This window comes from Condylostylus longicornis, unplaced genomic scaffold (genome assembly GCF_029603195.1).
Source record: "Condylostylus longicornis isolate FDR11 unplaced genomic scaffold, ASM2960319v2 ptg000044l, whole genome shotgun sequence".
Classification (NCBI taxonomy): domain Eukaryota; kingdom Metazoa; phylum Arthropoda; class Insecta; order Diptera; family Dolichopodidae; genus Condylostylus; species Condylostylus longicornis.
Genome location: NW_026578013.1, coordinates 1,775,003 through 1,847,091, shown reverse-complemented (window position 1 = coordinate 1,847,091; position 72,089 = coordinate 1,775,003). Strand labels below are relative to the sequence as shown.

Here is a 72,089-nt window from a genome sequence, read left to right as displayed (position 1 = left end):
ACTTATGAAGGTTGTAATTGAAATGTTGTGGAGAATTATTTGATGTTGTGTGAAAAATTAATAATTTTAGCGGTATAATCTAAATCAACCACCGGTAAAATTGATCACTTATTTCAATTGTCCAAAATAAAAGAGAATAGTGTTAAAATATTAAAGGAAGAATCAGGGAACTTTAACTACTTGTAAGAAATTTGTATTTTTCTTTTTTAAATAAATAAGCGTTTTTAAGCATTAGAAATGAAAAGAAAATTATTTTTTTGAATTAGTGAGAAAATAAGTTCCAAGAAACATCAACTGCCGAATTAATTTTTTTTTCTGTTTTTTCAATTTCAAAATTTCTTTAACGAAAAAAATTCACATTTCTTTTGAAATTTGTTTTTTTTATAAAATCATAACTTGAAAGACGATCGTCGATTTATGTACATACATACATCCGTACACGTATGTATTCAGAAGTTGTATATATTATGTATATACAGTTTATGTTATGAGATTCGTTTCTTATATAACAGCAAATCGCAATATAATGTAAAACATTTGTCAAAAAAATTCTTTCATTAATTTTACTGAATTTCCTGTACCTTTTTTATGTAATCATTTTTGTTTTTTATATATTTTTTTTTCGTTTTTTTTCTTCTTTTTTTGTTGAACTTCTCTAAAAATTTATTCTTTTTAATGTTCTTTTCTGTCGAAATTTTCCTAAATGTATTTATTTCGATGTCCTGTTAACTATATTTTACAGTGAGCCTATTATTTATTGTACAATATGAGTATGAAAAATTTTCCAAAATTCATTTTTAATAGTGGAAATGTCATAACAGTGCGAACTGTTAGAAGCTCGACAACAAAATGAATGTTGTTTTATTATCCAATAATCGTTTCAATTGAGGCACTAATAAAAACAGGCAAATAACTAATTATCATGAAAATGAAATAAAAATTTGGGTTGCAGAACAATTATTTTTCTCCTTGATTTACTCTTATTTCTCTTTTATAAAATATGATCACTTCTCTTTCATATAATTTTAATTTCTCTTTGATAATTTAAATCTGGGTAATTTTATAAGACATTTAATTATTTCTCATCTTTTACGATTTTGTTTTCAGGACGAATAGAGAAGGAGCTGGTTATCGAATAAATATATATTGGGTAGCCAATTTATTTAAACGTTTACAATGTTCTCCATAAAATATGTTTTGACAGATAAGGTTTTAGATAATTTGACGTATTATTGTGGTGTAACGTGTTAATATTTTGATGTATATCAATAATTGAACACTATCTTTACATTTTTTTTCAATTGCGAAGATATTTACTGACTTGATTGTGGTGAGGATTATTTTATGACCAACTTTTAAATGACGATGCAAGTAATGAAAAATCAATACACTACAGCTTGATTTACTTGTCTGATATTGAATACTCTATGTCCTTGAATTTTTCAATTGCCGAAATTTTCAAAATTTCATTAATCTTTAAATTTATATAAGTTCGATATAAAGTGATTCTACTGTAATTTCCTGTATTAATATATTACATGGTATTTCCTTTAAAAAAAAAATTTTTTTTCATCTGAATTTTTCATTTGTTTTCGCAGTTGGAAAACTTTTTGTGCGAGTCATCATTATTACAATGATTCAGCGGAATAAGAAAAAGCGCTAATGTAAAACGTAACACATGTACATAACATACGTTTGTATATAAACGGAAAATTTTTAACAAATTTCCTTCCACTTTTTGTTTTTCTTTGATTTGTTTTTCATTTTCATTTCTATTCATAAATGTATGTTTGTTGAGATGTAAGCATTTATAATAATATTTTCACATATGAAAATGTGAGTATAAGTGTAAAATATAAAATGTGTATAAATGTTTAAATAATTGAATGATATTTATAATATTTTATGAAAACTTTCAAGGTAGATTTTTTAGTTTTTGTATAAAGGAAAAATTCATGTCCTTCCTGAACCGTTTGTGAGTACGTGTACGAAATTTATATAAAGGCGTGTGTAAAAATAAATTTAAAATTTTTTTATAATTTCATTTAAATTTTTTTTAATTAGTAAATTTGTTCAGAGTATCGTTACATAGAGACAGTTTCTTTGAGTTTATTAGCTTTGTAATTCATTTCCACTGAACTATTTACTTAGGTCCATAAAATTCTAATCTTAAATATTTAAATTTTTTGGGGAAATATTAATTTTCACCTTAAAAAGTATAATTTTCCAAAAAAAAATGTATTTGCTTTGTTTTTAAATTTAAGAATTCAAACATCTATAATTTAGATTTTTCCGTTGCTTTCAGTTTATTTTCTAATTTGGTGTGATCTGCGGTTCGACAGCTAATGTTCATCTAGAATGAAGAAAATAAACCCGGATCAATTGCGGTTTCTCTTAAGTTCCAGAACAAATAACAATCTAAAAAAGCAGTAATATCCAAATTGCGGCAAAATTGATTTAACCATAAATAATTGATGTTTTATAGTAAGTTGAATAAGCAGCATAATTTAGTAAGATGCAGTAGAATGAGTATGACTACAATTAGTATTTTGTAAGAAAACACAAAGATGGCATTTTCAGTAAAATTATATTTTCATTTCTGAGATTTAAGAAAATTAAATTTATAGAAGCAATTATAGAACTCCACTTCAATTTGAGAATAAAAAATCTATCTTAAGCCTAAAATAATGGATATGAATTTGAGTATAGTGAAAATTGGAAACCTAGATAAATAAATCTTTAACAATATTTAATAGAATTTTTCGCTAGTTGCCAAATAATTATGACAATATTGTAGTATGTGATAGCAAGGTCAATTTCGGTTGAGCTTTTTTAAGATTTTTGATTATAAAACGGGAAAACTATTGTGTACCTTATTTGTCATTTATGACAATTTCTAGAATAATTAACAAATTCTTTCATTATACATAATTTTTTCATTTCACTTCCAAAAACGCAGAAGTTATAATTTTAAACTCTTCAATTTTTAATAGCTATATTTTTAGTTCTCTGTTTCAACATAATTAAGGCTTTTATTAACTGACCTTTTTCTGTCTATTCAAAAAATATTTTCTATTTATAACTGCAAACAGATACTCACTTTTCCAATCAGCTTTATTAGCTTAAGTATTCATGAAATACATAAGTACATATAATAACATTTTTAGATCTATTTGTAATCCTACGATTTCATTTGGTATCATTTTTTTAATCGCCAACCTACATAATATTTTAACAAGTAAAAACGTTTCAGTCGGTATAAACCGATTGAATAATACCCTGCACCTTTCGTTATTGTGTAGCAATTACTCGAACCTGTGAAGTCATTCTACAGAAACTTCACGGATATGTCTGACCTATAATTGGACATCCGACTGCCAAGTTTCATGAATCTGACTTTATAATTTTTCCAAATATTTAAAATTAGCTTTTGGAGTTGTATGGCAAGTACCTGAACCTGTCAAACAATTCCATCAAAACTTCACAAATATATCTGATCTGCAATCGGACACACAACTGCCAAGTATCATGAATCTGACTTTATTATTTTTCCAAATATTTAAAATATGCTTTTGGAGTTGTTTGGCAAGTCCCCGAACCTGTCAAGCAATTCCACTAAAACTTCACAAATATATATGATCTATAATCGGACACACAACTGCCAAGTTTCATGGATCGGACTTTATTATTTTTCCAAATATTAAGAATAAGCTTTAAGACTTGTATGGGAGCTACTCGAACCTGTCAAGCAATCCCATTAAAACTTTAGAAATATGTCTGACCTATAATTTAACACACAACTGCCAAGTTTCATCAATCTGACTTTATTATTTTTCCAAATATTTAAAATTAGCTTCTGGAGTTGTATGGCAGGTACCCGAACCTGTCAAGCAATTCCTCTAAAACTTCACAAATATATCTGATCTATAATCGGACATCCAACTGCCAAGTTTCATGAATCTGACTTTATTATTTTTCCAAATATTTAAAATTAGCTTCTGGAGTTGTATGGCAGGTACCCGAACCTGTAAAGCAATTCCTCTAAAACTTCAGAAGTATATTTGACCTATAATTGGACACATGACTGCCAAGTTTCATGAATCTGACTTTATTATTTTGCCGAATATAAAAAATTTGCTGTTGGAGTTGTATGGCAGCCACCCGAACCGGTGCAGCTATCCCATTATAATTTTTAGAGCATGTGTAGAATATAATTGGACACATGTATACAAAGTTTTATATTTATAGCTTTATTAGTTTTTGAAATATTTAAAATAAACTCTTTGAGTTGTATGGCAGCTACCCGAACCCGTTGTCCGAATTAGTCCAATAACAATAGGGCTCGTCCTTGGCACAAAAGAAAAAACTTGTGAAAGTTTGGTGTCGATTGCATTATTCGTTTTTGAGTTATCGTGCGAACGGACGGACGGACGGACGGACGGACAGACGGACATGTCTAAATCGACGCAGAATTTTACGCTGAGCAAGAATATATATATATGTCCATACCGCAGATGACTCCTTCAAGTAGTTACAAACTCCATACCAAAGTTAATATACCCTTCACGAAGTGCAGGGTATAAAAAGGAATAGGAACGTGACTAACATATTCATTTACATTTATATGTAGATGCATAAACACACAAACACACATTTTTTTCTTAAAATAATGTAGTAAAAATAAAATTTATTACGTTCATTTTAATAGAATAGTAAAAAAAACAGAATAGAAGAGCTGGAAACAAAAAACTAAGCGCGAATTTCTATGAAAATAAAAAACTTTTCAGACTTTTAAAATAATCTAAAATGGAAGTCTATTTGAAATTTATTTCTCTTTATTTTTTTCTTATTATGGTGCTCTTTGCAAAATTTTCAATTTTCATCGTTTATTAAAGTTTTTCATTTTATATCTCGTTTCCCAAATTTCATATTTAATTATAATGGAAATTTTCATACCGTATATAGGCTATGCTATATGCGAATTTCGATTTAAAATTAAAATTCGAATAGTTTTATAACTTGTCTTGTATTTTACTATATACATGTGTATATAAGTGTATGTAGTTGAAAACTTTAAGAAAATTGAAAAATTTAGTAAAAGTTTTAAGAATTTTAAAATTGGTTTTTTAATTTGGAATTGAAAATTTTATAGTTGAAATTTTTGGTAAGCAATAATTTACACATAAGGCCAAACTAATTTAAATTTTTAATTTGGATATTAATTTTTATAGATTATAAAATGTATAACACTATTGAATAACATTGCCAGTTTATTAAGAATGTATCTCACCTTTAAAATCAAAAGTTATTATTAATTTTTTACGGTATTAAAAATTTTCTACATATTTTTGAGATGTAAAACGTAATGTTAGTCCAATAACTCGAAATAGAAGTAATGGAATCGCTTTGTTCACGTCACTTAATACTTCCATTTTTATTATATATATTTTATGTTGTTTGAGGCAGCTATTGCGGCAGGTTGCAGGCAGGTAAAAGAGATAGATGCAATAATTATTTTGTTTTGTGATTGTTCTTAAAATTATAATTGTTCCTGAAAAAATTGTGAATAATTTTTCCATGAATTTTTATTTCTTAGAAATTTGATATTTTCAATAAATTTTTCCTTATAGCGTTTAACAACACAGTATCAAGCCAGGTTTCGTTTTTCTTTTCTGGACTGCTCTCGGTGTTATACATATTCTACAGTGATTGTACGAACTCCTATTGTAGCTGAACTTCTAGCTGAAAAAAATCCAAAGAAGAAAGATTAATTAAAGTATTAAACGAACTTCAAAGTTTTCAAGATTACATTTGTTTCGTTTTGTAATTGTCATTATAGAATATGAATTTCGACTGTAATTTTATGCGCTCAATATCATTTAAAGGGAAAATTTTGAATTTTGAACATATTTGGTAATACCTTAAAAACCCATAGTGAATAATTAATGTATTAAATATTATGTTTTGTGTTAGCTATAGAAAATTATGCTAATCCCTTAATAATTACCATTTTTGTGCCAAAAAGAAAAAAAATATTTTAAGTACACACTTACCTTGTTTTATAGCACATATTGCGATAAAATTAAAAAAAAAACAAACAGACTTTCTCTGCTCTTATATGTTAATTTAAGATTTTTATACTTTTTATTTCTTGTAACAAATTTATCTCATGCGACAAATAAAAATTTTTATTTCATTTTTTTTTCGTTTTCTACTTACATACGCTTTTATTAACACTTTTCCAAATATTTTTTGAAAAAAAGTGCTTATTAGTTTAACTCTGTCCGTGCGTCCGTGGACATGTTTACAAAACTTCTACACCCTTAAAGATAGAAAGCTGAAATTTTACAAAATTTTTACCTATCTCACCCCCTCCAAAAGTTATACCCTCTCAAAACCCTAAAAATGGCCTTTTTTAACTATTTGTTTAACTATTTGTCGCAATGGAACCATAAGCATGTTTCAAATTTTGCAAACGCAGAAAGACAGTGGTTTGCTTCTCCTATCGTGGCAGACTACAGTTAAACTTTAAAAACACAAAATGGCTGTTCAAATTTACCGTTATCTAAAATCCGTTTTTTTCCAAATTTTTGATGTCGGTTTTCTTCTAGACCCCAGGTTGTAGGAGCCTGAAATTTTAGCAGCTTTTATACACTAATAAATAGTTTATTTCGTCTCCACCCCCTCTCAACTTATCGCCTCTTGAAATTCGTAAAATTTGAAGTTTTGATGCTTTATATTTCCGAAACCGCAAGCTTTTTCAAATTTCTATAAACGCGAAAAGCTAGCGGTAAATTCCATGCCATTACAACATATAATTATTTTCCTTAAGTCACACAATTATTCCTTAAAATCGAGCATTATGTTAACCCCTCTTTATATTAATTTTTGCTTTATTTCAAAGACTGCATGTATGCATCATCCTAAATATATGCAATCCTAGAAATAGTTTTGTATATGAATGAAAATAATTTTAATAGTACGATAGGTATACATAGACTGTATTTAAAAGCAGTATTTTCATTAATTGTTGAAGAGAAAAGTGCTGCAATACAAACCATTGGTTTGACCCAACTTTATTATTATTTTTTTAACTAGTTTTATAAAATGAAAAAATTTGTTTTTTTATAATCATCCCAAAGGAATTAAAAAGGCGATAGAAGCCAGTCAAAAAAAATTTTTTTTATGTAATTCAACAAAAAGAAAAAATAAAATTTTTGTGGCCAAATAAAAGAAAATTACCGACAAAATAGAAAAAAAAGAGATAGTAGTTAAAATAATAATAATAACAGTAAAATTAGTAAAGTAAAATCGATTTAGTCGCATTCTCTATATAAAAATTAAAAATCTTTATGATCATCGTCAATAAATTTAATAATATTGTGCCTTTTAACTTTAGTATTTTAACGTACCTCATGATATTTTTTATAACAAAAATATAAAGACTGTATAAAAATATTTCCAATTGAATATAAAAAAAAATTATAAAACGACTGAAAGAGTTATAAAAATTAATTACAACATTAAATTGAAAATCGATAAATAAAGTTTTCTTTTTTGATAAAAAAGCAAAACTTTATTATAGAAAATCATTTTCAAATCTAGAAAATTGGATTATTTAAATTAAATATTCAAAACGAAATTTTCGAATAGCTCGTACTTTAAAAATTATCGAAAAATTTAAATATGTGAAGGTATAATGTGTCTAGTTCGTAAATTATTGTCGAATTATTGAACTAATGCCATATACATATATCAGGCCAACAAACTTAGGGTGTGAATCAAAAATAGTTTCCCAATTTGTATGAAAATTGCAAAAGTAGTTGGAAATTATTTGTTTGAATGAAATTGACTTATATTTTTAGCTGTGCTGATTTTATATATGTACATACATTTATAATTTAAATATTTAACATTGAAATTTTTTAAAAATAACATAAAGCCTTTCCTGTCTCCGAACTGAAAGGATACTGAATTATAGAGAAAAATTTTTGAATTAAAAAAAATTCTAATGCAATTTCAGTCGAGAATAGCTAGAGTTGATGGTTTCAAATCTGTGATACCCGTACGAATGAATAATTTTAAGTGTTGTATGTTAATCGTCACAAGTATACTTTCAGTTTCTTATATAATATGGTGTACATGCATACCATGCCTACTAAAAATAATTTACAAATTGAATACACTATTGTGAACGTTTTATTAAATAGTTAACACTGAAATAAAACCACATTGTGAATAGTAAAATAAAAAAAAATAATTTCCCAAAAATAATTCCCCTAACTTAAAAGAAATTTTTTAAGCTTATAAGAAAGTAAACTAGTGACATCTGTTATAGGTTTGTGTCTTTGATATTTTACTATTGTTATACAAAAAAAATTCTTTTATAAAATCGTATGATAAAAAATTTATTAAAAAGGTAAACATATCAACCTATACAATAAAGAAAAATGGTATTCCATACTGATAGAGGAGCTTTTGTCTTGTGGTTTCTTTGTCTTCTTTTATTGCAAAAAGCAAGAGCATTATGATTTTAAATTTTAAAAGCTATTAAAAACTCAATGGCCTTAATTTTTTCAAAAAAAAATCCTTAAAATCTTTGCTTTTGATTTTTTTCTTTGTTAGTAAAAGTTACATAGTGCTTTTTAACATTTCTCGTAATTAAAAAAAATTATAAATAACTAAAATTCGTACTTAAATATTTCATTACAAAATATAATAGTAAATCAGAATTTCTAACGGAAAACAAGTAAAAATCAAATAGGTATTTACTTTCACATTAAATAGTATTAATAGAACGAAATAATAATTGGGCACAGCACACAGCATTGCCACAGTAGTTCTGGTAAGACATAAATTTTATGTTAGTTAAGCTTATAGAAAAGGTAAGATAAAATCAAAATTCAATCTAAGTTTTACATTGGTAACCTAGTAAAATTCAAATCTAAAAAGGTTTTGAAAGACTTAAGCATGAGTTTCCATAATATAAAGACTGTTTTTGGAAAGTTTATATTCCATAACAGAAGTGTTTTTACAGTTACCCAGTGATAATAATCTTGACATATAACAAGATTTATGTCATTATGACATGAGTTGGTTTACAGTTTAAATTACTATAACTATTAGGTATTGCTATAATATAATTACTAAGTATTTTTTATATTCTCATGTAATATATGTAATAAAAATTACCAGATGTCGCCCGATATGTGGAATAATAGAACCGGTTATAGGTTATCTTTGATTTAATAACATAATTGAAAATATTTTTTACTACTATGTATAAGAAAATACAATACACCACTAAATAAATAAAAAAAACGTTAACTACAATACATTACTCCATTATTTCCATTTTTCGGTAAAAATTCCTTACACTTAGCCTTACATTTTTTCTTGAGGTCAACACAATTTTCAATTCATATAATTATCCATAAATATTTATTCGCAAATCTAAATAATGTATGTACATACTTACGTATTACGAGTATATTATTCGGAAATTTCAAAAGTTGTCAACATTTCAAAATTTAAGCTAATTGAAACGTGAAAAAACAAAACACAGCCAATAAGTTTTTATATTCACCTTGACATTGAAATTCTGAATAGAAATACCCAACACCCCTCAGTTAAAAATGCCTAAAAATAAAACTTTTTAATTTTTGAAATCTAATAAAATTATTTTTTCATTATAATAATTGCATATTTTTTCAATGACTTTTGAATTTAAATTCGGAAGAATAACAGAAGACCATAAAGTAAACATTTTTGGAAAATTTTCTTATACATTAGAAAATTCTCAACAAATTTGAGAATTTCACTAAATGTAAACAAATCTAGTACGTGACTTGTATTTTGTCAAGAAAAATTATTAACCATGCACCTACCTCACACAACACAATTAGAAAATTTTGTAAATATAAAATCTAAAATTTAGGCTGTGCATTATTGTATTGTAAAATTGTATAAGATTTTAATTGTACAATGTATTTTTATTATAAACGAAGGTACATACATATATTAGAATGAAGTCAATATGTACGGATTTAACCTTGTATAATTATAGAAGAACAATTGTAATAAAATAAATTATATTATTTTTGTTCGAATTTCTCTCTATGAGAGAAATTAAGATCAGATTAAAGTTTTAGGCATGTTTTAGGTATTACATACTATTATAATGTAAGTATGTAATTTTTAAATGTTACATTATATTCATATCATATTTTTCAGCACATATGTATATACAAATACAATCAAAATCTTCAATTCAGGCACATTTTACAATATTCTATATACATAGGTATTTTAAATTCATTATCACACTTATGTGCAAATATTTTGCGTTACGAAACCTTGACATAAAATTTAAAATTAATTTTTTCGTTTATAAGCCTAGAAATTTGAACTTTACTAAGCGTGCTACCTATGTGATATTGAAAATAGTTCATGATTGGAACAAGACACGTGCAGTAACTTCTTTCTATGTTTTCCAATAAATATTTATTTTTAAAAAGTTCAAGGATCTGAGAATATTAAAAGAAAAAAAAGATAACAGAAAATAGAAACAGCTTTTGGTAGGTATAATTTCGACCGTCAAGATGACACACAATAACACCGTATTATTACATAAATTTTCAAATTAAATCTATACACTCCTCAAATATATTTGATTTATAGGAATTAAATATTAAATCATCGACAGCATCTAATAAGGCAGGCAAAATATTTATAAAAAAAAAAAACAAAAAAAACTTTTGATGGTAAATTTCTTCGAGCTTGTTTTCAAATTCTAATACTAGAGAGATTAGCAATATTTTAGATATAAAAACGGAATATCCTATAGCTGATTTGTGTTAAATTTAAATAAATTTTTGTTTTAACAGGTCAACATTTTCCAAATAGAAAATATTTTGTTAGATATGACGTAATACAAAATTAATAAAAAAAACAATATTTTAGAATTAAAAAAGTGAAGATAACTTGTGCCTATATTATTTTGTAATGAATCACATAATATATGTAATTGCCTACTATAGGCGAAAATAAAATCAATATTTTAATAATTAAAATTTTAATATATTTGTACCCCTTGCAGAAATCTTTATATTGTGTTCTTACGGCTAATTTTTTGTTATTATTTGCTTCTGTTTCATTAGTGACTTCCTTTGAAATATTACTTATACAATTCGACAAAATAATTCCTATCTTGCATTTCCCAATAAATTCTCAATGACCGATAACATATGAATGACTAACCGTTTAGAGGAACAGTTTAACATAGAAAATAAATTTTGAACTTTTAAATTCATCAACAATAATCATGTGCGACGAAACCTATTTATGTATGTATAACATAGTAGCAATAAAAAAAATCTGTTGTGGTCAGCACATAACCGACCGCATTGTGTATTGTCTAGTTAAATGAAAGTGTTGCAGAATATTATAAAAATGTCTGTTAAATACTTTTTTCCAATTTTTAGGACATTAGTAAGCTTATAGTTAACATACCCAGAAAAATGTAAATTTGGCTCTTAGTAGAGTTTCGCTTTGTGCTACCCGAATTCCCTGAAATGCTCGCCAGTTAGTTTCGGTAACAACCAGAACTCAAATATCATATTTCAAGAAATTCCATCAATGTGTTCTGTGGATATGGTGAAAAATGTAAAATCGGCCCGCAAATCAGTTCTCGAGCCCTGATCTTTTCAAAAAAGTTATATGTTCATTGCTTTAATATGAGGAATTCATATATTAAATTTCAATGGAATCGGTCGATTATTTCTCTTTATATACACAAAAATGTATATTTGGCCCGTAGTAAAGGTCTAGTTGCCGATGCCTGATTTCTTCCAAAACATACGAATTTTTGCGGACGGTCGAGCTGAGCTTATATATAAAATTTCAAGTAAATCGTTTGAATATTTTCTTCAAAATGTTCAAAAATGTAAAACAGGCCCGCTAAAAAGTGCAGTTCCCGAGGCCTGATATATACCAAAAGTTGATCGATCCGTGCCATGGTGGAAACAAACTTACATATAAAATTTCATCAAAATCGGTTCAGCCGAACTTGAGATACACACGTGCACACACAGACCGACAGACGGACAGACCGACTTTTATGCAATTATTCTATGCAATTATTTACACTTCCCTACTATGGAGAAGTACGTTCCCACCGAAAACTCGATATGCAAAATTTGTTGCCATCACATAACCTACCTATTGTTTACACAATACGGTCGGTAAAAATTACGTCATTAAGAGTAGAGAAGAAAATTCATTAAAGAGAAGAGCCAAATTAAGCGTAAAGTTAAGACAATTTGAAAAAAAAATTAAAAGATAACAGTTTCAAAAAAATTAATGACATCATCGCGCGTTTAAAATTTTATAATTTTTGTTTTTTTCTTTTTTAGGGTAGACGCGATTAATTATTTGTTTCAAAGTTCAAAATATTTTATATGATTGTTCGTTCGATACACAATTAAACACACACATATTAGATCCCTACCTGTGTTTGGCGACAAAATGTGTGAAATAAAGCGCCAATACCACACAATATAAAAACGTTCAGTTTATTTTAACAGTTTATAAAATATTGTTATAAATTTTTCGTTCGATGAATACTATTTTGTTATATTATGAAAAATTTATAAGTATGTAGAATTTAATTGATGGTTACTATGCGCGTTATTACGCTTGAGTAGGTAAATTGTTCATTAATATAGAAAGAAAATTTGTGTCGGAATTTTTTTTCAGAATTTCTATTGTAAAAAAATGAAAATTTCGAATGAATATAATCATATTTGGCAAATTGTTATTCAGAACAGGATAAAAGTGTGTTCATTCGACTGAGAAAAAATGACTCATCTCAGAATTAAAATAACATTATTTAATTGTTACTGTGACTTTCAAACAGAAATGGAACTTAAATGATTTGCAAAACTATATAGAAAGAATTAAGAACAGAGAAATACTATGGTGACAATATTTTAAAATTTTTTGCAATATTAAGAAATTGTAGTATATTTCCGGCATAAATTAAATGTCTAATTTATTAAGATATAAACTAGGTTATGAAAATTGTTAAAAAAAAATGGCTTCTTTATAGAAACGAGTCAAATTATAGAGATGTATGCAAACCAAGATGTAATACTAATTCAAAAACGTATTCTAATTTTACGTGAAATATTTTAAATTCACATAATACTCGTATACAAATGCAGTTATAAAAAAAATATCCATATACCTATACATAAATTGTATTATGCAATTAGCGTATACTGCTGCGACCATTTTTTCATATTCTGGTTATTGTATTATGCATACACATTTGCATACACACAATAATATTTAATATTACTAGTATCGCAATCTTATTTATTTGCTAATTAATGCAAATTGTTTGTAAATCTACATACCTACATATATTTAAACTGAATTTTTTTGAATAAAATGATTTTAAATATTTGTACATCCTCCGCAAATCTGCGAAAATCCTGTTCATATGTATAGCTACAGTTTATTTTATAGCAGTAAACGAATTAGTCCCGTAATTTTCATGAAATAAACATATTTGGTGATAGTATTAAAAGATTTTAATAAAATTGATTAATAGTTGAATTCATAGCTCAAAGTTGAATATACCATCATATAAAGTTGTATCAACAATTAGAGAGATTGAATATTTCAAATTTTGCAGACTTGTATGATTTATTTTGCGTCTTCAATACAAAATCTATTTGAATTTCTTTGATTTGACGACTCTAGAAATTTCGTTATTTATAATTAATTTCTGTCTTATAAGTAAAGTCTGAATTATAATTTGAAATAGGTACTTCCATTAATTTTTTTCCGGTTATTTGAACCCTAAACTAGCACTAAATTAACTTTATACGTATATATATTATCCATTACATATATGTGTATACATACAAAGATAATTTCCAAAAATAATTTTTTTTTGAAAATTATTTTTCTAATTATTCTAATTACCATGTTTTTTTATATAATTTAACATATGTATTCGTACTTACATAAGATTATAATCGGAAAACAATAGGAAAATTCAAAAAGTTTTTCCTCAATTAAATGTTATAGGTACTTACATATATACATTCTTTAATTGTACATAAAACAATAGTACCTATTGCATAATAATTTAATGAATATGTTAAATTATACACAAAATAATATAGGAGTATACAAAACGCGCTAAAAACTTCATTCACTAAATATCTACTTACTTATATATTATGTACAAATGTACATACATACATACATAAAATTTTCTTATTAAATTTTATGATTTGTTATTCTCAATTCCATATAAAATTTTAACCGGCTTTTTATATTATACATATACTCGTATATGTACGTATGTACGTATATTCTTATAAGTATCTAAAAATTTTATAGTCATGTATCCGCAAAATTCTCACTAGAATTTTTATTGTGTTTTCCCTAACCATATACATTGAAAATAAAGTACTAATATAGATTTTTTTTTTTTGTAAATTAATTGTTATTATGCCCACCTGTATAGAGATCAGCCGGAATGAAATTCATTAACATTTATTTTGTACATAAACGTATGTATGTATTGTATGTGTTAAATTTCATTAGAATGGTCAATCCAATGAAATAACATTTTTACAAATTGAATTATTAAATCGATTTGCAAGCAAAAAAATTTCTTTAAGAATGAAATGGAAAATAAATATTTTTTAATACGAACAGAATGTTACAAAATCGGAAATCGGCCGCAGAATCGAAAAATTTGTATACTTATTGTGTCATGATCTGAATTAATTTGACAATGTGTTTACGACAAATTTTTGCAATCCTATAGCTGTCAAATTGCGATTTAAAAATTTTTTAACATACCTGAAAAATACATGTCTGTATGTGTTTTTACGTTGTTAATATGAAAAACATGTAGTCTGATGAATATTTCAGAGACATGAAACAAAATCATTAAATTTTTGGCAAAACTTCAGTGATTAAAAAAATTTTACGTTGCAATTGTTACACAATGTTTCAGGCTGAAGATTTTCCGAGACATTATTAATTTCACTGTCCCTGTATTAGGTACTTGTTCATGTTGTTACAATTTTTTGTAATTTGAATGTATGTACATATTTATGAACATAAATATGTAAGTACATATATTGAACTAAAGGATTGTCCATTAATGATACATTTTAAACAACTAAATTTTAATTTTTGTTTTTCTTTATTTTTTTTTATACATTTTTCGTAAAACACCATTACTTTAAATTTTCAGTCAGCTGAAAGCTATAATATCGAATAGACGTGAAATGTAAAATTTAATAATTTTATGTGAAATTCAAAAAATACAAAAAAAAAAATAACGAAAAAAAAATTTTTAAATTACCTCGCAACTTTTACAAATTAATAACGGTAATATATTAATTGGACGTTCACCACGAATAATTTAATTATTAATAGAATGTGATTTGTTTTTGTTGTTATTTACATATGTACATAGGTACTATGCGTAAGCAAAAAAAAAAATCATGTTTATTAAATTCAATACTTTATTATTTTATTGCTAAGTGATAACAGAAATAAAGGGGAAAAAAACGGAGCAAACATATTTACTCAGAGCAGAGTATAAAACCGTTGTGCTCCATTCTTGTATTTTACTACACTGTGAGATCTTGTCTCATATTTGTTTACTTTCCTGAGAATTCTCGTTCGGAGAAAAAATTGATAAAGAATAAAACAACAGTAAAACAAAAATAAGAGTAAAATAAAATTAAGCGTAATACGTAATTAATTTTGCTGTTCCGTTTTTGTAAAAAAAAGAAAAGACACGCGAATCATTACAAAATTCTTTAGTCATTAAAGACAGATCAAGTGAGAGACAACAAGTTAAAAATTATTTAATATTAAAATTTAGTAAATTTTTTTATTTTGTGGAATTTAAGTTGCGTATACAATCGGAACGCGAAAAAAAAATCACAATAATAAAAGATTCTTTGTTTTGTTTTTGTTTTCTTAAAGTGCCATTGTGATATTTTGAGGATAAATAATATTTGTAAGAAGATCACCAATAAAAAATAGATGAATAAAAAATCAAATATTGATTTAAGAAATTAAGGAAATCATAGATCTTAGCATAGAAGGATTTATTCAAAAAAAAAATTTGTTTTTTTGCTACTTTTTGAAATTTTTAAAATTTTTGTTTATACTAATTTCTTAATTTATACAAATATTTATTCAAATGATTTAGAAGAGGAAAAAAAACGTATAACAGAAAAGAAAAACAGTTCAAGTTATTTAAATAGTAAAGTTTAATTTGTTAATGAGTGGAAACAAACAAAATAAGTGTGAAAAAATTTTTTATTTAAATAAAGTGTTCGTAGAAAAAAAACATGTGCACTATGTACCTAAAAGTAGCAATAATAATTTAATCTAACTTAATTTGTGAAATTTATAAGTAAATGAAATTTAAAAAACCTAAGGAAAATATTTGAGGAAGGTATTTACCTACACAAGACAGGGACACTTACAGAATTTATATTTTAGCGTATAAAACTAATTATACTCGTATAATGTTTAAGTGTAAATTAAATTAACTGAATTTATTTTACGTAACGTGGAAACCTCAAAGTTTAAAAGAGACATCACAAAGTTCCAGTATTTCCAGTAAATAGAAATTGACATAATCTAATGTAGTTTAAAATTTATTTTTGAAAAAAACAGAAATTTATCCACCTAGTTCAACTCGTTAATTTTATGAGAGAAAGGTAGAATAAGGGAAGAAAGAATGGCACCCTAATTCCGGACACAATAATTAATTAATGAAACTGTCATATTCTAATCGTAAATCAATAACAAGGAAAAAGATTTTAATACCGGACACCGGAATGTAGTAGAGAATTCGAATTAGCATTTTGGTATAACATAAAAAAAAAATTATTGATAAAAAAAAAACGCTGTTCGTTAATTAGAAGCTTGATGTGCTAGTTTCTACTGCCCTTTTGCTACTGTAAACGGATTAGTTTTACAAAATTTTCTATTATATATATGTAGATACTTAACTGTTATACCATATTTTTAAGAAGTTTAAGATTTGATATTTGTATGAGCATATTTTTTAAATTAATTTTCTGTGTGCTTAAATCTTTAAAACTTACAAATACAACTTGTTTGGGTATATTTATAAAATTATAACAAAGAACATAATACTTTTAGCCCTCTTGAAACTATACAGAAAAGATAAATTTCGATTTATACCTTACCAGAACAGAAAAAAATTAAATTATGCACAATATAATATACGATATAGGGTAAGAGGACATATCCTTCAGGTCAGAAATTATGTTGTAGTTTTAATTTCTTATGAAGCAAATGAGTATACTTTAAAACAAACACCCTGTGCTTTTAACAAATATAATAATAATTAAACATTATGTTTTAAATTTATTTTAAATTTTATTTTATATAAAAATGATAATTCAACAGAAAGAGTGCCGAATCATCTCTTTTAATCATCAATGTTTAAAAAAGAAAAAGTAAAGTAAACAAAATTGCAGAATCAGACATACTTGGACAACGTCATCAAATAAAAATATGATGAAATAATTTTAGTTTACAAAATAATATTTGTATACATATATTTATATGTATGTAAAGTATGACAAATTAAACTAAGGTCACATCCCTTACACATATAACAATATTATACACATATCTGGTACACATATAACAATAAATATCTCTATATTTACCGACAGCCGACCTGGTGATCACGGGGTAGTGGTAAAAAAATGGCAAAATTGTGCTAATTATAGTACAGTGAACCTGTTGTACCGGCCTCGTCAAGCAACCAATCATGCATTTTAAATGACATTTTCGTTTCCACGATTTTTTCGGTTGCCTCTGTCTAAAATAAAGCAAATTACATTTTATTGATATTAATTATTTTTAATTAAACATTTGAACAATTATTTTTAACCTAAATCTAGTTTAAAATTAGTCATAATTAATTTCACTCTAAATAAATATACGTACCCTATACTTATACGCATTTCTATAGATGAGAAATTTTCTTAAATTTTAAATATAAAAAATAAAAATAAAAATAATTAACGTTATTTTCTTAATTACTTATGTCTTGTTTCAATAAATGTGTGTACATAATTGTATTTAATTTTATAAATGCATAATACATGCGAGAGTATCTAACTTGTAAAATTAGCTAAAATCTAATACTTATGCAAACCTTAAATATTACAAAAAGGTACTATTTATTCAGCATGTTATAAATATTAATAATTTGGTAAATCGCTAAAAAATTTGAATGGTTTTAGAGATTCTTATCATGTTAAGTAAAATAGAAATGTTACATTTAATTTTAAAAGAACAAAATTCTATGAAAAATGACCAGAATTAAATGAGGTATAATTTTGTGCCCTAGGAATTTAATTCTGAGCATTACTAACTTACTAATTGTAATTAATATGCAGTACTGCTCTCTAGAACGTATACTCTCTTGAGCTTAGCTCAATTAAATATGAATATGTGTGTGTATGTACAAAAAAGTATGTATTGTGATTCAGAAATAACAAAAAACCTTGTTGATTAGAAAACCACATTTTTTCATTTATTTTTCATTCTACAAATATTTGGCTTTTACAGTTCATTTTACACCTGACATTAATTCAGCATTAAGTAAACGTTAGATATTGAACAGCTAATTGAAGTAGTTATGTGACACTAAAGTAAACATTAAGAAAATTTGAATCAATAAAATTCATTGTAATTAAATTTAATTTGTTATGCTATTTTTAATTTTAAAAAAAATTTAATTATGATTAAGATTTTAAAATAATAAACCATTTTTTTTATAATCTTTTCAATTTGAAATCATTTGCATATTTTGAACATTTCAAATTTATTGAAGAAATTCTTACACCGCACAAATGTTTTGTTCGTACAAAAAATTTGTTTTTTAAAGAATTTTTTAAAAATTTTGATTTAACCATTAGTAAGATATGCAAAACCAATTAAATCAAAAATTGGAGGCAATCATTTAGAATTTATTTTTATTTCAGTTCAAATAGCAAGGTAAAAATACTTTAATTTTGATCTAAAAATTTGACTTTCCCACATAGAATCCGATTACATACATAGTATAATTTCATTTAAAATTTGAATTTTAAATTTGATAATAACAAGTTTAGTATGCAAATAATTTCAAAGTATTCAAAAATAAATTGCATTTATAATTAAATTTGAAAACTTAAAATAGTTTTCATAAATTACACTAGTATAACTTTTATAGTTTAAATTACAAATATCTGTAGGTGCTTTAACATTTTTGCACGTAAACTCTACTTATTTATGCATAAAATTAACATGTTAATGATTATTACCTTCTATTATTAATAAAATTTTTTCAGAATTCGAAAATCGAATTCTTTGTAATTTGGAACAATTATTCTGAATTTCTTATTTAAATATTAGAAATGCCCACATATGTATTTACTTACATATTTTGAGAATTTCTTAAATTATTATACAGAAAAAATATTTTAGAGTAGTCACGTTGAAGATCATTGCAATTTAATAGAATTTCACTCATTCCAAGTTGTAATCAATTGGAATGAGTAAAATTCTATTTACTTAATTTGTTAACTTAAATATCTACTTTCAATTTAATAAAATCCAACAACTTTTACAAAAATTCATCTTCATCGGTCTTGCATATTTTTCATGCATTTATTTTTAGATTCAATGCTAATTTTTAAATATACAACCACGCATTTAATCCATAAATTTAATTCAAATGTAGCAAATATTTTTATAAAATACAGTTGTTCCCCCTCATTTCAGTATTTCTAATAATTTCAGTATTTCTAATGTTCGTATTTTTATGTTAAATTATAAACTTCTTAACTCCATTCTGACTAAATTTCCATTCTAATTATTCCCTAATTTTTGAACTAGATTTTTTTCCATTGATGACATATAGATATGATTCCCTTTTGTTTACACTTATTTACACTATAATTTTTAAATGAAAAAAAAACTCAAGAAATTATTTATAAATAATTTTAAGAGGGAAACTCCCTTACAGTTTCTATGACTAACGTACTCTCATTATGACTAAAATAGAATTCCCCTTTCACATGACATTGTTATTGTAAAAAAATTATACATTCTTACACATATTTATAAAATTAAATGTCGTAATTTAGAGGATTACTATACTAATTTCAATTTTAGTGTTTCCATATTAAACGCCTAATATAAAAGTACGAATTTATTTTTTTGTTGAAAAGGTTTTTTTTTTTTTTTGCTCTTAGAAAAAAATTACATATTGTTTGCTTGTCGACTTGTTCAATCACAATTTTATTATTTATAAGTATATTTTTAAAAGCATGTACCTATTTGTAATTCGATTGGATTTTGTAATGAATTGAACAGGTATTTTTTGGATTTATTAATAAGAGTGACAATTAAAAATTATTGAATTGATAGCTGTGATTGTTATAGAAAATTCTTTAATTAAAAGTAATTTTAAGTTTTCATCTATGAATAAAATTCGTGGTAGTTCGAGGAAGTTTAATTTTTTTTTTAGTTACGTCAGTAAACTTAAAAAATTCTTATTTTATGACTTTTATTAATAAATAAACCGTGGGTGAATTTGAAAATTATAATTATTGGAAAATATGACTATAAATATTAGACGCTAAGTCCATTAGTGGCCTATTTGCAAAAATGAAATTTCGAGTAAAATGCTATTGTAATATTTAAAAATTTAATTTAAAAGAAAATTTCTAAAAGGCAAAAACGAACTTATGTCAAAATAGAGTGAAAAGAGGAGTAAACTAAGTATGTATTTTGAAAATATAGAACAATTCTTTAAGCCATTATAGCTTTATTGAATATAATAACTCATTTTAGCAAAAATATTGTATAGGCTGCTAAAGTGCTGAGTGCCTCATTCTTAGTTAGATAATATGTGTTAACAAAATGCGGCCAAATTCCCGAATAAATGAGAAATTAATTTGAAAAACATATAACAATAATCCATGGTTCAATATCTTATTTTAAGAAAAGAACTTAAAGCAGATAATTTTTCGATTTTAATGTCTTTTTATGAGGAATCTACAATTATGATTGACCTCAATATTAGAATTTTTTTATATCTATTTAATCTATAGTTTTAGTTAAGGCGTTTCATTACTAATTTAATAAAATTTATCTGAATTAAAATTCAAACTTCTAAATTTTTGTAATTTTATATAAATCGTATTTGTACTTGATTATTTTGTTCTATACTGTAACTCTTTGTGAATCAATATCGATGCACTTGAACTTATTGAGATGCCATTGAAAGTTACACAAATATTTTACGTGAATTGTGAGAAAGGTGAATTATTTCTAAATTCAAATTCAAATAAAAAATTTAGATAGAATTTTTTTGTTTTATATAAATTTTGTAATAAATTTCAATTTTGTAAATATTTAAAATTTGAAAATTGATTTTATATCCACATTTTTATATATTGATTAAAATTCAGTGAGCACGAAACCCATAAAATATTTTGGTACCTACCTACCCATATAAATACGCATAAAAATTTTTTTTCGATTCTATATAAGAATTTTAATGTCAATAAATCACATTTTGTTTATTCTATTAAAAATTGCCTCCACTGATTATTAATGGCTTCATTATAAACAGGTACCAACCAATCAACCACCTGTTCAATATTATAGTATAATTTCTAAGCACAATATCTAGAAAATTTAGTTTTGAAATGCTTCAGCAGGGAAATGCTAGCAATCGTAATAAAAAATTATTTATGTATGCGTATGTATTTTTTATGTATTGTAAATTTTTATATTAAAAGCAATTTAATTTATTGCACATTAATAACTACGCGTGTACATTTTTTATGTTAAATTGATTTTTTGCACGTGTAAACAAAATCAATAAAAATATAAAACTTTAATATTAATAGCGACAATGTGGGAATAAACAAAATTCACATCCTTCTAGCAGTGTCTAATTAAACATACATACACGCATATATAATTACTTGATTTCTGAGTTGGTTACTTATATGGACTATTGTAGACTTATCAGTATCCGGAATTAAGTAAAGCGGAGTTATACAGTCTAAGTACTTAATTTCGAATTTGTACGTATACTTTTTTCCAGATGTTCTGAAAAATTCATCAACCTATTACTTAATTATTTTTTTTTAATAAAAGTATTCGTATAAAATTTCATTAGTTTAATAAAGCAGTAATAAACGGCTCTCAAATTTAAATCGATCCATCGGATTAAACCTTAAATTTTTCAATTGGATTTGAAAATCTACTAATTTTGAAATTCAAAAATATTTAAGTAGAGTTAAAAACTTTTCTTAAAATATCTGAAATTTTACTTTTAAATTTTTCATTTAATTTTTTTGAAATTTTTGTTTACTTAAATATTATTACTAGTACGAGTATTTATTTACACCATTTTTGGAAACTATTGAATCAAATTTGATGCTGTATACTCAATGGTGTTTGAACATAAATTTTAATTTTCATAAGTATTACCGCTTCTATTAAATTTATACTTAATATATAATATAAGTGAATTACTCATATGTAAAAAAATTTTTGCTTAGAATTTTTAGAACTCTTAATACGTTACTGTACGAATCACTCTTATCAAAATTAATTTACTAATCTACTTATAGGTATTTTAATTTTAACGCCATCTTTTAACTTATCATTTCAAAAATATTGATAAGAATACGTACTAATATTTCAGAAGGTCTTTAATACTATTTAAGTATGATTTTATTTTATCTTAAAAAACAAAATAATATACATAAATCTAAGGTATTATTATCTATAACGTACTTAATGGTAATACAAATAAACTTATATATTTCACAAAAACCTATAATATTGTTATATCGTGTATAGTAAGTACATTTAACATCTAAAGATCAAGAAAGTCTCCCGGTAGTATTTCAGTACTACTTATTTGCATTATTCTTTTAAATATAATAGAATCTATATGTTTATAAACTCGATATATGTAGGTAATAATTAACTTACATGTAATTAATGTTTTCTTGAATTATCTAAAATAACCTTCATGTTCAGTATCAAATTTTTATCAAAGGTGTGATATTGATGATTTTATAATTCTATATAAATTAAAAGTAGCTATAAGATATTAAAATCAAGCAACATAAAATTATTATGACAACTTCATATAAGGAAACTTAATAAGATTCAAATAATATTTTTTCTTAATTAATATCGACCACAATAATCAGGTGGTATTAGTGTGATTCAATGTTATTTTTTGTTTACTTTTTGTTTTTTGCTAATGAGAGGGTGTGAACTAAAAGTAGGTTTCCATTAAACTATAGTATTTGATATGCATATGTACACATATACTGTAAGAGTTGTATGACAAATGACATTAAATTTTCGATTGTTGTCTACAGCGAAAATTTTTTTTACTAAAATTCATTGTACATATTAAAATTATACCACAAAATCATACTTACCTAATAAATTTCAGGAATACATAAACCACAACATTAAATTATTTGCAAAAATAACTATTATTTTGTTATTTATGATCTTGAACATATTTTGAGTGTGAATGACTTTATTGATTTGTTGATTTCTTGTTTTGATCTCACTTAGTGACAATAACCAACCTATTTGAATTTTATAGAGAACGCTGATAGGTATTTGTTCTAAAAATCAATCTAGCGTTTACGATTTAAGAACGAAGATAACTTCAGTATTTTCTACATCCGTGCATGTGGGTATTATTTATTCAAAATCGCCAATGTTCTATAAATCCTTCTGTAATCAATGATCAAAACATTTCAATTTCAATATTTGAGCTTAATTGAAATTCAAATAAACTTACTGCTATAACAGGTGAGCGATCGTCAATTATTCGCTTTTATGGGTAATCGAATCATTCTACCAATTTTGCAATTTTTTTTATTCCAATATCCTTTAATAATGTCAAACGAATATTACAATATTTATAACTCGACATTGCTACTTTTTTATTCTATTACTCATACTTTTCGTTTAATGAAATTTCTTGAAAAATAAATATTTTTATAATTTTAGATTTATTAAGTAAATATTTCAACTATTATAATATTAATAATTGAATTTTCAATAAATTGTTGTTAAGTAAAATTTTTATTCATAATTCGTATTAAAAATGAAACTATCCGGTATTTTTCTTTCAAAAACCATTCACAATATTATTTTCATTTTTATATCCGTCAATTTATTATTGTGGGGATTAAAAAAAAATATACGTACATATGTACATTAATGTATGCATGTATGTATAATAAAGAGAAATAAAAAATTTTTTGCTAAAATAAACAAATTTAATTATTTTTTTTATTTACATTGAATTATTCTTGTAAAAATACAAGTGCATCTAGTCATAATTTTAAATTTAGTTTAAAATGCACTTTAAAATAGAATAAAAGTGACTAAATTATGAACGCTAAAAATGTTCACCTCATTATTAATATTTGATTATATATTTTGTTTCTATGTTTGTAAGTACATTGCAATATGATAGAAAATGGGACAGCTGTATGGGAGATTCCCTGATGAAATATTCGTTAACATTATTTACTGCTGTTTAAATATGTTTCATAATTTTACCACACTTGACTGCCATTGAAGAAGTGTCATAAATTAAATTATTTTTTATTAAATAATAAAATAAAAACATGAATTTTTGTTTTCAGTTGGCTAAGATTTTCCCAAACTGATTAAAATAAATGAAGTTTGTTTATAAAATGCATTTTAATTTCGAGCACATTTAATTTAAAGTTGTGTAAATACGGCATTGACATTTCGGAAAAAATTTATGTAGTAAAAATTTGCTACTGATCGTATAAGTTGTATACTCATGCTATCACTACTAGCAAATAAATTAATTTTGTATAAAGAATTCTCTAGAAAAAATCATATATACTTACTTAGTTGACTTAAGAAAATTTTTAACAAGAATAATTCACTTTTGAATAAAAATTGTTGATTGTTGATTAAAAAAAAATTTAATTATTCAATTTATATGATAATGATAATGTAACTCAAACATAAAATTTAGAATAACTTCATTTAATAAGTTTCAATACTCCCTCTATACAGTAATACGTCCATATTACAAGCTTTAGAAAAAAAACTACGTCTAGACTATGAATTCATAATTAAATTATAATTATATTTTATTGTATAAAATATCTCTTATCTTATTTGTGAATTAAATACACATGTTGTATACGTACATTCAACTCTTTTACGTAATATTGTAGCCATCATTATACTCGTATGTATTACAAAAAATTTAAAAAAATTTAACAATATTACTAGATTCCTAGGAAAATTTTATGACAAATCATTTCAAAAGGAATTTAATTAAAATTAATTTTTATTAATCATAGATTTTTTTTATTTATTTTATTTGCACTTATTTTAATTTTCGTTTCCGCTACTATTATTTATGAATTACATTTTATTCTATATGCTACTCCTCTAAACCGACAAAAATTATAATCATATCGATAATAAATTATTATTATCGATCTGGACTCAAGCAGAAAACAATAAATATACATACATACTTATATACATATATAAATATTATACTTATTGTTATATATAAAAAAAATATTTATTTACTTTTTGGATTAATAAAAACATTTTTATGACTAATTATTAAAAATATATCAAAAAAATTATAAATGAAATTTGAAACAGTCCAACTCATATATAAATGTAACTTGAGTACTGTCAAACATTCTGTAACTTCAACTTCATTTTAAGTACTTACTTGTGAAACTTCGCGACCAACATATACGGATCTATTGCGTTTATCGTAAACCTATTTTTAATTTTTTTTAATAATCGCTAAATATTAATTAATACGCAAGATAAATAAAAAAGGCGCTATACCTAGTTAATGGTAAACGGAAAATATTGTGTTTTAGTTTTAAGAAAAACAATTAAAGAAAATGCATCTTTATCAGGATTCTTCGACTTTGGCCCCAGTATTCTTACAGTATATTAAAAACAAGTTGAAATAAGATGTGAGTCTTATGCTATTCACATTTTATAGCGTCAATTTTTAGTGACGAGCTTTTACGAAGTGCATACCCACCTACCTCAACATACGTATTATAACATAAATGTACATACATATGTAACTGAGCAAATGTGTACATTAAATTATTTTGTAAAAGAATTGCTAATTAAGTACATACAATAATTATATTGTAGAACATTTAACCGGAAATTACTGTTAACTAATTATGAGCAATTTTTGTTTTTACCTATGTAGGTACATATCATAAACACACATATTTTTTTTGCCATAATATTTTATGTTTTAAGGTGTATTTGGTGTATTCGAAGAGAAAAACAAAATTATAGTAAAAACACAAAAATACAAAAGCATATCGTCAAACATTACGATAAGAAAAAATTGTTGCTATCTTATCAATGCATGTATATGATTACTATTGATTTTTTTTTTTTAATTTCTTATATATACGACAAACCCTGAAAATAAAAACTGTTTTATTTTCACCTTAATGAATTAGAATTAAAATTTATTATTTTAGTTAATCGTCGATTTTCTTCTATTGCAGATCGTTTTTTCATCATCGATAATTTTGGCCTTTTAATTTGATCAAAAAAAAAATTGTGACAACAGCTATAAATAATGTTTAAAATAAAAATAACGTGTATAAAAATTATTAGATGATTGACAGTTCATCGCATAATTGCCAACACTATTTAATCATTTGAATTTTGTACAAATTTAGTATATTGGAAAAAAACGTAATAAATTTTTGTTCAAATATTATGTCACCTGTAAATAATTTAATAAAACGAAATAAAAACAAAAATTCCATTGAATGTAAAGTAAATATTTGCGAAAAGTGACCGGCATAGATATGAAAATAATGTCATAATAGCTTTTAATAATTAAAATTAATGCGATTAAATACAAGTGGACATTTACATTTTGTAGTTATATTAATAATTTTTCTCAATTGAGTTTCAATTTTTTATAGAAAGAATTAAATTAAATTAAAACAAGCAAAGAAATAAAATTGTTAAAAAATTGTCAAATAAAAATTAAAAATAATTCATTTGCGACACCTACATTTATTTTTTGGAGTAAGAAAAAAATAGATTGTGACTATTGTGAATGGTTTTGAAATACGAATCTGAAAATTTACAATAGAATAAACAACAAACGAAATAAGTAAATTTTAAATTTAAATTGAATTATAGAAATTTGATGTATAAGAAAAAATTAAAATAAAGAAGAAAACAAAATGGGTTGCAATCGTTTAAACTCAAAATTTACCTCAATTTTAATAATAGTTTTAATAAATTTTAATATTAATTTATATAAATGTGAAGATTTAATAGATAATAATAAAAATCCAGTAGTTTTTAATAATATTAGTGAAACCAAATTAAAAGCAACAACAATAATACCAAATGACTTATTATTAGTAACAACAATAGATAATAATACTCTTCCTGTGGAAGAATCAAATTTTGCTGCCAAAAATTTTGATAATTTAGATGAGAATGTAACGAAAAAAATTGTTATATCATCGAAACCAAATGGTAATACAACTGATGATGAAAATGAGGATGAAATCTATTCAACAAAACCAAAATCATGTTCGGAAATGAAACGTGAAAAATTACCAAATCAACCAATAAATACAATAAATTCATTATTAAAAAAATGTTGTCCAATGGGCGAAAGTTTACATCCATATGATGGTCCAGGTGGTCGTAAATGTGATTATGAAAATAAAACATTTGTACCAAAACTAATAACAGCAGCTCTCTATGAAAATTGTATTGAAGATTTAGAAGAACATTATGAATTAGAAGTTGAAGTTGGAAATCCATGTAATGTGTAAGTATCAACCTCCTTTTTTTGGATTTGTATAATGTACATATAGCTGAATCATTTAATTCAGTAGGAAATGTAAAATTTTTACATTTGGCAGCAGTTTTTTGTTGGCCAGGTTAAAAGTAAATTTTCTTCCTTAGTATAAAATAAATAATAATCTGGTTACAATTATTTATCAAATTCGTTCATAACGATCTCGATTGAGACTTTTATAACAAAATTGAATCATAAATATTGTATTCTTTTCTATATATACTTATATATATATTACTCTATCATTATTATTATAATTATAATAGTATTTCTATTTATCCTAGCTCATTTATATATACGAGAGATTATGGTGATCGAATATATGTTATGCAAAATGGAAGTTTACTTATTATGGATGAATATGGTAATCAATCATTCGATATATTTGATGATTATTGTTTAGATGTTGATTATCAATCTGGTGAATTATTGGCAATTGTATGTGTAACACCAATTGGTGCACATATTAGTGAAGCACAAACAATATTATTTGCAGTATTTATGTTTGTATCAGTAATATGTTTAATATTTGTTGCATATATACATTTTGCAATACGTGAATTAAGAACAGTACATGGATTATCATTGGGTTGTATGTCATTATGTTTAGCAATTGGATTTAGTTTATATATATATGCTCAATTAATACATGGAGATCGTGGCAGAATTGGTTATTTTGTACAATTTTTCTTATTAGCTTATTTCTTTTGGTTGACAATGTTAGCATTAAATATTGTTGTAACAGTATGGTAAGTAAAATTTCATTTTTTAACCAAACTTTTTATAATTAACAACAAGAAAAACAAATTTTAAAATTTATAATTAATTATGAGTCATTCTTAGTTTAATAGATAAGTAAACGCAATTATTTAAATTCGAAATTAAATATTTAAAATGGAAGAAAACATTCATTCATATCATTTAATTGATTCAATGTTCAAGTTCTGCTTGAAAGTCGGCACATAATTCAAAAAATGTTTGCTCTTGCACCTTCCTAATGCAAAAAATATCTACATATACAATAAATATATCTATTTAAATATATATAAGTACATAATATCAGTAAATTTTTGCAAAAAAAAAAAAAAATTAGAAAAATTTCCATAAAATTTATTAATTTATAAACGAAAATGTTTATTTTATCATTTTTTTAAAGAATTTTAATAGGAGTGCCAATAATTATTTAAACATGCAATAAAAGCAAAATTTTTAAAATATTATTTTATTTTTTATAATAAAGTTCTAAAAAAAATATGGTGAATAAAACATTGGAAATTTTATGATTATTGATAAGATTAAAATAAATATGTAAAAACGATAAGAGGGGGTAAAATATAAACTTATATATGGAATGGCATTATATTAGTATATAAAATTTGATTTGGTAAAAGCCTCGTACAACCATACATATTTATTACAAACTAATGAGCTATGATTTTCAAAATACTTTATCAATTATTTATTAAGAGCGCACAGTTATACGAAAAATGCCACTTATGTTCTTTATCGTTTGCTTTTTAAAAAAGCGTGGTTCTTTAAATTTGAAAACTTAAGTATAGTTATTTTATAATACTTTAATAATGGTTAAGTCAACAATCATTCATGTTGCATATACTATATGTAGAACTACTTATATATGAGTAATTATTTTTGGTTGTTCAATTAAAATTTAATATTATTCAGAAAAATTATAAATAACAGAAATTATTTGTAAATTATTTTTTGTAAAAACTATTTAAATTAAGCGTATTTTTTAACATTTTTTTCAGGTATTTCTTACCACGCTACATTACTATTACCAGAACAATAAGATATTGTCGATTGGGAATTTACGCATGTATAGCTAGTTTTATTCCATTATTTTTCGTTTTGATTACATATAGTAAAAGACTTCCAGGAATGCCATCATATTTTTATCAAGCATGGAGTGAATGTATGTATAATGAAATTTTATACACGAAATTCATATTCTAATATCGTTAAATTAAAATAATTATAATATCATTATTAATTTTTAGCTGTACAAGAATCCCAAAGATATTTCATACCACCAGTATCTGCTTGCATATTTTCAACATTTTGTTTATTAGTAATAAGTTATTTTGGTTTTCGAAATTGTGATAAAATTTTATTATTACGTGGTAAAATTGAATATAGATCAATAACAAATGGACGATGTGATGGAGATATGCTACCAGTAATGGATGAACATTTCTTAGAAGAAACAAAACAAGAGTATGATAAACCAATAAAATTTTTATAAATATTAATTTAGTTTAAATTTTAATTATGGAATTATTTATTATCCGTTTAAAAGAAATTCTATAATATTAATTGGAATGAAATTTAATAAATTTCATTCCAAGGAAATAATTTGATAACATGCTTTAATAATTATTTTATTTTTAGTGCAACCTGCATATCAATACTGTTAGGAATTATATCAATAACATGGATTCTTGAAGTTATAACATTTTATGCACCCGGTAGTGATGATTATATGGCATTTATGGAAATTATGAATGGTTTACAAGGATTTTTCATATTAATGATATTTATTGTTGGTAGAAAACGAAGATCTGTAATAATAAGATGGTGGCATGATAGAGGATCACATGAAATAACACCGGTGCCAACAAGAGAACCAAAGGAAGCAGAAAATGGAGTATAAAAATAAAACATTAAATTTCTATTTTAGTAAAATATTACAGTTTAAATACTAAAATATATTATGAAAAGAAAAATTTATGCTTTATGAGAATTATTAAAATATAAGTAAGGATTAAGTATTTATAACCACAGCTATTAAATTATTAAGGAATAGTAAAACAAAATGAAAATAGAAATTAGTTAAAAATATTATAATAATATGACTATAATGACAAAAAGACTGTCAAAAATTAACAATTTGTCGAAAAATTTTTTAATCAGTCTAGAAAAACAAAAACAAATTTTTTTATACATATTAAAATTTTAAATTACGAAAGCACAATGTAGGTATTATAAACAAGTATTTTAAATTATTTATTTTAAGTAATAAAAATTATATAATATATTTTAAATAAGAAATGAAAACGCTTTAGAAAAATTAAGTTTTTTAACATGCATTTTAAGATATAAATAGTTATTTTTAATTTTTTAAATAATTTAATATTTGTTGCTAATATTATTATTAATAAAAAATCAATATAAACAATAGTAAAATTTTAAAAATTTGAATGTATACATTTTAAAAGATTAACCTTTTCAAAATTAGTGCTTTTAATTGTTATATAATAAAACAATTCATATTTTGTAAAACAAAATATTTTAATTTTTTTAAGACTGCTATTTTGAAAATTGTAAATATTATGTATTGTACATACTTCTGTTTTATAAAAATGGAATGAACTTAACAAATTTAAGGGGGCAGTTATTCTTTGTTTATTGTTTTCAATGATACTTTTTTGGCATATTGTAAATTGAAATTAATTATGAAAACAAAGGGGAAAGAAAAAACGAGTTTAAGTAACCGATTGGAATAAAATAAATACCTGGTCCTATAAATATTCCATTTGATATACATAAAAATTTATATACAAAATTATAATTATGAATATTGTGGATATCTTCGGAATCATCAAATAAAAATTGTACGATTTTGTTAAAATCACATAAAATGAAATATCAGTTTAGTTTTTGATACGTTGTATCGTTTTATTTCTTTAAAGATATTGCATTATTTGAATTTTTGGTATTTAGGAATTTTGATACATGTATCACTACCTTCTAGTATGTTTTTGTTCTTTAAATATTTTATTTTGATTTGAGTTATTCAACCAAAAATTAGTTACTCACATAGATTTTTTTTCATTTTTCAAAATATCCAAAAATTTTTCGTTACACAATTTGACTGATATTTTAGTATCTAAAGGACACAACATCTAATAAATTCCGAACATAGAACATCGTCGAATTTTTTTGTTCAGATTTCAGAAGATGATAAATGGCCGTGCTCTGAATTCCACTACAAATTGTATTGTAAGTGAAAAAAAAAAACAGCAATCCACTAAGCAAAACAACAGTGAATTGAAATCAATGATATTTAGTGAAATGAAACTTAAAATGAAATGCAGAACGCGTATATTTCACTTTTGAAATTTCAATTCATTAGTATTTTACTTGTGAATTTTACAACACCAAATATCACTTTCACCATTTCATTTCACAAAAAGTGGAATGCAGAATATGGCCAACAATGTATCTGATACGTCGAAGATGCAATTCTAAAGATACTCTGCCTAATATAAGTAGAATCTAAATATCAACATTAGTTTAATTATAAAACTCAAAACTCCAACTCTTCTAGTATGAATATCGTCTAAAATGAACACCATAATGTTAATAACAGCTATTAAAATATTTAATAAAATTTCGGATTTTTATTTGGAGAATAAAAATAAAACCTACCGTATCTTAAATTTTACTTGATTAGTTATAATCCAGACAAAATTATTATGTTAAAGCTACTAAAAATAAAAGTACAAGAGAGTAAATAAAATTTTCCATAACTTGCAATACAATTCTGCTTAATATTTTATTTTTAATTTATTTCAATAATTCTTTTCTATTATTTTCGCTAATTTTAACAATTATTTTTTGTAATTTGAATATAATATAATTACATATTATTTTATAATCTATTGTATATCGATATTTTATTTATGAATTAGCAATATAAAAATTGTATAGTATGTAATAATGTTTTTCAATTTTCTTTAACAAAAATTTTGAAAAATAAACAAACAAAAAGTTTTTAACATTTTATAAAGTTGAAAAGAAAAACAAAACTTTCTCTAAAATTTAAAAAAAAACACAAAATTAAAAAAAAAAAGTTCTAAAAATTATCAATTAATAAAAGCGCAAGCTGTCAGGAATAATTTTTAGTCTACAAGAATATTTTGTTCTAAAAATCGATCAATAAATATGTATTGTATGTATATTTGAATCGATTTTATAATTTAAATCTAATAAAGCGTGTACATTCTTTAATTGAATTTTTTTTTAATATTTTCTAATTGTATCTCTCAAAAATTGTTTTATATACTTAAGTATATTATTATAATTTTGTATAATATATAATATTGTTTACAATATATACCACAATATTTACATATATAAAAAAAAAATATTAAAATTTTTGTCTATTGAATATTTTTTTTGGTTAAAAAACCAAAATATCTTATCACATACACAAAAATAGTTTTGTGACAAATTTTAAATATTAATGGTATATTTAATCAACTTGTTCAAATCTTGGTGATGCTGGCCTCTTTTCTGCTCTAAATGCATTACTAATACCAGCTATACTTGATACACCACGTATACCGGTATTTGAAAAATACACTAACACATATGTTCTACCTTCATCTAAATCAATATTTTCACCAAATTCAATACGTATCTCCTTTCGATTTGGATGATTTTCAACAGTTTTTTTAGTACCAGCTTGATTTGTATATTCATAAGCAATATATTCACTTAAGCTAGCAAAATTTTCTAAATAAATTCCAATCCAATCACCACTTTCTTCAGTAAATCCTTCTGGTACTGTATAAACAATTTTATTTTCATCACCAACTTGCCAAATCGGAATGTTTGCGAATTCAATTGTATATTCGACTGGACTTTCAAATACCTGCGAATTAAAATAATCTGAATTTGTTGTTGTAATATTTGGTGATGATCCTGCATTATGTCCATCAACTGAACCAGAATCAACATGATCAGAAAATAGAGAAAGAAGATTAGCTAATTCTGCCTGTCTACTGAATTTTGGTAGCTTTTTGTTTTTTTTGTACGAAGAGAATTTTTTTTATTTTAAGTGTTTCATTTAAATTTTTTATATAGTTCAGTCAATTATTCGATGCATTACAGCCCAGTTGATAATAAATACATAAATATTAAATAATAATAAAAAAAATTTAGTTTTGAAGTAAATATTTTTAAGTTTGTATGGATAAAAAATTTCACCAAAAATAATAAAAAATATAGTACACTGCAAAAACAATAAATTTTTTAGCTAAATTGGAAAAATTTTTAATGTAGGTAAAATGATAGGTACACAATATAGACAGTTTGATTATGCTTTTTATATATTTTTATATAATTTGTCGAATTACCGATGTTTTCTCCTAAAAGTATTAAATTGTTGAATTTGTGAAATGCAAATATTTTAAATCTAGACTTATTTTTAACTAGGATATTAGGGTTTGATTACAGTTAGTATTTTGATAGCTAGGAGTATATGGGAGTTTAATAATTTTTACCCAAAATTGCATTCAAAAAGTTTTGAAAATTAATTATTGGCATTTACTTAAATGCAAATGAAACTGCAATCTATTTTGTTCAACAGTTAAAAATATGCTACATCAAATAGACATTAAATATGAATTATAGTAAACTGCGCATGAAGCGATGGCAAATAAACTACGATTATCTAAGCAATATCTTTGGTTCAATAATTCAGCAATCCAATATTTTCATTCCATTCTATTTAATAATCCAATTAGGCAAATTTAGTTTAAACATTAATTTCTGAATTAGATTTAAAATACACATTATTGCACGGTGGAATGTAGGATTCAGTTTTTAATTATTGGAACAGTAAATAAGTAAATTTCTAATATGAAGAATATTCAATAATAATTATTTTCCTAATCCTTATAATAAGTTTATATAAAACAAAATACATATAGAACATCAAAACACAAATACACTCATATATACATATATGAAGTTTTTTTGATCGTAAAAATTTTTAGAACATTAGGCTATTTTAATAACGTTGAAATGAAACACCAAAAACAAATTTTCTTTTTTTTCAATAAAAGCAACACACAGTAAGCTAACCTTTTCCCATATTTCCTTAAATGGACTTTTCAAATAAGCTACCTTAATATTAAATTCGCTAGTAACAGGTTTGTGATCACTAATATTGTATCCTGGATGACTTTTATATGATTTTTGTTCAACTTCTAATAAAACAGTTGTATAACTATCATTTTGTACTCGCCATAAAATTCTATCTGTCCATGCTGGACGCCTCCTAAAATTATAAATGTAGTTTTTAAAATGAAAAATTTAAAATTATCAAAATAATATTGAAAAATATAAGTTTTACTTTAAATTATAATTTGATGTTCCTTGTTCAAATTTAAATGTGGGTGGAAATGATGGTTCTCTTTCTTGTAACTGATAAAATGCTTTTCCAGTATCACGTACTAAATTTAATTGATCCTTTTGTAATAATTCTTTTAAACGATCATGTTCAATCATACTTCGAACTTGTTCTGGTGTTGTATTATCCTCGTAGTGAAGTCTAAAATTAAGATCCCCAAACCAGAAGACATAGCTAAAACAGAAAGAAAAAATCGTCATATAAGAAAATTTTTTCATTTAATTTTAGTATGTATATGGTCTCTATTTATGATCTCAAAATATAAAACTTACTCATGATCGTAAATTTCACGATATCGTTTAACATGGTAATGATGATTATCTAATATTTGCTTATAATCATTGACCCTTTCATCTAATTCATGATCATGTGCAGCCAAATGTGAATTTACAAATGCTACACCACAGCCATATAATGTAAGTCTTATACTAACACCGCCTTTATTTCCCTTTAAAGAAATAAAATAAAATTGACTTTAGTAATTAATGTGAAGTTACTTATTTTACTAATTATGATTGTTATTTGAATCAATCGAAATTTTCATTTCAGTTAAAAACCTTATTTCTTTGAATAAAGATTATATGAAAAAATATTATGAGACAGGGCAGAGAGAATGCCCTGTCACAAATTATTGAGCCTTACGAGTACTATTTAAGTAATTCGATTTTCGTGTTCGGAAAAACGGTAAGATAGTACCAATCAATTTGTAGACACTATAGCATTCCATTTTTGAGAATATGAAAACTGTTTCTCGAAAATCGAATTACATAGTAGAGCCCTTAGTATAGCAAGACAGCATAATTCTCATTGCTGAGAATTTTATATAAGTATTTCAGAATAATTTAACAATAGTCTCCTTTTCATATTGATATTACTAATTTTAAATGTTAATTTCGGTATATACAAGATTTCTTAGAACTCTAATTTACGGCAAAAACAATTTAAATTCGTGAGATTACTGAAAATTATTTATTTATATTTAGAATTAGTAGTTTTTAAGTGATATAAAAAAAACTTATATACCCATAGTCCACCGAAACCAGTTCTTGTAAATTCAGCTTCAATATCTCTCATATGTAAAAGATGTTTACGTTTAGCGAATAATATTAATAAAATACCCTGCATTTGCTCAGTTTTCACAGCTACATAATCACGATCTTTTAATAATTGTTTTAACTTATATGTCCATGGATCATCTTTAAATAAGCCTAATACTTGGGCTTGTGGATCTGAATTAACTTCTTGTAAACCGATTGCATATAAATCTGGATGATGTTGATCAGCATCTGGATTATTACCAAGTCCTAATAAATTTGATAATGATATATTATCGGGTGATTTTGTGCTTACATTCCATGTTACAATGTAAATACTTGAAATATAAATAAGAAAATTTTGTTAAAATTAAATACATACATATGTACATACCTATAAAATATTTTATAAATTTAAATTAAAAAGCATTAAAAATATTTAAAATAAGCAAAACAAAATATTCAAATTTGCTCTTAGCCACCATAATCCTAAAAGTGAAAAATTTAAGTTGAGCTCGGAAATGTATGAAATTTTTACAAAAAATTTAATAATTGTTATTTTTTTTTACAACAAAGCAGTTGATTAGTTGACCACCATGCCAAATTTGTGTGAAGCAAAGGAATTTAATTTTGAAAGCGCTTACATGCATAATATGTATGTACATTAAATCTTCTTATATGTATGTATGTGAATATTATCCAATATTTTATTAACAAGTCTCCCTGCAAATTGATTTGCTCATTTTCCTACCTTAATCTCCTATCGGAATTTGCATAATATTTGAGTATATTTTCAAAAATTTTTAATATAAGGCACATTAAAGTAAAATACATAATTTAAATAAATATTTTACTAAGGCTATTCGATTAGAATATTTTAATAAATATGTATACTTACAGACTTATTTTTTTTTAATTGACTACAATTCTACATTTGTTCCTTGTTTAAACAAGGAACAAATTCCAAGGAGATGTTATAAATAATTCGGTCTTATGAAATATTCCTGAATTGAATTATTCAGTTTTACAAAAATTTACAACTATCAATAGACGAAACCGTTATTAAAAATTCATTGAATAAATGGTATACACTGAACTAAATCATCTAAGACCTCGAGATACGACACCTTCTAATACGACATTTCGAGCTACCACATGATATAAATTTGAACCATTTTTATTCGGCTTGCGACATTAATCTCTCATACGACATTAAGCATTTTTGAATTTTTTTTTGACAGATTTTACTGATTTTTAAATAAAAATCTATACCGAATTTAGTTATAAGGCAAGTCTAAAGCACATGCTTCAATAATGAACTTTTTCTAGTTAAAAATGAAAGTCAGTATTTAAAAAAACGAATTGAAGTGATATAATATCAACTTAATCAGATTTTATATAATAAAATAGTTTCTCTAACTCACTTTTTGTTGTTATACATTTTTTCGAGTTACGGCATAAATTTCTGGATTTATTTCTGCAAATGTCGTATGGTGAGTACTTAATGTATTATTAATTAACAAATAATGAAGTAAAAAAAATTAAAAAAGAAAAAAAAACCCTTTCATTTACGGACCATTGACCCCGACGTGATTTGAACACGCAACCTTCTGATCTGGAGTCAGACGCGCTACCGTTGCGCCACGGAGTCCTTAAAAATATGCTATCATAATTTGAAATGAAAACAACAATCACAAAAAACAACAACAACAACAAACTTAAATCGTAATTTACCGTTGTTTTTGCAAAAATAATTTTATAAGTTTATTTATGTTTATATTACCTATGTATTTATAATAATATTAAATCGAGAGAAGTAAATAAATAAAAGTATGAAAAGTTTAATTTTTAAAAGTATTTGAAAAGCTCTAAAATACAAACTTATTTGAAGCAAAAAAAAAAATCCAAATGGACTAAGCTTTTTATAGTTTAAAAAACAAAGAATAAATTTCAATTGGTTTTTATGAGCGTTTTATTTATAATAAATTAAAGTTTGTTATGAACGCGTACAGCTACGTAAGCTATGAGGTCATGTGTACCGAACATATATTGCTAAATTACCTACGTACTTACTCATTATATAGCTATAGAAGTAGAAACATTTAATGATCATTCCTATAGCAATGAGAAGAATGTACATTGAGGGTGCGATCACAAAAATTTTTAAAATGATCGCTCTATGAAAATCTGGACACAAGTATAAATACATTTTATGTATGTGCATATACATACATATATGTAGACGCGATGCGTACTGCGTTATAGGTACCTGAACAATGAATACATATTAATTCAGTTTTCTGGTAAAACAATATCTATTAACCCTTAACTGGTAACATGAAAAAATACATACTGCTATATGTACATATTTTTGGTAGCAGTACAGAATTCAACATATTACCCTATTTGTCAACTATTTATTGATAGTAAATTTAAAACTTTATCAGATCATAATTTTGTAAAAGAGTACTTAAAAAAAGATACTTAATATATTTTAGTCTTCACTTACTCATATTTCACTTAAAACTTTAGTAAACGCCAACGTTCACTAATAGGTGAATTATAAGGTTAATAATGAGCTTGTTGAGATATTTACCTATAATTTAAATATTACCTATAATTTGATTTCTTTCTTATGTAGCACCATTTGCCATTAGATGTCGTAAGTTTTATACAAATGCCAAATTTCAAATTCAAAATGATTATGTATCCATTTTGTGATTCAGGTATGAATAAATTCAATAAACCCTTGTTTTTTTTTGTAAAAACTACCTTTTCTCTTAAAAAATATATTAACCTTTTTTAACGCATCTTAAACCAGTTCTCATTTTAACAAAAAATAATGAAAAACTTTTAATTGAATTCATGGTGATTATAAAAAATATATTTTTTTTTTATTTTTATTAATGCATGACTAATTTGATTTAAAACCGGTTTATTAATATCAGTTAATTATTAACTGTCATAAAGTTAGTAACAAAAAGATGAAAAATTCATTCAAATATTTTTATTATTCCGCAATTATTGTAATTTAATATTTTATAGTTCACTAATTTTTTGTTTTAGTTACTTAAGTAGGTAATTTTATTTGGTTCATGCTTTCTAAATAATTAATTTTAATTTAAAAAATTTTAACAAGAAATTTTTATACGTAAGTATCGGAACCTGTATGTTTAGTTTGTGTTATATAAAGGAAAAAACAAATAAACTTTCTATTAGTATTTTTTTTTTTGCGCTTAAATGATTTAACAATAATTTTCGACTCTGATCTGATCTCACATTTATGTTCATTGACGCTAATTTAGATGATGTCATATACTATGAGTCTATATAGAAATTTATTATTTTTAATTTTTTTTAAGTAAAATTTATTGCGATTTATATTAGAAGTTGCAGCATCGCTTTAATTTTTCAAATTATAATAACAATAAACGTGTAAATGTAGGAATTTTTAATAGAAACTTAATATTCAATATTATTTTAGGTAGGTAAGTATTTATTGTTTCTAATGAAAATAAAATGAGTGAATATATTGAGATTTTAGAGTTCTTAATGAATGCGGAAAATTGAGAATTGTAAAAATAATACAAAATTTTGAAATTTGGTTTTAAACTTCAGTATATTTGAATTACGTATTTGCGAAATGCTTTGAATAACTGCATTTCCGGCATAATTATTGACACAAATCACAATTCAATACTGCAATACGCTCATGTTAATGTTAATGTTTGAATACTTCCCAGAATATGTTAAACCACATAATATTGCTGCTTATATGTACATAATAAATTTATTAGAAAAATCAATAAGTTGTATATTTGAGAATGTTTAAGTAACTTAATGGAAATTTCTTCATGCATCTGCAGAACAGATGGATGACTTAATCAAATAATCGTTCTTCATGCCTCTGTAGCTCAGTTGGTAGAGCGTCCGCCTAGAAAGCGGTAGGTCACTGGTTCGAGTCCAGTTCGAGAAGAAAAATTTTTTAATTAATTTTTCTGCCTTTAACTCGTTCCTTTGATTACGTCATCCATCTGTTCTGCAGTTGCATGAACAAATTTCCATTAAGTTAAAATCATTGGTGTAATACGTACATTACTTATTAATTTCACAACTATGATGTTGTATTAGTAAAATTAATAAAATGTTTAAGTACTTTTATAAATTGGTCAGGAAACTAAAGAAATAATCTTACACAAATCACAAACGAAAACTCTGTTTGCAAATTTTAAAAAGTTATACGTGACGTCATTGCACTTACTCTTTTAACGTAAAAAAAATGTGATGGAATATGATGTAAGTATAAGTAATTGTACTCGGCAAATAATTATATGTTATATTTAGTTACATTTGTACCTATATAAGTACATAATATATGTAATACGATTGTGAATACCATTTATGGTAAGTATATTGTATAACCACTTAATTTGAGTGTTAGTTAATTAAGATGTGTGTGTTCTCATTTACAATATTAAAGTATAACTACTTAGTGATTTTTTTTGTTTTGTTATTAATTAACTTGGAAACACAAAATAATTACTGATGAAAGGTCATTTCAAACTTTCTTATATAAGAACATACATTCACATATGTATGTACATATACAATATTTACGTATGTGTATATGTTAAGCAATAATTTTTGACCTTGATAAAAACAATTACAAATTTTTTGCGTTTTAATTTTTTTCTTTTTGATAATTTTCGATTTTTGTTATACCATAACTTTTAACTTCCTTTGGCTCAAATATTAAATCTTTAAAAAAAAAATTATAAAAGGAAAGATTTTTCCAAATTACTGTCTAACATGAATTTCAAATTAATTTACTAAGTTTTGTCATAAAAGACGCCAAACATAACGTCAGAATTATTGATCCCAATTTAGAAATTTGTTATATAATTTTTGTTTTTGCAATATTACTACTTTAATTTTTGACCACAACGACTTGAGCAAAATAATTGCAAAATTATTTTATAAAAATCTAATTTTAATGTGGTTTCATATTTCAAACAAAAGGTATACATGCATACGTACATATTATGTAAAATATCAATAATATTGCATGCTTTTAGGCAAATATAACTTTTTTAATTTACTCTGAATTTGTCTATATTAGAATAATTTAATTCGTTAAAGTCATTATCAATTAATTTTAAATTTTGATTATTAATTAAAAAAAATAATAATTTCGTTCGAAACATTTAAACTTTCTAGAGGTCGCCTTCCGTTCAAGGAACATTTCGAACATTTCATGTATGGGTTAAGCACGCTACACATTTTTATAAAGATAAATACCCTTTTTATCATCGGCGAAGCGAATGGCTAGACAAGTCGAATGGACTAGGCGGATCGAATGATATTTTAAATTATGATCGGCGAATGTTTTAATTCGCCATATTCAAAATGTTGCTACCGCAAGACATCAGAAAACCAACCGAAAATAATAAGATTAACACCACACATATGTACATTGTTTTTGCTTTTTTTGCAAAAACAATTGAATTTTCCTATCTTTTAGCAATTACGGGGTTGTTGTCCATTAATTTATTTAAATGCTCGAATTGTTTTTGGTTTGTTTCTTTCACGCTAAAATTAATATCAAACAATAAATATTTTTAGAATATATAGAATCTTATGAATTTACTTTACAGATAAGTAGTTTAGATTTTTCCATTATATCACTATAAATGCTATAATATCCAAGCAGATTTGACAGCTCATTCGCCAAAAATTTCATTCGCTTCGCCGATTATAATACGTGCCAAAGTGTCAAAATCTGTTAAAAGTTTAAATTTTGAACTCACTTTCTGACCTGTGATGGAAAATCTTGTAAAAATGTCTTAATTTTTATCTTAAAAATAGAATCAAAATTTGACTTCTGTTCAGAACATTGTCATTGGAATCGACATCTTATACGCTGTTCACATTGCTGCTAAACTGTAACAGAGAAAGTCATATAAGATGTCGCCGAAATTTCGTTGTCGCAATTCAGTTTGCATTGATAGCGACAGAGACAGTAATTTTTATTGGCAGCAACAGCAACAATTAGTTTTTGCATTGTTTTATGTTTTTTTTAATTTTTCTTTTGAAATTACTTATAACATAATGACCGTTTTTCTCACAATTTTCACTTCCATATTAAAAATGACGTTTGTCATTCAATTGTCATCACATGTTGCAGCGACAAATATTTAATTTTCGGAAATTCTACGACTATCGGTTTCGCACAACGCAGCAATGTAATCAATCCTATTTAAATCATTGAATTGAATATTTTGACATTTCGTGCGACTGTCTTTGTCGCAGTGTCGCAGTAATGTAAACACCACATTAGTGATAATACGATAAAAATTAAATTTTTATAGATTTTTATAGATTTAAAATTTGCTCCAATCGAAAACGTTCAATAATTTGGCTGCGACTGTAGAATATCAAAAATTCTTCTTTTATAGAATAATGGAGTAATAGACTTGATACGAGTATAAACATGCAAATATTTTGAAATTTTGTTTTTCTTTTGATTCAATTTTCCTTTTTTAATTTTTGTTTTTTTCATTTTGCGATTTTTGTTTTTTTCATTTTGCCATTTTTGTTTTTTTTCATCTTTTGTTTTATAAAACTCTTGACCTTGAACAACATTTTGTTTTTTTTTTATTTTTTTTCCTTTTTTTTTTTATTATAATACGTGAACATTATGAAAATTAAAAATAGTTTGATAGAATGTAAAAATAAAATCTGACACTGTGATGGCGCACATGTGTATTTATGTACATACATATGTATAAGAATCTCATGATTTCGATTCGACTGATGTCATATGAAAATCATTACTTTTTTTTAATAGTCCAGTCATTTTGTGATATTTAAATTAAATAATATTGAAATACAATAGGTAGGTATGTAAGTAATAAAATTTTAAAACTTTTATTAGTATACTAGCTATAAATGGACACACACATTACACACAAATAATTTTGCTCCTACATGAGCTTGAGATTATTAGATGGTTGCAATTATAAATATATTCACATAGTATGTAGGTATGTAAGTAATTTGAGCAAAATTACAATTTTGCACGTGAGCACATGAGAATAATGAAGATTTATAGTTGAAATTTAATTTTTTTTAGATTTTTAAATTTAGTTTGTGATTTCTTTGAAATTTTAATGACTTATAAAAGAAGCACGTTTTTATTGTACATACAATGTAACTAGTTACTAGTTAAAATAAGAAATTATATAATTCTATTTATATAGTTGTAGGTAAGTACTTACATACAAATGTACTTGTGCTGAGTAAGTACTATTGTTTATGAATTTAAATTAATTTTTTAATATGTTTCTATCGCCTCATTCATATTACAAAATTTTGGGCTATTTATAAAATTAGATTTTGTATTACATTGGGTATAAAATTATTAATTAAGGAACACATTCTAATAAGGTATATTCTCTATCGATCGGTAAGTACTCGTTACAATTAAGTACTTTGTGAAGCGTTTACACATATGAAATTAATTAAAGCGATTTTTTTAAAATGTTTTGAAATTTTCGCTTAAATTCACAATTTTTAATAAAATTGTAATTTTTTGATTTTTTAATGAAATTTTCTTTTTATTTTAATAAAAATCAATTTCTTTTTTTCTATGATTTTTTTCTATGATAACATGAAATCATTTCTATCTCGTTCATTCCAATTAAGTTCTTATTATAATTATTATGAAGAAAATGTCCAGTATGATATGAGGCCAGTAAATGTAATTAAGTAAGTATTTTAGGCAACTTTAATTTAATTACTTTTAGTATTCTTGCAAGAATTTTGATAAGTAATTCCATTTTTAAATAATAATCGTATATCGGACGTGGATCTTAAAAACTAGTTATACTTATGGGGCCGTTCTTATAATAAAAATTCAATGTTCATTATGACTAAGTATTTAAAAATTTAAGAATCTCAGTTCGTTCAAATATTAATTTTTTAAATATTTTTTTATCTTGATAACAAATTTCGTTTTTCAGTAAATTCAAAGTAGAGACCCAAATTTTTTATAATATTTTTGTTTTTGCATATGTAGGTACTCGATACTTATAAAACTAGACAATATACCTAATTGGAATTAAATTTTTTAGAATTTTGAATTTAATACTTAATTCTTAAAGCAAAAGTTACCACAATTCATAAGTCAATGGTTAAATCGGTCAGAATATAGTAATAAGATATTTGTTATTGAAAGAATTTTAATGGGCATAATACGATTTACGGTAAGAGACATAAAAAAATTATTATAATTAGCCACTTATTTTAACAAAATCTAAATTATTAGTTGATTTTGTTGCCATACAATGTACTTTTTTAATATTTAAAATTTTTATTTCAATTATTTTGTTTTATAATTAGTAATAAAATAATTAAAAATATTTGCGTACTTATTTAAATTTTCAACAATAAAATTTGTTATTGTGCATTACATTTTATTTTACTGTAATAAACAAAAAATTTAAAACACTTAGCCCTATCATGAATTTCGTTCGAAATTCTGAAATTCGGAAAATTATGAAAAATTCCGAATATTCGTAACAGAGTAATCATAAATATTACGTTCATAGCAAAAATAACCTTTAAAATTTCACGAAAGAAATAAACACATGCAACAAGCAATTTAAAGAGAGTGGTTGTTACTATTATAAGTATGTGCTTATTAAAATGTTAATAAGCACAGTTTAAAAAAAAAATACTAACTATGAAACTCTGAAAAATTGTGCTACCATTGCTGATTCATAATTTCTATGAAAGGAATTTGTGATCATTCAAAAGTCTACGTCGTAGCTACGTTCGTAATTCGTAGGATTCTACGATTGAAATTCAAATACACAATTAACTATATTATATAATTACTTATATAATTAATACAAAATTTTTAGTATTGTTACACAACTACTTATTCTGGCCGCCGTTATCCCCTATTTCTTTACATTGCTTTACTGAAAAGTTTTAACGTCATATTAAACCCTAATTGTATTTTCTATTAAGTATGACAACACTATTTTTATTTAAGCTGATTTTAGCTTAAATATTGTTTTTTGAATTCAATTTATTTTAATTTAGACTTTTTATTTCTTCATTGAATTTAAAAATCGTTTTGGGCTGCATGCACTTGGGAAAATACGAATAAAAAATTAAATTTTATATAAGTAACAAGTTTTGTATTTAAATGAAACTTTTCTTAAATCAATTGTTGACAGCTTAAATAAAAATTGAAAATAATTTTAATTTTATTCATTTAAGTATAACTAAGTTAAAAAGCGCCATTTAATTTAATGAAATCAATTATTAAACAAAAGCTATCCATGCGTTTTTAAATTTTAAATACTTAGATATACTTACGTTGAGTAAGTATATTTAAGTAGTATAGAACTAAAGAAAGCGCAAATCTAATCTATGTGTCTATTTTTATATGTAAAATCTGAAATCTATTATACAGATTTGAACATATGTACATATAAAATTATAAGTGATAGATGAACATGTAAAAAATTGTAGAGAAATTTATAAAGAAACTCTTAACACTTCTCTTGTTGTAACTATAAAAATTTGGACCTGAAAACCATGATTGTTTAAAAATCTTATTATAAGTACCAATATTCAATTACTTATTGCATAAATTTCTTGTAAAATGATCACATACTTAGTTGCACTTGGTTTTATCTAATTATGTAAAAATTTCGAAATCATTAGATAATCATTAGATTTATATACCACGATATAATACAATAATGATTGATGGGCTAAATTAATGACTTAAAAATCTTGTAGCTGTCCAACCAATTGACAATTTTGAAAAATTATTTACGACATTTGGATTAACAAAATATTATTTAAGTAACTAATATGTATGGAAATTTGCTTTACCGTTTGTAACGCTTCGAAATAATGGTCTAAGTCCTAGACTCAAGTATATGTTTTTTATCAGCATTCGGAGTAGATTAAACCATGTCTATATATTTCAGCGATAACTCAAAAACTAATTGGGCTAAATTTTCATAAATGGTTTATCATAGAAAATTCGAGAACCCTATTTAAATTGGATATGATCATGATACTGGTTCGAGTAACTGCCACACAATTTCAAAATTTATTTGGCTATATATCTCAGAAAATTGTAGAAGCTATTCAATTGAAATTTGGCAAGAGCAAATATATTATTAGGTCTATTGTGTTTAATTAAAATCGTTGAAATTATTTGGCCCTTCAGGTAGCTGCCATAGAGCTTGAAAAGTTATTTAACGATATCTCAGAAATTTTTCAGGGTGTAGCTTTGAAAATTTCAATACAACTTCATAATTTGTTTGAACATAGCTCAGAACTTATTGAAGCCTTTTGATTAGAATTTTGAACAAATTAATTTCTTGATGGGGCTAAAGATTGTATGGATTTATATGGTAACTACCAATGAGAACAGATATATCGTTTTTTTTTATTAAATGATAGATTAGTGTTTAATTGATAACATAACTGATGACAAAATGAATAAATTATTAATATTCTTATCCGTGTACGTGCACACAAATCTGCCTTAATTAATTTTTCAATAATAAAATACAAAGTACAAATGCAAACTTTAAAATGTGGAGCTATAGTATTTCTGGACTAACTCTAAATTTTAATTATAATAATTAAATTATATTATTGCACTTAAATAATAAAAGTTGTGTGAGCATGTAACACGTTTAATAACTTTAATTTTTATTTCATATTCATGGCATGATAATTATAGTAATAGATAATACACATATTCAGGTACATATATACATACTGTACCGTTGGTTTCATATAAAAAATTGTTGAAAAATTAAGTTCAACTTCTGTAAATTTTTAAATTTTCAATCCTATAAAGAAAATTGCGAAAAAATCCTAACAAATTTAATGATATAATTTTCACTAGCAAAAAAACCCCTGAATTATTAAAGACAAAATGAATATAAAAAATTTTTTATTTTTCATCTTTTTGTCTTCTATCGTTTCGGTTATTGTACGAGTATACAATAAAAGTGTAATCATACCAACTAAACTTACATAAATGAAAAATAATTTATAAATTTATAATGTGTAAGTATACAAAATTGCAATTTGAATATTGTATTTGAAATTGCGTTGAAATTGTAAGCACAATTTAATTCTTATTCCAGCTAAAATTGAAAAAAAAACAAGATTAGTACAATGTGTTTCTCTCTCTATATTTGTCAGGTTGTTCGTTTGTCTACTTACAAAATTTTTGCACTACCTACTTTAAAAAAAGCTACGATTTCACATAAAAAGAGTATGTGTGCGAGAAATCAATTTCACGAAAAGAAAATTTTTAATTATTTGCCCCACTTCTATAAGTTACAGACTTAATAGTATTTATAAAAATATAAATTTGTGACAACTTTTAGTATTTGAACCACAAATATTAATTCAACGTAAGAGTACGCAGAAATTACCATGCCACTAACTTTTAATTAATATAAAATTTAGCATAAGCAAATTATCAATTACACAAAGTGGATCAACGGGTCGTTGAAATTAAATTTTTCATTTAATGTGAAACTTTATCATTATGGACATTAAAGACATAATATTCTAAGCAATAGAGCGACACATGATATTGATTAATGAATACATTATAATGGCCATTGATACTTTTATTTTTTTTTAAGGGAAATGTGCTACTTTACAAGCCGTTATAGTTTAATTTCTTGTTCATTTATTTATTTTCTAATAATTTTTTTTTCAAATCATAAAAATCATATTGTTCAAAATATAAATTGAATTTTTCGTACTTATTCGTTTTTGTGTTGTTTTCAGATTTGAAATTGTGAAATTTTTTTTTTTGGATGATGTGATAGACTGCCGTCATAGTGCAATAAATACTGTTGTAATAAAAACATGGAAACATAGAAGAAAAAATTAATTTTTTTTTATTTTAAAATTTTAATTATGAAATATGTAATCCAAAGCAATACCTAATTATAGAAAGAAATACAAAACATAGTCATGCCAATAAGATCTAAGTTTAAATTAATTCAATTTTCACTTTTATTAAATTTTGTTATTAAATTGTGGTTTTAAACTTATTAAGTGAGAAATTTTTTCTTTCTGAACTCAATTTAGACTTAGAAATGACTAGATGTTTACCAAAAGCAACATGAGCATAAGCTTTGCTTATGTTTTGCATAGTAGTTCGGAATTATGCGATATTTTGCGGTAAATTTTTCAATATCAATGCCATTTAGAAAATACAAAATTTAGGACTACGTAATATTAAAACTTGGGAATCCATTCAGTTAAAAAGGTAGTGAAAACAGGTTAGAGTAAGTTAATAAATAATAAATGAAATTACAATTGATGTTACTAAGTTAAAAATACAATATCATGAAATACATTACCAATTATATAAAAATGACTGCGTATTACCAGTTTATTAACAGGTCAAATTAGATTTATTCATAGATGTTCGAAAGTTATTCAAATTTACTTTAGATAATCCGAACAAATTTGATTACAAATAAGTACTTGAGTGTTGGATGTGTTGATTAAAATTCATGAAAATCGGCTTACTTCAGTATATGAGAATCATTTTAAAGACACAAAATTTACAATGAATTTTGTGAAACATTTCGAACATTACAGTTAATTATTAAAAAATCACAATTTTTAAAATTTTGTTCTCACTTTAACGAAATCGGTGTAATTTTGTTACACGGGATTGTAAGACAATATTATTTACGTTATTTTTTTATATATACACACATACACATATGTGAATAGGTAATTGAATAGAAGTTCGTAATTAAATTTGCAAATAAAAACAAAAAATATGTTAAATATTGAATAATTAGAGGCTATAAACTATAAAATATAAAAACGCCGTAATAGGTACGTAAATATGTAAGTATGTAACGGGCATATGTACGTACACATTCGAAAATAAATTGTAACATAAGTAACAAACATTCGTATAAAAATATTACATACACATGCACATATATATACAGTATATAAGTAAAACATACATTACTTGCACAATATTAGTATTGCTGTAAAGTGTGTACACAAAAAAGCACAGTTATATTGTGTAAAACTAAAGTTCCGTTCGGAAATGTTTGCCTTCCTTACTTATATGTATGCACTTACCACAATGTGTAAATAAACAATGTACGGATTTGTACATTTTCAATCATGTGTACAAGAAATAAACTAGATAATTGAAATACTTCGCAATAAATTCTAGTGGTAATAAGACAAAACTTCCTAAGTAAACTAAGTCCAAAATAAAGATTTACCAAAATAAAGACTTAGCCCAAATAAAGATTGAATTATATTACAATTTTTGCATTCCACGCAAGCATTTAAATTCATACAACTTAGGTATAATTTAGTTCAATTTGAACAGGTAAGATATAATAAAGTTATGAAAAGGGTACAAACGTTTCACAAAAAAATTTGATCAAATTATTGTTTTAGTTAATTTGCTAATAAATTTATTAATTCCGTTTTTGATTAGTTTGGTTTTGAAATTTTCGGGAAATGAATAATTAAATTTTTCAAAAGGAATTTATTCGAAACATTCGAATTTTATACATAAACTATTTATAAATTCGAAACCTAAGTCCGAGGTTGTTTCCCTAGCAAACTATAAGTAACATAAAATTTTCATAGAACAGATAATTTTGAAAAAAATTACCCAAATTTTTTAGTATACGGATGTCTAATAAATAAATTTTAGCAAACGCTCGAAGAAGTAGACCCAATTAAGTAAGCCATTTTAAAGATAATGATTATTTTTGATCAAAGTAAGTACGTTATGTACCCACATTTATACATAAGTATATTATACATATACAGCTATTTAGATTTAGTGCAAACAAGTATACGTATAGAATTTGATTTATTGATTTATTTATAAATCATTTTGCAAAAATCACTTTCAGTCTAGATGACATTATGATTGTGTTATTTATGTACAATATAACTTGTGTGTGTATGTAGAAAAGCATTCGATAAAGTAAGTTATCTAATAAATAGAATTAAGTTGTATTGAAAAGCTATTGATTTTATTTTTTTTAATTTTATATAGGAAAATTAAGAAAATATAATTTCAACTTTTGAAGTGTTTGGCGTATAACAAGTTTTTCGAATCAAAGTGGTTTTTTAGATATTATAAATTTAATATTACTGTAAGTATATAGGAAATCATATTGCGCCACATAAACTCGCCTATATTTTGCTATAAAACAACAATTAATTTGCAATTTTTATACTTAGTATAAAGATTATCTTCTTTTGTTGATTAAAATATTAAGTTAACAAAATTTGTATTATAAATGACTGCATTTTATTCTGGGACTTTAAATTTTACTTGTATTTTTAGTACAATACATTCAATGAATAATTGTACAAAATTAATTGAAATTTTATACATACAATGTTTTGTCAATACCGCATGGCCACATGAGGTACTTCGGCTAAATTGATTAAAACTCTGTTCAGAACTCTTTCGAGCCCAAAATTTTTTGGTCCCATAAGAAAATTTACTTATAGGGTACTTCTTAAGAAATTTTCAATAATATAACCCATAATAAAAATATTTGTTGAATTTTCTTGAAGCTATTACTTGTATCTTGTAGGGAAACTATTCGATCCAATAGATCGATCTTTCCCATTTATAATACTGGTCTAATTGTGTTGTAAATATGACAACAGGTGCAAAATTTCAACTAACTAACTAGTTCAGTCCTGAAATGAATGCTATAAAAACAGACAGACAAATGAACATGACTACTTAGTTAGGCTGAAATGCTTAAAAACTAATTCCTTATATAAAATCATAAGCAATTATTTATATTCAATGGAGTTAGAATATTTGAGGTGCAAAATTATTGTTAAAAATTTGGGTGTGTGTAAATATACTTCTGTGAAGTGAAGTTTCTGTTAAAAATTCATACTTAGTATTTCAATACAATAAATAAACATAAATTATAAAATAATTAAGTACATAAATTTTATGTTGAAAATTTCCGAACTTTTTAACAAAAAAGTCAAAGTTATGAATCATTGAATGTCGCCTCTAATTTAAAAGCTATCTATTGTAGTAATAAATTCAAAATGATCTCATGAACTATGAAATGCAATGAATAACTAACTATATATGTAGTGTTCTTATTGCAGCTTTACCAAACCTCTTATTTAAATTAAATTTTTAAATAAACCTTCAGGCATTCAAAGCATTGCATTTTTTTATTGCTTTAGTTTTAAACATTGCTGTTGCACTGTTAATAATCGATAAATAATTCTAACATCATGTTTGAATGATTTCAATTTTATAATGAAATTATAATAATATTGAATTTGTTAGTATTCCCAAAGCAAATATGTATTTATATGTATGCATATAAAAGTTGGCATCAATAATAAATATTCATTGAAAATTCACCGGAAAAATAACAAATTTAATTATTTTTACTTGTTATAAATAATTACAAACAGATGGATGCAATGAAATTTTAAAATTCAAAATCAAAATCTTGAATAATATTATTATAATGTGTAAAATAATTATAAGTATATATATATGTATATGCATGATTATTTGTAAAATTATTAGAATCGAGAATCTTTTCTTCTACCCCATTCAATTAAATTTTTTTGCGCTACTTATACAGGGTAATTAAGAAAGATTTATAACAACATATACCGTTGTTTAGAGGGTCAAAAATGGGTAAAACTTTTTTCTGGACTAGGTGCTAAATCTTTACAGGCCTACAGGGATTTTACCGAATTTTCACGAAATATCTTCTTGCCCAAGGTTTTTTGTTTTTAACTTCTAACAAACAGTTTTTGAAAGGGCTAGAAAAGGGCTTGAAAACGAATTATTGTTTATTTATCACGTATTGTATATATTTTCAGAATACCAAACATCCGAACTTTCGAACATTTTTTTTAAAGTTACTACATTTTATTAGGGCCTTTAAAATTTTGACATAAAAATGGTTTTTCTGCTTTATCTTCCGTACCATAAAAGATTTTTTACGATTTGATTGCTTAAATTAAAGCTTAAGCAAAATTCTGCAAAAAAAAGTTCTAAGTTTAAAAAAATTTCGTAGTAAATTATCGGGTTATAAAACTGTAATTAAAAAAATAAAAGAAGGGAAAAATTTTATTTTTCTCTAAGTTCCAATGCTTAGCATTCCGCAAGTAAACAAAATCAAGTAACATGTTGATAAGCCCTTTAATAAGTTTTTAAAAAACTATTTGCTTGACGTCCCTACCTTTTTCGGATCGGGAATTATAAGCAAAAAAACTTTAACAAGTAGAAATTTCGAGAAAATTTGCTAAAACTTCTATAACTCGGAAATCCTTGAAAGTTAGTACCTAGTTGGGAACAAAAGTTTTATCCATTTTTGACCTACAACCAATGGTACTTATATGTTTTTGTATGTCTTTCTGAATCACCGTGTTAACTTAAAATAAAAAATTTTCTTAAGTCGGTAAATCGTCATGACTTTTATAACATTTGCAAGTTTAATTTATTTTGGAAAATTTTTCATTCTTCATATTTGGATTCAAGTGATTACTTGTATACTTAAAACAAGTTATAAAATGTAAAATAATTAAAATAATTACAAATTTAAGATTTTTTTAATTTTAAATCATAGATAGTAAGTAGTCACGCAAGATAATTTTACTTTCCTTAGGGTGTCGTAAATTTGCTGCAATTAATATCACACAAATTTCTTACTGTCGTAAAAATATCTGAAATTAACTCAATAGTACTTAATGAGTACTTTGTAGTTACTTACACGTACAGTGTAAGTGGTTAAGCAAATATGTATATGAAGTTGCTAATTAAACTAATTACCACCATACTGTTACAAAATTTTCAAATATGTAATTTAGCAAACTAAAAATTAAATTAGACCTAATTTAATAAATTTTAAATATGGTTTTTTTTTTAATAAAAAAATAAATAAAAAAATATTAATAAAATTTATAAAACCCCAACCCATGATAACGATAAGATAAAATTTTATTAAAATTTTTTTTATAAACTATTAAAATATAATTTAGATAAAAATAGTTTTTGCATTGTGGTTACTAAAATAAGGTTACTAAAATATTTGTATATGCTCTTATGTTAAGAATTGCGTTTTAGAAAAGGAAAAAGAAGTTTAAAGATTATGAATACCACATTCAAAATATTAAATTTTGGGTTCACGTTTAATTAACAAAGACACGATCTTTTTAAAAAGTGGCAAATTAAAACGACTTAAAAACACATAAGCTACGTACTCATACAAGTGATAAGGTAAATACAGCTCGCATTTTATACAATAAGGGAGCTCAACATTAATATTGTAAAAAAGATACAATTTAAGCAGAAGCACTTAGTAGAGAAATTCGAGAATGAAAGTTCAATTCGATCTGTCTCTGTCATTTGTGCACTTCAGCATCTCAGTGTCCACCAAACCAATTTTGATAAATATACTTAAGTATTTCAGTTTTATTTGTGCATATCGTGAATTGATCAGCTTCTAATGTATATCGCGTTTTTTGATTTGCTTATAATTTACTTATAGATTTGCTTATAGTATCTGTTCAATTTAATAGGAATAGATTTCACGAAATAGGAACAATTCAATTTGATAGGAACAGCTTTCATTTTCATTAAGAATGGTATTTTTTGAAAATTGTCATCAGCTGTCCAGCTGAAATATCGAATCAAAATAAAATGTCAAGTAAATAGGAAAAAGTTTAAGTAGTTTATTTAATAAGAACCATTTAAATTTCGAGGAACTAGTTCTTAAGTGAATAAGTATAAGTGTTTATTTATAAATACTTAAACATAAATGTTAAAAAAAAATTTTCTTATATCATAGATCAATAAACGGCCTTCAACTTTAAGTTGACCTTTAAAAAACTATAAAAAATAACCAAGTTCTTAAGTATACAATTACATATTTCAAGAAGAGCCACAAATTTTTGAATAACATGAAGTAAATAAATAAGTATTGTACTTACTTAATAAAAATATTTTCAATACTATAAAATTTAAAGTGCAATTTGTTCACACAAAGTACACACACGTGAAAGTTATTGCAAATATTTAGGAAAAATCAGTAGCGCGACTAATGACCTTATATTTGTAAATAAATTAAATTTGGTGATGCAAAAACTCAATAATATTTTAACTAAATGAAAAAGTACACAATACATACATAATATGTACATATGTACAAACACATACATTACTATTTACATTTATAATTTTATATTGACAGTTTGTAAATGTCAACGTTTTTTTAATTTAATTAAAAATTTATTTTAAAATTTTTTAATTGAAAAAAATATAAGAAAAACGAAACGTAAGTAGGAAAAGTTCCTACAGTTTTAATATGGAAAATAACAACTTAGCATACCTAATTTATATTTGCACATACAAAATATTATGAAAATATATGTAGGTATATACATATATATATTTGCGTTTATGTACAAAATGTTTACATTTAAGAACATTATGTATGAGTATGTAATTTTAATTACAAAAACATTATTGTATTTAAACTGTTATACTCAATGTTTATTTTATTTAATTAAAGCATTGTGATAATAAGCAGAATTATGTAGAACACTAACAAACAAAAATTAAATAAATTACTAACATGAATTAGCAAATTTATTTAATTTGCTTTGCTTTTGTTGATTTTTATAAAGGTTACTTATTTTCAATTTCACTTATTTTATATTTCGTTAACAATGAAAACAATATTGTGTACAATTTTGAATATATTTGATAATTTACAGTATATATACTGTAATGTAAAAATGAACTGCTCGTTCAAAAATGTAAAAAATATTTTTTAAAAAGTGGTAGTTTTTAATATTAATTTTCAAATTTCCATTGAACATCGAATTTGGCTAATTACTTGCATATTACTGATAGCTAGATGACAATCGCTAAGATGAGACTGTCATAATCTTAAAAAATTATTAGTTTTCTTAATTAAAATTATTAATCTTAAAAAATTATTATATTGGAATAAGTTTTGAGTCGTTTAAGGTACATATCAAACATTACTAATAATATGTACGTAAAGTCTACTAAAACCAGACTTTTCAAAAGACGGAAAGTTCTCATTGCCGGAAAAATACGCCAAATTAAAGTCCCTATATAAAAATATTTGCAAAAAAACTGTTAACAAGAGAAGGCACCATTTGAAAAGAAAAATGTAGTAAAATATTTTGAAATTGAAAGAAAAATTTTATTACTCCCTTCATTTGTCTGCTCACGGGTCAGAAAACTTAAAAAAAAAATCGATTTAATCAACCCAGTATATTAATATTATTACTTAATATAATCTCGGTTTTAATCGACTAATTTAAATAAAAGATGTGTAAGTCATTAAAAGCTGCGGTCCCCTGCTAACTGTACTTACTTATAATTATTGAGAATTATTGCTTTTATTCCTATAATTTTAAACTCAATATATTTATTATAACTTCACTGTATTTAACACACATATAGAAAATTATTATAGTTTTGTATAATATATGTACAGGCATACGCACATAAAATACATGTATAAAATGTAAATATTTACATGTACGTGCATTAATTTGTGTGCGCTCATTAATTCGGAGCGATTGTTAACCTTGGATGTACAATTTTTTTGTTTTGTTTCAACATCCTATTTCCTATCTGTACGCTGCTTAAATACTTTCACAATAAACGCATTCAAGCGCCTCATAATTCAGAAAAATTATGCGACTCTTATTCGCTTTATTTTTGTGCCTTAAACAATTTGACATTTCAAGATAACGGTATATGTTTTATATATGTATTTGACATTATGGTATTTTGAAAGTGAAAAGAAAAATTAAATTGCTAGGAAAAAGAAATAATCAACTTGTTTTTTTTTTTCTATTTTTTTTTTGGTTTTATTTTTCAATTAAGTACTCTTACAAAGCTCAGTATGATGATACTTCTGGTTTATCACAACAACGTATATAACCTTGACCCGAACCTCTAAATTTGATTTCACATATTAATTTTAATAAAAGTACGTACTTATACAACATGGTTTTTCATACATTTATGTAAGTATGTATATTTTGCAAAAGTGAATAAGTATGTATGTATATAAATTATTTTTTCTTTTGTTATAAAATGTAAATTATAGAGAAGTATGTGTGTACATATACCTAATACGAGTATATATGTACATAGTTAAAACAAGTATGTATGTCAATAACTTTACAAAATATATTTAATCTAGTGAATGTAGTAGGTAAGTATATTTTTTATTTGACATACGACATTTAAGAGAAAAGATGCACATTGACAGAATTTGCATACTTAGTTTGTTATTCTAAGTAAGACTTGCATCTGTATATGTATATACTTATATAAAGTACGTATATCTATTACACATTAGTATGTATGAAATTTTCTTTATGGCTATAAGTACAACATACTTTATAATAATAAAACTGAAAGAAATTGAAAAGAGTGCAAGAAATAAGAAAATATAAACAGCACGTCAGATGCCTTCCCACCTAAAATTTTAAAAATATTACGTGTTATCGTGAGCTAAGTATCATTAATAAAAATAAAAAAAATATAAGTATAAGACTATACAATGCGATATTATGTCATAAAAATGTGTATTGTATTAATATTAATAATGGAACTATTTTTAAACACAATGTTTTATTATGTTAAAAATATGGATACATTGAAATTTATACCAAAGAAATAAAGTTAAATGTTCAAATGTTCGCAAATTAATTCAACTATTATATCTAATTTCATTCTTTTGCTTAAGTAGGCACAAACCCAGCTCATTATAAAAAAGGCCGACTAAAGAATAGCTGAGGTATTGCTACAGGATAGATTAAGTACTTATAGAAAAACTAAATTTTTTTTTATATTATTAGAATTTTTAACAATGTGGGGTAACGACCAGAACGAATCAAGTCCAAGAATCAAAAAAGTACGATAAACTTATAGAAACAATAAATAAGTAAATATTTAGTAATCTCGTTCCCACTAAAGTAAGTAGGAGTCTAATGCTTGTCTTATTATTCGAATGTAGCACATTATACATAAGTACTGAGTACATTATGTATGTTAGTCAAAAATATTGTTCCTGTATATAAATTCAAAAATAATTTTGATAATCAAAAAAGATAATAGGTATAACATCAAATATCCCAAACAGTAAAAACAGCAATTTGACACTAAAGTGCGCAATTTCAAAACAATAAGTAATCAATGTAACTATAAAAAAAGTATGTAAGTACCTATTGCAAATGCAAGTAGGTATTCATGTATGTAAATATAAATAGGTATATAAGTAGGTACTTATAAGTAACATGTACTCATTAATCAAACAAAATAAAATATTTTTGAAACAAAGCAAAAAACCAAACAGTAAATTATTTTCATAACAAGTTTATGTTTCTTCAAAAACCAGCAATTAATTAATTAATATTTACAAAATTAAATACGAATCAAAACCAAAAACAAATAAGTAATCATTATTTTTTTTTTTAATTATTTAAAAATATTTTTAATTAGATATTTATATAATAAATGCACTAATAACTTACTCAAAATTAATGTAATTATTTTTATTATTTTTATTGTTTATTAATTTTGCTACATTCATTTTTTTTTTTAATTTTTATTAAATTTAATAACAAAATTTACTTAAACAAAATTTTTTTATATAACAAAAAATGTTTTTAATAATTATTTAACAAAAAAAAAATACTTATTACTTTTAATTAAATAAATTAAAAATAATAATTTATATTATTTAAATATACTTTTTTAATAGTTATTATTTACTAAAACAAAAATCACGCTTTATTTTTTAATTTTTTTATTATATAATTGTTTATTATATAATATTGTATATAGATATTTTGCAGTTATATAACATGTAACCGGAAATTAGTTATTTAGTTACTTTTATTATTTTATTTATTTTCGTTACTTTAAACCTAATTTATTCAATTATAAATAATACTTTTCATTTATAATGTTTATTAATAATTACTTATATAAAATATTTTATTATACTATAAAGTATAAGTTTATATTATATACGCGTACACATTAATAAGAAAAATATATTTTACTTAAATAAGGTATAAATACAATTTTGAAATACTTATATATAAAGCCACTCTTGTATTATTTAATATAATTATATATATATATATATATATATATATATGTATATATTTAAAATGAATAGAAATTATATTGCCCAATTAATTAGTTTAATTATTATTTGTTATTTTTGGAAATAACTTAGTATTGGTTATTTATTTATTTGAATATTAATGACGTAATAAGATAATTATGACACTCAAGAGTTTATAAAAATATATTGCGCCTTATAAGAAGCTCAGATATAATGTATAACACCTAGACAGGTCGGTATATAAGTATATACTCTTATATAAATTAAAATTTTAAAATACTTATAGAAAATAATACTTCAATAAGTAGATAGTTACTTATAGGAAAAATACTTGACAGAAAATAGTAGTAAGTAGTAACAGATTTTTTTAATTTTATATTTGTAGGTATATAGCACAGACAAATTCCATAGAATTATTATTATTATAGCGTTATTAATAAATAAAATTACATATTTAAAATACAAATTATGATTGCAAGATTTTATTATGGTGTTAAAATTATTAAATACTTAATAAATTATATTAATAAATTTTTTTAATACTTAAATATTATTTTTGGTTATAAGAAATTTAAATATTTTATTTTTGTATATCCAATTATTACCACAATTTCTGCAATATTGCAGTCACCATTGTTAATGAATTGCTTTTATATTTTGTATGTTATCTAAGAACTTTTGTTTTATCTTAAATGATAAAATATAAAGCCTTTTATTGAATTATGTTTTTATGTATATAAATATGTGTATGTTATAGACAGGTATGTAAATACCTCTATATATATGTATTAAAGGTATTAAAACAATATTGATGAAATTTTTATCTATACGAGTTTCAATATTTTTTTTTTCTATTAATTTATTATCGAACTGCAATAAATTTTTTATTTTCAATTATAACACTATAGAATTAGATAACTAAAAAAACACGTTTTCCCTATAATTAGAATTTTTATCCATATAAAGTATGTATGTATGTAAGGTGGATTTTATTTTTTAAATGCACTTGTATTTTTCATTATTTTTTTAATACGATTAAATTTGCCAAAAAAAACAAGCTATAACAAAATATTAAAATTAATTAAAATGTTAAAAATAAAATTGAATTTTATTCTTTTGATTGTTATACAAATAAGTAATAATTATAAAAATTTAATTATATTTTGCAAATCAACATAATCTATTGCGTATGTTGTGTATGTTTTTATATTCAATAATTGAAATTGTAAAAAGTTCCGTAACTTATTAACAAATTATAATTAATATTTAAACTTTCAAAGAACGAGTAAAACTGAAAACGAAAACTATTTTATTTTCTTCTCTCAATCAAAATTTATTCTTTGACATTATTATTTTGACATATTCTTTTCATATGTTTTTGGCATACAAAATGACAATTTACAGTTTTGTCATTTAAAAATTGAAAATAAAAGCTTATAATTTATAATAAAAGCTTTTTTCTGTCTTTTTATATATTTTCTTAAGTTACGCAATGTGAACAACAGATGTCGGGACTAAATTAATAAAAATTAATGTAATATATTATACAACATAATATACTGTTATACGGGAATGATAACATACTGTTATACAAAAATGTATGTTACTATTTGAAAAATTTAATTTTGTGAACATTTTAATTTAAAAGAAAAAGTTTAATAATAAGTAAGAAATGCGATAAAATGTGAATATAATTTATGAACACACAAATGCATATGTTTAATGAATGAGTATAATAATATAAAGTAATAAATATTTAAGTTTAATTTAATATACAGAAAACTGATAATTAAGTAAGTATTACAGATTAACCGAAACTTAGTTCTAACGGATATCCGTTCTAACAGTATAGCATGTTTTAACAGTATACTTGATTGTCACTCAACAGCAGAGATTTGAGTTCAAATGCCTATTGTACCCTAGTATGTACCTATTTTTTTTTTGAGAAAATAATATACTCGTCAACATATTGTCATGAGTCATTAATGGTATGAGTGAGATAATATTCAAGTAAATATTTAATGCTATATACATTTTTCTGAAAATCCACAGGTTTGCGCACAAAGTTACTCATATAACTATTAACAATCGAGTTAATCAATCAAATATTACAAGAATTACTGGAATTTTGAAATTTTGTAATACGATATTTAATGCTCTATTTTTTTATAAATAAAACGAGATTTTAACAGGATTTACTCTAATTGATCTTTTGTTCTATATATTTAACGTATATTTAATATATTTAACGTAATATGTATGTAATAAACTAAAATCTAATTAATCTACTTTGTTATATATATAATATAGCTCATATGAATATTGTAAGTCATATTATACTCATACATTATACGTCATCAATTACATACTCATATACAGGTAGCTATATAAATTACATATAAAATAAATCTATATTTCTTAATTATTTTAATTACATTTTAATTTTTAATAAAATTTCAAATATTCAAATAATTTCAATAGAAAAAATAAACATTAACTATATATATACATTAGTATATACACATGTATATTATATAATAATTGCATTTACACATATTTAACATTTTTATGGATATATTTTTATATTGAATTACAGGATAGTATCATCTCTTTGTTAAAAAAAAAAAAATTCCGATCTAGTGCAAAGGAATGAAAGCGTCTCACAAAACTATTATACAAATAAGATTACACAGATGTACATATATATTATATATGAAATATATATTAATAGTTCACAATTGAAGGTATATAATTTAATAAAAAAAAAGAATTTATAACAAAAATATTGTTCATCTACGTTACTATGATTTCTTGTAAATAAATTACAAAAAAACAAAAACTATATAAGTATAAAAGTTGGTTGCCTATGTATATAGAAAATAAAAATCCAAGGTTTTAACATACTGTCACGTCCACCATAAAATTTATTTTTAACTCGTTTATATACCAATAATATGAACTTCTAATTAACTGCGGTATAAAAATGGTGTTGAGTTTTATAGCCACCGTTTAAACACTTAGAATTATTTATATCACCATTATCAATTTTAATTGAAATTCTTTGTGCCCATCATAACAATAAAACAAAAAAAAAAAAGCAGAATAACATAAAAACCTCATTCAATTTTTATTTCTTTTTAAAAGGATTCTTTCAATCTCCTCCAGGACTCAATCAAAATTGAAGAAAATAATGTAAATATATTGTATCTCTTATTTATATACATGTATGTATGTATCTATATTGTATAGAAATTGAAATTGAATTGGACATTGGGCAAAAAAATATAAGGAAAAAAACTATATATAAAGGAAAATAACAAATTAAAACAATAAAAAATAAAATATTTTCAAATTGTACTGATTTAGTTTTGGTTTTTTTATAATGTTAAAAATAAAAGGTAAAAATTTAATTTTTATATATATGTATGTAGATAATATAATAAAAATAAATTGTAACTATTAATGATATTGATGAGTGGCAATAATAAAATGATGATTAAGAGAATGATTATAATGGTTTATAAAATGTTATATATGTATATGTATATGAGTAAATGATGATGTCCGGAAAATCTTCAAAGCTGACACGTCTAAATTATGTATAAATAATATATAGTTATTATATAACATCAATTACTTTATATAATTTTATACATAATACAATACCGATGAAGTATAACATATAGATCTTAGCATTAATTGAGCGTTTGACCGTAAAAATATTTTGCAATTTTATTCATTTATGCGTTTACGCGTTTTTTTTTTTTTATTTAAGTTATTCCATTTATCTTCTGTTTTATTGTTTCATCAATATATTATTAATTAGTAACATTATAATGCAGTGAATTAATTTAAAAATTTACAATATATTTTTATTTTTTATATACTTAATTATTATTATTTATTAATGATATTAAGAAAATTGAGTTGAAAAATGATAAAAAGTTAAGAGAATGAAACCACAACAGAAAAAATATATATGAATTCAATCGCAACAGGAGTAAAATAACAATAGCTAGCATATTAAAGACAACAATGACAGTAACAGCAATCATCCAAATATTGAAAATGGAAAAAAAAAACCAAAATAAAAAATTGATCCTATGACAATAATTTTAGACATTTTCGCTCTAGTTTTTTTTTCTCTTAAATTCGATTCATGCCTAGAATACATTATTAATGAGTGATTCTAATACAAATTAATGTCCAGAATAATGTTCTTGATATAATGATTATGATTTTATATTTTGTAAAAAATCTTCTATAAAGAAATTGAAATTATGTTAAGAACCATAAACTTTTAGATCAGTTTTTGATGTTATTTTGTAAAATGCAGGGAGAATGAAATTTAATGACGGCACAATACCTCTAATAATGTCAATAAAGATTTGTGGTAGATAACAGTTTATGAGTTGTAACCTAAAACATACTCAATTTATTTAGTCAGTAAGTAATTATACAAAGAACTAATAGCTATTTTAATAATTACAGAGAATTTTGTTAATATAGAGTAAGAGAAAGAAGAACTATACTTATAATATGTACTTTATGTGAGACAAAAATATTTAATTCTATGTGCTGAGCTTCAAGCGAAATTTTACAGTACAAAAAATTATAAGAGAGCGGAATGCCGTTTTAAATTTTTCTATTTTCTCTCAGAAACGCCAAAAAATTAGGAAGCCATTTTATTGTTGGCTTAATTTTGACGAAAAAATCATTTTAAAAAAATTCCGTGAAATTTTGAATTTGGCCTATGACTTTTAGGAAACGTCATAGCAATACTTTTATTTTATATTCTCGCATATTAATTGGTAAGTTCCACTCTGTACCATTTATTTTTATATTTTTAAATCACTCCTATAAAAAGTTATTTTAAAGAAGCTATAAGCGAACAAAAAAAATATTGCTAAAGAGCAAAAAAAAAAAAAAAATTGAAAATTCCATAGTTATTGATCGTACATTTTGGAATTTTAATATTATGTGATATTCTGTTATGAGTTCCTAGATAACTTGATATAATGATGCCTTTAGTATGTTAGCACATTAACGAAATAACATTGGGACAAAACAACAAAAAAAAAATGTATTAAATATCTACATAACTTAGTAACGTTCCTTGATACGTTCCACTTAAACATCTACCCATATAGCAGACATAAAGAAAAAAAATAGCAGCAGGCACAAGGGAATTTTTTTAAAATACAAGTTCAGAATAATAAAAGTTTTTGTTTTTTGTACTTTTTTTGGTTGAAACCGCACAATCAATTTCAATTTTATCTCATCTTTTGAAAAAATAACACGGAAAATGTAAAGAAACAGAATGTAGAAGAAAAAAATAAAAAAAAAACATAACAAGAATAAAAGAAATATTTAAAATAGTGCTCTATTGATGATCCTCCCTCCTTCAAGATCAAAATAATCAAGAAATTTTCTTTTTTTTTTCTTGTTTTTTTAACCCCTTGTTTTTTTTAACAGTCATCAATAACAATCAAATAGTTAGCAATAAGTATAATAAGAAGAAAAACAAAAAAATTAATATCAACAGAAATAGCAAGAAAAAAAATTTACCATTGTAAATGAGAACAACAATACTATATTGCAAAAAAATACTAAAGATATAGTTGCGTATCATTGTGAAGAGTAGTTCCTCAAACTGTATATGAGATTTCCATTCTGTTATAATATTATACAATTTAATCGTTAAAATAGAATTATTTTCCGAAATACTTTTGTATCTGTCTTGATCGAAATATTTGATGATTTCTTATTATACCCTTAAATTTATATGGAATAGTCTTTCTAAAAGCATAAAATTTTGTAAATGTTTTGTAGCTTATGCTTCCTATGTTTCCGCTTCATTTTCATGCGAAAAGACTAGTTGTGCCATAGTTTTTGAATTATATAGGTCATTTGAAAATTTAACTGAATAATATTAAAGGAAGACCCGATTTAAATAAAGCCATATATGCAAATCACAAATGAAGGGCTCCAATAATTTCGGGTTTAGGCCAAAAAAATAACGGAATATAGGAAATATTTTAACTCATTTGTTGATAAAATTGAATTTGAGACCTAATTTTATATACATTTCTAACAAAAAAGCAAACATTTTGAGAGTGAGGTTATACCACTTTGCTTCTAAGCCAATCAAATGCAATATCACAATAATTACACAAACTTTCAACTGTATACTTTTTTATTGTGACTAAATATGTTAGTTTCCAAACCAAAAGCAGTTTAAAATTTTTGTAAGGGCAGAGGGATTAGATTTATCAAATCTATTTTTTTTATATTAATAAAACAAAATTTTATTGTACGGGAGGCTGTCAGTCTTAAATTATCATTCTGAATGCTTTCCACAATTGCTTCAATGCACTTGTGAAATAGCTAGAATGTTATAGGAATATACCTACAAAAATTATATTAAAATTTCTCCTAAAATTATGCAATATTTTATGGTAATAAGAAAATTATTTCAATAGTATAATTTAATACCTATACTCAGAGCTGCACAAAGTTATTTATCTTCTCTAATAAATTATGAGAAACTCTGAAATTAAAGCTGAATTCAACCGTAGAAACTAAAAATATGTACTTATATAAATTTCTTTTCATCTTGTTTAATTTTTACTATTTTATATTTTGCAAATGCATATTTATATATTACTCGTATTATGCCCTTTTTGTTTTTCTCGATAATTTTTCCGAAATTCTTCTCAATACAATTTCTATACATAAACAGTATATGTATAACATTTTATATATTCACATTCTCTTCTCTCATAAATGGCATACGTATAAAATTTTCCGAAGAGATCAATCAACAACAGTAAGATTGAGGTGAGATGTGAGATTATTTAATATATCTATCTTTTATGTATGTATAATATATTTATATGAGTATGTATATATTAAGAGTAACATGTAAGGGACTTTGTGCAGTTATTGAATGCAATTATTGCTATGCTAGTTAATATACACTTTATATTATAGCCATAACATTGCATATACTGTCTTTAAATATGTAACAGGAGATTTGAAACAAAATATTTTTTCATATACAAGTTGAATGTTGCAGAACATTTCAATTTTTTATTTTGTTTCTTGAAAGTTTTCTTATTAAGAAAAAATTAAAGAAAAGGAAGAAAAGAAAAATATTAGGAAATAAAATTAAAATGTATAATAAATATACGTAGGTGGTCCGGTTAATTATAGGGTATCTAATACGTAAAACATTATAGTGTTAAATTTTCGCTTTGAATTATCAGAAAATTTTATGTGAACGTACTGTAATCAAATTTTTTATAGCAATGGATAATAATTTGAATCCATGTAATAAATATGAAGGCCGCACAATGTAAAATTTTTTTATAGATGTCGAATGAGCTGGCCTTTTGATATTTTAATTAGTGTAGGTTATGCTAATGGGAAAAACAATAAAATATACTTAAACCCAAACTATGCACGCACGTCATATTTTTATATCTTGATTTTTTAATTGCTTTAAGTGAAAAAACAGACATGGGAACCCATTTATGTACAAATACTTCTAAATTTTCTTGTTAAATTCCCATTTTAATAACAATTATAAAAGGAGTACGAAAGAAAGTAGAATAATTTTGTTATAGTTATGGTTATGTTGATTTGATAAATGATAAAGCATTGAGAATTTTGAAATTCCTTTATAGATATTAAGATGCCGACAATTAGATTTTTAAATTTGTAATTTTGAACTTAAAACTATCAAATTCAAGAAATCGCAGCAAGAAATCAGAAAAGATTTTATATAACCGATTGATCTAATATAATTATATTGTGAAATTTAATTTTTGTATATTTTTCTCATCATTGAGAAAACTTTTGTTTTGGGTTTCAATATGTCTGCAAATAAAATTGTTGTTTAGAAAGAGAAAATTTACAAGATTTAGTTGCGTCCGAACAAAATCAAACGAAAACATTTTTTTATTCATTCTTTTCATACTTTTTGTTGTTTTTGATTGAATATTTTGTACTTGAATTTTTTAGTTTATATTTTTATGAATTGTCTGACTTGACGAACTATTACAATTTTTAAGCATGTTAGTATTGTGGAAAAATTTCGTAATAGCTATGTATGATAAATAATTTGTTAAATATGAAATTTAATAAATTTAGCAGTAAATGTTAAATGCGCTGCGGTGTTCCAGGAACTCTAATGCTTAATATTCATAGCTTTAGTCTTTAATTTTAAATATAACAAGTTTATATTGTCATTGTTACAATAAAATTTTAATGAAGGAGTCGAAGTTGCATTCTTTTCGCCATTAAAATTATTAAATTTTCAAGTCAAATTTCCTGATCTACAACACAGATTTGTAACTATCTGTATAATTTGGCTCTAAGCATATCTAACACACAAAACTTCATAAAATACAAACGTTTAGAAATTTAGTGTTCTTTTACTTTAAGTATATGTATGTAAATTTTCCCAGATATAGGGTAAATAAAAATAATAATTTCTAATATAAAAAAAAACATTTCTAATATTAACTAAAAGAGGTGTTTTGCAAATGCATAAATTTTAAATAGTATAGCAGTATAGCTTTTATAAAAAATAATTCTGAATGATGAAATCTTTACAATTATTCACAATAGTATTATTATTTAAGTGACTCGTATGGTAAGTATTGTAGATATACTTAGTTAATTATTATTTTTTTGTATAAATTCATTTATAAGACGTATATTATAACAGATGATATAATTTTGTTTATTATACCCGAAATAGTTAACAATATTCATTAAAATTAACAATGGAAAATAAAAATTCACAAAAAAAAAAGGAACGAAATTATTTACGAAATTAACAAATATTTGGGTATTTAGAGTTAAAATCGTAAAAAATGTAAAAAAAATAACAGGTAAATTTTTATGACATACTTTAAAAACACCTCCCTAATTGTATAGATAAATTTAGTTAAAATCATAATTACGTAATAATTTCATGCTCATAATCATAAACCTTTATTAGGATTCATTGCTCATTTTAGTTTTTTTTACATAAATGTGTGATGTTGGTCAATTTTCGAATAGTTATACTTTGTTGAATTTTGTACAAAAGGAATTGTTTTTTTTTTTTGTTATGTTGTCAAAACTTTTGATTTCATTCTAACATTAATTTTTTTCCGCTCAATTCACAATAAATAATTAATTATTGTAATAATTGTATTTCAAAAAAAAAAAAAAACAAAACAAAGTTTTCAATATTCCGGATCAATTGGTCTCCGATTTCTTGCTGAGATTTTACTTTTATTTTTTACTTTTTTTTTTTAATTCTTATATTTAGCCAATTCGACAGCACGACAAGAGCAGAAAAACAAAAGCAAAACTAGAAATACAAAAAAAAAACAACAGGTAAAATCGAATTGTCGGCATCTTAATATCATAAAAGAAAATTTATATACTTTTAGCATGGTAAGGCTTAGAAAAAAAAATAGTAAAATACGTCAAATAGGAACAGAAAAAGAAAAAAATGTTCTGCAACATTCTGTTCTTCTCTAGCTAATTCTATATTGAGTGCGGTTCTATATTGTGGTACTTATGGTAAAAAAAATTTTTCATCTATTTTCCTGTTTGTTGTATTCTTTTTGTGTTTCGTTTAAAAAACTTTGTTGTATATGTATTATATACATATAAATGTGCACACACAAACAAACACAGGTTTTTTTTTTGATAATGCTCTCTTGACTTTTTGTAATTATTTTGCAATGATCGCACCTAAAATCTTTTACTTTTTTGATTGATCTTTGAAAATTTATTGAAGAGAACTTCGAACAAGAAGAAAATTATGAAGAACGAATAAAATGAAAAATGCATATTTATCAATTTTATGTATGTAAGAATATTTGCAAAAACAAAACAAAAAAAAAAATTCTATAGAGAAGAATGAATGTTTTTTTTTTCTTTTTAGGATTTTGAATCCTGCGGCTTTTACTCTTTATTGCTTTAATGCAATTCTTTTAATATGGTGTTTTGACTACTCAAAATTGTATAATGGTTAATGTTGTGTAATGTTTATTGTTATTGACTGCGTTGTTATTTTGAGTTTAAAATTTTTCTTTTTGGCTGTTTTTGTTATTGATTGTTTGATGGAATTCCAAACAAGTACTAAATTCAATAACTTTCAACTTCTATAAGACATGATTTATATCAATGCTTTTTAAACTTTTCAAATACGTGCAATTTCTATAGCAAATCTTGAAGTATGGATTTACTTATATTTTGTATATAAGATCTTAATAAGATAAGATCTATTGTGCGTCATACTCTGTTGATGAACTTAAGTATTTTGTGAGGCCCGGAAGACCACAACTCCGGCGCCGTGAGAGCAATGTCTATTGTGCTTTTATTATGAATGAGAGCTTCATGCTCCCCCAGAAAGTGCGTTGCAACTTCCCGGATCTTCCTAAAAGAATCTATAAGTGTCTCCAGTTTCCAGGCTCAGCCGACTGAGGTGACCCCCAAAGTCTGCAGTGACCTGACAACACCACGGCGAGAATTGCCCATTCCTATAATTTTCTCAAATTACTTGTGGTCTTGATCTCCCAGGAGCCCCTTGGCCTACCACAGTCTCGAAAGAATTCTTCAGCGTTCCGAGCGCCTCTTCTCTCTGATATCTTCCTTTGCTCTTAACGAATAGCATGTAGTCCGTTTCCGTTGAACGGTTCCTGTCCAAGAAAAGGTGAATTTTCTCCCCTCCTAGCTTCATTTCCTTCCACACCCACGCATATGTCCAGCGCAAAGTAACCCGTTTGCGCCTAATTCATTGAGCTAATTTTGAACGTTTTTCTAAGAAAAATAAGTAAAGAGAAGTTAACAAAGTAATCATACGTCTAATACGTTTTTTATTTGTAGGCTTTGACAGCTATAACTATGTTTTTTTCCAATCCAATCCTCCTTTTAACAAAAAATGTTCAAAAATATGATGCTGCTGATATTATTACTCTATCACCATAAGTTTCTGGAGGTTAGGGTGTCCATAATTTCATAATATTCTAGATTTTAGCAAAATATTAAGAATGCACTTCCATAACAAATAGTTTTATTTAATAAAAAACAAATATCTAAAATAAATTAAAATCAGAGCGAATAATAAAAGTCTTATTAAAAGAAATTAGAAAAAATTTCAAAGCCGATTTTCGACAAATGGATTAGTTATTATTTTTTTGACTTCAATCGTTATAATTGCGTTGATTTTTTGTGTACAATTTTAAACATGGATCTGTAAAATAATTATAAAAATTATTTAACTATAAGGAAAGCTCTGCAAATACAATATTTAATATACAAAAGCTAAAGGCAAATATAAAATCTACAGTCTCTGCTACATCATATCATAGTGATTTTGCAATAGTGATGATTTCAAGTTCACATCAAGTTCAAATACCCTAAAATTCAATATTATGATGATGTCAAGTGCATGACCATGCATTCCATATAATCATATGGTAAATTCTATATAAGTTTTACCATTAATTGTATACCATAATATCTCATCTTATACCTATATCTGAAATTACATCATTAAACAAAATAATAAGATATTACTTAATGAAAAATATTAAAGATATTATGTATGTGTATATGTGATATACATAAATCCAATATTTTTATATATACTATGCAATTACTCATGGGTATATGAAAATTTTTTTATGGTTTACTATTCAATATTGTTATAAAACACAAAACAAAACAAAAATTGAGATGAGGAACTGGTGAAAATATTTTTAAAAGGTTATAACATGTATGATTTTTATAAATATTTTGAACTTTATGAAACTTTAAATTATAAATAATTAGTTTTGGGTAAATATCATGGTGGGCCATTCTTTTAGACATTAATTTTGCTCATCAATATATTGAATGTTCTTAAATTGAATTATGAGTTTTTTTTGTTTAGATAATAATGTATGTAAGGTAAAGCTTAATGACGAAATCATTGAATCAACATTGAATACGAATTTTTGTGGTTGGATATGATATGCTATGGATTTAAAGAGTATATTACTTTAATATTCATTTGAATATAATTTTCATATACACACTCATAATTTAAATTATTGAACAATAATAATTGAAGTTCCAAAATCAAAATTTTTCAAATTTTTTTTTTTCAAATTTGTTTTATTATTTCGGGTTTATTCTTTTATTATTTTAATGATTTCAAATTTTATTACATTCTCATGTAGTGCAGGTTCAAACATACTATTATTCTACAAAATAAAATTAATGTTAAATCATTATTTTAAAATATTTTGTTCAAAATTATGATTAGACCATAATGTACTTTATCTTTGAATCTTTGATTAATGAGAATTCAATATTTCCATACAATAATTTTAAATCTCGGTGTATCAAACTAGTTTCCGTTGATGTCGTTGACCGTATATTCATTTCAGATATTTGTAACAATTCGTATTTACTCCCCCCCTATACTTAAATCAGCCTAAGACAAGGCAATCATTCATAACCATTCATAATAATTTTTGGCGACCGCATGGCATAAATAATAAGGACTTGTTTTTAAATTATATTGAAATTACTACAATTATTGAGCACAAAATAATATTTGCACTTATATAAAATATTTATACATTTTTATTTTATAACAAGTAAAAACGTTTCAGTCGGTATGAACCGATTGAATTATACCCTGCACCTTTCATTGTTGTATAGCAATTACTCAAACTTGTGAAACCATTCTATAGAAACTTCACGGATATGTCTGATCTATAACTGAACACACAAGTTTCGTGAATCTGACTTTATTATTTTTCCAAATATTTAAAATTAGTTTTTGCAGTTGTATGGCAGGTACCCGAACCTGCCAAGCAACTCCACTAAAACTTCGCTAATATATCTGATCTATAATTGGACACACAACTGCCAAGTTTCATGAATTTGACTTTATTATTCTTTCAAATATTTAAAATTAGCTTTTGGAGTTGTATGGCAGGTACCCGAACCTGCCAAGCAAATCCACTAAAACTTCGCTAATATATCTGATCTATAATTGGACACACAACTGCCAAGTTTCATGAATCTAACTTTATTACTTTTCGAAATATTTAAAATAAGCTTTTGGACTTGTATGGGAGCCACTCGAATCTGTCAAGCAATTCCACCAAAACTTCAGAAATATCTTTGACCTATAATTGGACACACAACTGCCAAGTTTCATGAATCTGTCTTTATTATTTTTCCAAATATTTAAAATTAGCTTTTGGAGTTGTATGGCAGGTACCCGAACCTGCCAAGCAATTCCACTAAAACTTCACAAATATATCTGATCTATAATTGGACACACAACTGCCAAGTTTCATGAATCTAACTTTATTACTTTTCCAAATATTTAAAATAAGCTTTTGGACTTGTATGGGAGCCACTCGAACCTGTCAAGCAATTCCACCAAAACTACAGAAATATCTTTGACCTATAATTGGACACACGACTGCCAAGTTTCATGAATCTGACTTTATTATTTTGCCGAATATAAAAAATTTACTTTTGGAGTT

At 24.4% G+C, this 72,089-nt stretch overlaps 2 protein-coding genes and 1 non-coding gene across 4 annotated transcripts; 1 reads left to right on the top strand and 2 right to left on the bottom strand.

Annotated features, from left to right (window-relative positions):
- The first annotated feature begins 27,069 nt into the window (after positions 1-27,069).
- On the top strand, positions 27,070-30,975 carry LOC129610329 (probable G-protein coupled receptor Mth-like 14). Its single transcript, XM_055522871.1, has 5 exons — positions 27,070-27,994; positions 28,309-28,773; positions 29,794-29,957; positions 30,043-30,259; positions 30,434-30,975. The coding sequence occupies exons 1-5, from the start codon at positions 27,393-27,395 to the stop codon at positions 30,693-30,695; spliced, it is 1,710 nt and encodes a 569-aa protein (XP_055378846.1). The 5' UTR covers positions 27,070-27,392; the 3' UTR covers positions 30,696-30,975.
- Positions 30,976-32,722: 1,747 nt separating this feature from the next.
- LOC129610279 (inositol polyphosphate 5-phosphatase K) lies at positions 32,723-59,385 on the bottom strand. Of its 2 annotated transcripts, none has more exons than XM_055522803.1 (6): positions 59,139-59,385; positions 36,267-36,615; positions 35,516-35,691; positions 35,187-35,417; positions 34,958-35,111; positions 32,723-33,701 (listed from the first exon to the last, which is right to left on the bottom strand). In XM_055522803.1, the coding sequence occupies exons 1-6, from the start codon at positions 59,165-59,167 to the stop codon at positions 33,300-33,302; spliced, it is 1,341 nt and encodes a 446-aa protein (XP_055378778.1). In that variant the 5' UTR covers positions 59,168-59,385; the 3' UTR covers positions 32,723-33,299. The 2 variants fall into 2 exon arrangements, with proteins under 2 accessions (XP_055378778.1, XP_055378777.1); XM_055522802.1 differs by lacking the exon at positions 59,139-59,385 and adding an exon at positions 57,932-58,087.
- Positions 37,857-37,928, bottom strand: Trnaw-cca (transfer RNA tryptophan (anticodon CCA)). Its single transcript has one exon. It is a non-coding gene; the product is annotated as a tRNA-Trp (tRNA).
- Positions 59,386-72,089: the final 12,704 nt, after the last annotated feature.

Excerpts from the sequence above, each read along its gene's own strand:
- LOC129610329 (XM_055522871.1), top strand. The coding sequence starts at position 27,393 with ATGGGTTGCAATCGTTTAAACTCAAAATTTACCTCAATTTTAATAATA. Across the intron at positions 28,774-29,793 it reads AATATTGTTGTAACAGTATG|GTATTTCTTACCACGCTACA; the intron begins GTAAGTAAAATT and ends CATTTTTTTCAG. Across the intron at positions 30,260-30,433 it reads TTAGAAGAAACAAAACAAGA|TGCAACCTGCATATCAATAC; the intron begins GTATGATAAACC and ends TTTTATTTTTAG.
- LOC129610279 (XM_055522802.1), bottom strand. The coding sequence starts at position 57,990 with ATGAATGTAGCAAAATTAATAAACAATAAAAATAATAAAAATAATTAC. Across the intron at positions 36,616-57,931 it reads AATAATTACATTAATTTTGA|TATTTACATTGTAACATGGA; the intron begins GTAAGTTATTAG and ends TTATATTTCAAG. Across the intron at positions 35,692-36,266 it reads CTGGTTTCGGTGGACTATGG|GGAAATAAAGGCGGTGTTAG; the intron begins GTATATAAGTTT and ends ATTTCTTTAAAG.